The following is a 72,089-nucleotide window of genomic DNA, read 5'->3' as shown; positions in this document are numbered from 1 at the left end:
ATCTTGTCGTCCCGAAACAGACACGGTCGACTGTAGCACAAGCTGGCTGCAGGCATGCGTGCTAGAGCGTTTGTGCATGCATGGCTAGAGCCTAGCTACATGATGCATGTGAGTTCATTCATGCGTGCTCATGGCTTGGAGCTGGAGGTTCGTGTAGAGCAGCTATCACTTTAGGCATTCATTTCCTGTACATCGATCGAGCACGTGCGCCATTTCTTTTTGGCCCTCTACTTTGACGAAAACTGTATGCGCAGGGCTCAAGCCCCCTACTGGTTAGAAGGAGGAGAAAGAAGAAAAACTTCCTACACTTCGTCCTTGGGTCCGCCATTGTATGTGCAGCCGTGCACGCCGTATAGTTTACCGGGTTGTCGCGTTTGATCCATCGTAGTTTGGCTCGTTGAAAGTTCTGCCGTTTTAATGTGTCATACGTAGAACTTGGAGCACTTCGAAAATTCCTAGCTGAGCATATCTGCGTGTATCTGATCGAGCCATGCTTTGTCGCTTGTCAGCGTGTGGTGTATACGTGGTTTTGTTGCGATACACGTTCTGCTGTGGCCAACCCAGAAGCCGGAAGTGATTGCGGCGAGTATCTATCTATGACCGCGGCAACTTTTGTTTGTTTCAGCTTCCATGCGCCCAGCACATCCTGGGATGCATGGATGAGAGCGTCATATACAGGGTGTGCTTTGTTTGTTAATGAAGTTTGTTCATTGCTTCCTGCAGACTTGCAGTGCAGCAGCAGACGCAGAAGCGTCCAAGTGAACAATGGTAGGAGTAAATTATAATCATTCAATCTATCTACTTCCTCTAGACTTCTCATTTTTTTATTTTCATCGTCTTTGATGAACAAATTTAACTATTATTTTTATTAAAGTATTATTATAATATCAAATAAAAAATATAATATTATAAAAGTGTTTTTTTTAAATAAATCTACACCTATTTCCAAACTAAAAATTTTAGAAATTATTGACGATCAAAATTTTAAAAGTTTGACTAAATCTTAATCAAAATGACAAGTATTTATAACCATATAAAGTATTATATTAATAAAACAAAGTTAAAAGAAATCATCTCCTTCGTACAAATTTTGGATCGAGGTGGTTGCGCGAAGCAATTTTGGATCGAGGTGGAGGAGACTAAGGAGGGCAGCGGCTACGGGAGCAGCTTCTGGGGCTGGAACAATCCAAACAATGGAGGGTGGGGTTGACCGAAAAATACGGTTTACCATGTCCACATGTCCTTGCTGGTGCTCTACTAGACTAATATCGACCGATTTCATGGAGGCTCGCTGGAGGGCAGGTATCATGGACGAGACACAATAAGGAGGTTGGGAGAAAAGAATGCGCTAAGGAGTCATGGAGGAGACGCCAGGATTGAGCTCGAATCGATGTCCTCTCGCAGGGATCGAGCGAATCGCCGTTCGGATCGAGCGAATTGCTACTGGGATCGATCTCCTCGCCGCGAGCTCGACTGCACGGCGGATGGTTACGTACACGACTCGACAGCAACGGCAGCAGCGACGTCGTTGAATGCAGCGAGGTAGAGGCTGAGCAGCAAGAGGGAGAGCAGCGTGAAGAGTGTCGAGGCGCTATGCGGCTGCTTCATGGATGTGGTCATGTGGGCCACCGCGTGCGCAATCCCTCCGTGCAGGTAGAGCGAAAAATACTTCCCAGATAGACGGATTAGAGTAAGGCACAACTGCACAGCAGAACTACCGTTTTCTGGTCAAATGCATGGATTGATACTCCTAATTACTGCCACACTCAATCACTACTTTTGTCCATGCTCGCTGAGCCAGTTTGCATTGAGAAGGGCGGCCGAGGGAAGGAAAGGGGAAGAAGAAGACGGGGAGCAAGGTAGTCAATTGGATGCTGAGGCTGTCCATGTGATGTATTGTTTGTTTTTTTCTTGGATGTTGAGAGGGAAGCAGCGGCTACCTAGGGCAGTAAAAATCACGAAGCAGGGGTTACATATATCGCTATGGTTCAAGTAGACTCTGTAGATTATTCTAATCACGCAACTTGTTAGTAATTATTCAATATACTCAGTACTAATTATCATATGCTTTGATTAAAGGTGGTACCATATTTGGCAAGTCTAGCCGTACAATCTGGGCAGACTACCTTGCTTGTTGCGACGAGGTTAATCGAATCATGGCACGCTTGGCATTTATCACGACTCTACCCCTAGCAAAACACAAGGATCGCCGAATAAAATTACTGCAGGCCGCAGCTTCCGGAAGCTTCCAACTCCGGCGCGGCAGCGCCGTCACGACCGGGTGCGGGGCTCTCAGCACGCGTAGTACTCGACGAGCTCGTCGAGGGACTCCGGCTGCGGGTCGGCGTTCTCCAGCATCCAGAGCATGTGCTCGAAGAGGACGACCTCGCAGCCGACGGCGGTGCCGGCTCCGCCAGAGCGGTCGACGAGGGTCTGGAACAGCGGGTGGCCCACGAGCTCCTCGGCGATGAGGTACCGGCGCCGCGACTTGCCGACGTAGACTGGGTGCAGGCCCTTGGGCACCTCGTCCGCGCCGTGGAACGATGCCGCGCGCCCGTCGCCGGCGCGGTCGTCCTCCTCTCTGGGCGCCGGCGCTCGGGAGATGCGGCCGGACGAGTGCCACCTCCTGATCATGCACCGCAGCTTGCTCAGCCCGCCCTTCGCCATTGCCTCGCCTCGCCTGCTCCTCTTCCTCCGACGCTCGCAACACCACACGCGCAATTCAAGAGGTACTTAGAGAGAGAAAGCTAGAGTTTTTAGAGCTCGAGAGACAGAGCGAGAGGGAATTTGAGGAGGACGGTGGTGTTGATGATTTGGAAGACAGGGGAGGAAAACAAATTTTATAAGATTTTGTCTGAATAGAAGAAGGGGTCAGGTAGGGCTCGCATGTCGGCGGGAGGTAAAGCCCAGCCGCTTAACGGGCAAAAGGGCGGAGGCAACTGGCCGGGCCGTTTTGTCCGGAGCAGCTCTCGGCTGTACCGAGCGTGCCTTGCGGCTGTATGCACGTATGCGCCTTTCTCCTCCCCTGCTCGATCCGTCCGCCATCCGGCGGGCTTCGGGGAGCAGGAAGCGTAGGAATTTTTTTTTTATTCCTCATATCTAGGGGATAAGTTGTAAGTATCTGAACGAACGTCCGAACACAACGCACACTACATACACCAACACACCCTAAAGCGCACGCTAGAACTAGAACCTATACCAACACACATCTACTAGAGATTCACGAAGATTCTAACTCCGCTAGCGACAAGCGCGTCACCTCCTCTTATGATCCATAGACGCCTGAGGATACCTACAAATTTATTTTTAAAAATAAATTCTAGTAAGACACCCGAGTCTGATCCCAGGATCAACTCGGGCGGGGAGCGCTCCACCGGAGATCGCTACCACTGGGCTACGAGCCCGTTCTCGAAGCGTAGGAATTTGGTACAGATGCCTTGCTCTGCCGCGCAACCAGCCCTGTTCGCGACACAGGATTTTGGTTCAAAAATCCAGACGTGCAAAAATCTATGCTGTCATGAGCTGGACCACCCAGAACAATAAGTAGGAAAATGGAGCCAGTCAATGATTTCATTACATGGTAAAACTTACTATAATCTATTATATTATTATTTAAATGTTAAAAAAACTCACTATGTTCGCTCTGAAGTTACAAAATTATCACGTTCATTAGAAAAGAATCTAGACCACTTGTTGTTATAAACATCTAACTGTCTAGATTAAATTAAAGTGTTCATATCAAATATGATTAATAAAGCTCAATTTAAAAATAAAATAAAATAAAATATGTAATAATTAAAATTAAGGTTAAAATAGAAGAAAAAAAATCCATATCAATCTGTATAACCGTGGGGTTGGATACAGCTTGCAAGAGTGTCAAACTGTGTCCTTGATTGCGGTCCTGGCGCACGAGAAACTGTGTGCTTCGTATATGCCTTCGTACTGCGACGGCCTCCTCGGCCAGTGGCGTCCGCATGGACCTGCAGTCTGGAGGGAGAAAACACAACTGGAACTCGTGCAGTTCTGGTAACACGACCATTGTGACCGACTGGGCATGCAATGCATGCAGCTCCAGCTTGTGTGCAAGCTGTATCCAAAAGTAGCACTGGTACTATAAAACGCCAAAAAACGAATTCAGTTAGGCTGCCAAATGGAAGAGAAATTTTGGGCGCTGATGTTGGTTAATTCTCACCATGCATGTATCCTGGAATTATTTGGAAGATATCCAGGTCTCTATCACCTAATTTCTAGATTGGTATTGCGAAGACAAGCTTTTCCTGATGCAGCTAGTAAAGAGATTAAACTATGAACATCGTGGAATAATAGATATGCTAAGGCTTAGTTTGGTTGGACGTAAGAGTGCGAGCCTGCATGGGAGGTCTTATCTCTTTTGTATGGATGCCTGAATGGAACGAACTTGTCCAGAACCAAATTGTACTTCCAAGATCCTGAACCGGTATGTCAAAATCCGCTGTAAACAGTACTCGCTAGCTCAAAAAATACTAAAACTTCTATTGCTCCAAAATAGTGGTTTTCTATTGTTTCAAAAATTCTAGAATTTTTTAATGTATTTTATAATTCATGTGCAACCCGTTTTAATTAGATTCACACAAAAATCTTGTATAGAATTTAAACTAATTTTTTTTAATAAAAGTTACTTTTATAATTTTTAATAATTCTTAGGGCCTCAAATAAATTCTAAAAAATCTGAAAAAATTTACTAATATTCTTCCTATGTTATGAACTAATTTTTAAAATTATTTACAGCCTTAGATTATATGGTAAAAAATAAGTTACTAAAAGATCTGTACTAGAATACTCGCAACATTATAAGAAAAGGCTTGTAAGAAGTCCAACTACAAGAGCGGTTGAGATAAAGAGACTGATTAGACCAGCGATAGAAAATGTTGGGGGAGCTTTGATACCACATGCATGCAGCATGCGACACAACACCGTCCATCAGTCGAACTCCAGGCGCCAGTCTGTGATACAAAAACAGAAGTCTACATCATATCAAATAATCTAAACGTGATTTATGCATTGTTTACACCACCTCCAGTCATTATTTTCATCATGGTACTACTATAGTTGGTTGAGATAAAGAGACTGATTAGACCAGCGATAGAAAATGTTGGGGGAGCTTTGATACCACATGCATGCAGCATGCGACACAACACCGTCCATCAGTCGAACTCCGGGCGCCAGTCTGTGATACAAAAACAGAAGTCTACATCATATCAAATAATCTAAACGTGATTTATGCATTGTTTACACCACCTCCAGTCATTATTTTCATCATGGTACTACTATAGTAGCATGTACCGACCACACAAAAACAGAGCACCCAGCTATCCAGGTCTCCAAGAATTCGAAGATAATGCAAGAGAAATTCTATTCATTCCTGATTGATCGAAAAAAAAAAACAAATTAGATTACTGATTGTGACAGACATGTGCATGAGAGTTGGGCCTGTGTTGGTTGCATTGTGTGTTACATACGCCTCTTTGATCTGCCGGAGCTAGGGGATTTGATCCGGATGCGCTCTGCCTTGTACTGTAGTTAGTGTAGATCGGCGCGAGATGATAATCGGAATCGTTCCGAGGTATCTGCCCTTGTGGCAACGAGTGATCTTGGACGGCGGATTCTTTCTCATAACTTTGTACTATTATCTTTATTTAGATATTGCTAGTCAAGTAGCCTAATTCTCAAGAATTATCTAAACGGGAATGAATTTCATGCGGCAAACGTAAGTGGACTTCGTTATTCTGCAGGGAAGCAATTCACTCTACAAATAGTACCTTTTCCAGTAAAGTTCTTGCGAATTTTCAGCAATTCAATGTTGAAACAGTGACTGGATTCAGAAATAAGTAGTCAGGAACCTACAAAGTCACACTGTTCCAGACTTCATCCTGCACTGCATGCCGATGTATACACGTCTCACCGGAATTCTCTGTAGTGCTCTGATATCGCTACAGCCTTGAGCTGAAACAGCACTGTCCCTCTGAAATTAACAAGCATAAACAATGCAAGTCTGTCCAACGTCGTTAGTCAATCTACGTCCGGAATTGCACCAATTAAGGTGTTTAGATTGCGTATTGTTTGCACGTCGTCCAGCTCCTAATTGTTTTTAGATCTATAAAAAGCTCCTGGTTATTTTTTTGTCCTTTAATTGTACTACTGCCAAAAATATCGCATTTTGAACACAAATAAGTAGGTGTTAATCAATGGCGCTACGCTTTTGAATCCATCTGTCTTTGGGTCTGCATGGTAGTTGGCTCTCTAACCTCTAAAATTAAATTTAAATAAACTCCATGAACTCCAAAGTCCAAATAGATTTCATATTCTTTCCAAGGATCAGCAACAGCCCTTAATTTTCTGAACACAGAAGTGCGAGACACCGATACAAATTCAGAGGTCTGTCCCAAAAGCGCAAATAAAATAGAGCGACGCCACAGAGCACCCTACTCGAATGCACGCATCATCAGTCTACTTTAATGAACGCAACTACATGCTAATCATTTGATGTCTCCAAGATTGGCCATAGGAAGCAACAGAAGGGCACTGTTCTATTTGCCTTACTCTGTGGCCATACTTCCATTCTATCTCTTCATCTTCTCTCTGCCCAATGATTTGCAGAGTCATCCAACTGTGCTCTTTTATATTCTTCTTTCTCTAACCTCCAACCCAAATTTTATGCTAGATTAAGGTCCAGTACACAGTAATCTAAGATTAGAAGAGTGGTTAAAGATAACTTCGTCAAATGTAAAATATTCGATAATGTTTGTCAACTCCCATGAAAGACACGCATCAACGTTGCAATCATGGGAGGATCGGAGCACCAAACTGATGCCTCAACTACACCTCAATTCTTTGAACACACAATGATACCGTACTAAATAGAGCAAAAATTGCAGGAAATATTTCCGTCGTTTTAAATTTCAGTTTGAGCCCATCGGTGATTACAAAATTCCCCGGGCAGCGCGTTCTTGAGCAGCAGCAGGAATCGGCGACGAATCATGCTGCCAGACTACATGCTCCCATGTCGTGTTTCGTGTCCATGATTAGTCCATCGTTTTAAAAAGTTTGCATGGTAGTTGGTGGTAAAGATGATTAAATGAGTCGTATCTATTAGGTCGGTCTGAGGTATTATACTATAGGTACGATCCAGACACGGTACGGCCCGAGTCGAGACGGGTTGAGTCGGCACAGCACGAGACCACGAGCTGTGTCTGGGCTGAGCGTGCGGCACGGTGGGCCGGCACGGCACGGCTTGGCTGAGTCGAACCGGCACGGGCACGGCTCAGCCGATGCCGGTACGGGCACGACACGATCCGGCACGGCACGTATGAGCCCGACTATTTTCTATTTTTTATATTTTTTAATTTTATAGCCATTTTTATCTATTTTCTATATATTTTTTAATTTTGTAGTATTTTTTATTTTATCGGGCTGGTTGTGCGACGGGTCACCTGTGTGCCGTTGGGCCAACTGCCCACCATACCTGTCGTGCCCACCTGATCGGTCATGTTGTCGGGCCGTAATCGTGTCTGAACCGGCCTAGCACGGCACGGTGGCCGATAAGACGTGCTGTGGACAGAAAAGGAGGCATGTGGACCGGCACGGTACGATCAATTACAGTAATCAAACCGTTTAAGTCGTGTCATAACTGGGTTGTGCCGAGTCGGATCGTGCGATGCGGGCCGACGTATTTGGCCATCTCTGGTTGGCGGCTAATCACGGTTGTAGCGAAAGATACGAGCAACAGAGTACTGGAGGATGAGGAGAAGTCCCGGAATGGGTCCAAAGTGTTTAGCGAAACTCTGGCCTGACAGTAACGTGTCTTATTTTAATGACACGCACCTCCCAACGGGGTTCTGGTACGGCCACAAGTTATGCTACGCACATTTGACATTTTTGCAGTCACCTTTTACTTCTAAATAATGGTTTTTTAGATAGTGCTTTTTGCAGCCACCTTTTACTAGTCAGGTACTGCAATTGCGATGCTTAGCACCAGGGTCGTTCTTTTGTCAACTAAAGAAAATACTACCCTCTAAATTCCCTATCAAGCTTGATTTGCATTTTGGACCGCTGGCGAGTCGATTCTCCTGCACAGTCCACACGGAGGGGCTGCAGCCTGTAGGTCCGTCGCGCTGGGTTAGATTTGCCGTCCGAGACCGTGACACGAACTGCAGGAGCCTAGGCAAGCACAGGAGGTCAGACGCTAGCTCACAGGTTAGGATGAAAACACACAGGAGAAAATACACCTGATCATATTTATATCTCTCCTGATCATTTTTGTATTTTTGGGACTTACACCTGAACGGAATGAAAATAGAAAATTTAATTAAAAAACGGAGTCAAAAGCAGTATCTATTTTCCGGATCGTATTTTTAAAATCCCGGGAATTTTCCATAGGATTCCCGTTTTCATTTGAGCGCACATAGGGATGAAAACGGAACGGGAAAATCCCGTTCTGTCCTGGTGCCATGTCCCATTTTTTCCTGATATTTTCGTATTTTCGGATCTTATTCGGAAACGGGACGAAAACGGTATAGGTCTGGCGAAAACGATACCGAAAACGGTTTGAGCTATTTTCGTCCGTTTTGTTATTTTCCCGTTTTTATGCGGGATATTTCCGTTTTTCTTTCGCAGGATAAGGCCTGAATATATCAACCCTAGCCCACTAAAGCCCATGTGCCAACGGCCTGTTAGCTAGGAAGAAGCAAGGCAAGATATTCTTATTTACCTATTGTTTTATATAACCTTCTCTGTTTCACAGTATATGTCTGGTAACCTTTTGCTAACAGATCAATTAGGTGAAGTAACTAGGAAATGATTAATAATTGGGTTATGTTTACCCTTATTAATAGATACTTTAATGGTTAACCACTCATTCTCTCTCACACAGCCTTGGAAGCATGGCCGGTGGTTGGAAAAAATGCAATGGCTACACTTTATTTCGAAGTGGACTTGCATTGCAAAAGGATAATCCCCAAGAAAATGTACATGTACTAAAATAGATGGAGTGTTATCATCACATTGTTTTCTGACTTAAGGTCTTAAGGACTCAGCTATGTTGTTTAGATTCAGGCATTGCAAGCTGAAGCACACAGGCCTAACAATCCTCTTTTCTTTTATTAAGAGAAAAGGATATCTTATTCATTATGCTAATAGCATATCTGTGCCTACCTATATATGATCCCATTGGCAGAAACTCTTATGAATCCAGTGTGCTTACTGGCTTCTGCAAGACTGCAAACCTTGCTCTTTGCGTTGGTGGTGTTGATTTTTCTTTTTAATTAGTTCAGTTGAATTAATCTAAATATCAAGAGATGGATATGATGAATGATGCTGATGAGTGATGAGCTGTCGGCTACGTGGAAGAATATTTGTCTATGTGTTTTGCACTTTTGCTATCCTATATTCCTATTAGGCTATTATTGTGACTATGTTGTGTCGGTGTGTGAATTTATCTATTTGTGACTCATATGTTATTATGCGAACGAACACGGTTGAATGTGGTGTACTAGTGTGACAGTATTCAAACATCTAGTGTATGAAAATTGATCGGTTATGTCCGGTTTGAATTATCGGTTCCCGACCGATACCGACGTGTTTCCGTTCGGATTAATTCGTTTTCGATATCCCGACATTCCCGAGTTCGTACCCGTTTCTGACTTTCCCGTTTTCGATTCCGTTTTCGAGATAAAATGTGAAAATGAAAACAGTTAGAGGGTTTTCCCGACCGTTCCCGTCCGTTTTCAACCCTAAGCGCACAGGACACAGCCAAAGCGACAAAGCCATTGGCCTTCATGTCTCAAAGCCCGATCGGCCACCCGTGTCCTACGGTGAGATCGATCCACAGGTCAAGCTCAGATCACGAGTAGTCGTGTTCTGCCATAAAGCATGTTACCAGCTCACACTGGCAAAAGAGGCGAGGAGGAGATGAAGTTTAGCAATCTGAAGATGGAGGCAAGGCTGTGCATAGGAGGGAAGAGTCAAGGCACGAAAGGAAACCCAGTTTGAGACGGTCTGGCAAAACTAAGGGTGTGGCCCATGTAATAGGAAGCCCGTTACTTTTTCTTGTGTAAGAATTCCAATACATATAGTTGGAGGATATGATATGTAAGAATTGACGAGGAACAGAACTCTGAATTGAGTGGCGAATTCGAGCACAGCTCGTTGCCGTGTCTCTGGACTACCACTTCCTCTCTACCCTATCTCTTTCTATATGAGATTGTTTGTGTCAATTGGTAATCAGAGCCATTGATTCTGGCGCAACACCATGGTACCCGACTCCAACTCAGGATGAACAGCATGCAAAGCAAGTCGCGATGTTGAAGAATACCAACACCGGGATCGCATAGAACCAATAAGCCCTATCTAAAGTAAAGGAATTGGTAGAAGAATTGAAGATCACCAAAGGGTAGTTTGATAATGGAAGCCACAGGTGGAGATGCGCATGCTAGATCTGCAAGTTGGCATGGGCGATTTGCGTGCGCAGATAGAGCAACCCGTTGCCAAGACCGGATCATCCTTCAAGGCCATGGACGATGCTTCCACAGTGCTAAGATCGAGCATGGAGGCAAGGAATCAATCACAAGTGTCAGTAACCGCTCATCTGGTGACATCCTCATCCTGGGCGGTGCTGGGGCCTAATGGCCACCACTCTGCACAACTCTATAGGGGGTTTGGTATTGGAGTGGATCACACTCCGACACCGCCTCCGGTCACAGGTGTGTCTCATTCTACTGGTTATCCTCCTATGCATTTCAAATTACGTGATTCATCTATTCAAAGTTCTATGAGTCTTAGCCTGAGTCTGATAGCAGCTCTTCCACAACTTAATTTCCCTCAATTTGACAGTAGCAATCCTAAGATATGGATTAGACGATGTGAAATTTCTTTGAGTTGTATGAAATTCCACCACCAGTATGGGTCAAATTGTCTATAATGCACTTCATAGGCACGAGTGCCTTTTGGATTTAGTCCACAGAGTCTGGAGTTCATCAGTGGAATTGGTTAGAATTATGTGTGGCTTTGTGTCATAGATTTGAGAGGGATCAAGGGAATCGACTAAATAGGAAATTCTTCCATATCACTTAGACTAATATTGTAGTTTGTTACGTTGAGAAGTTTGATGAATTAGTGCATCAGATTTTAGCACATGACCTATCTATTAACAGGTCATTTCATTGATGGTTTAAGGGGAGATATTAAAGCTGTAGTGCTAGTTCATAGACATCTAAACCTCGATATTGCTAGTTCCTTCGCACTTTTGCAGGAAGAAGTGTTGCAAGAATCCCCCAGAAGAGAGAGTAAAAGACAAGAAGGAAATTCCTATGTAAGGATTGTCATGAGACCTCAAATGCATGTACCAAGCAATGACCAAAAGAGTTCCCCTCAGAACACATCCACTGAAGGAAAAAGGAATATAGCTAGCAACACATCTGATGAGAGGTTGTCTAATCTCAGAGCTTACAAGAGGACCAAGGGTCTATGCTTTAAGTGTGGAGAGAAGTGGGGATTAAACCATAAATATGCAACTACAGTATCTCAGTGGAGGAGCTTTGGTAACTCATACCTGAACAAACTGAAAATCAAGAGTCTGCGGCAAGAGGGATGGGGTTTGACTTTGAACAAGACCCTATGGCTATATCTTAGCAGGCAGTAAATTGTACTAAAGAGATCAGAACTGTGAGGATGCATGGGCGTCTACCTATTGGTGAAGTTATTGTAAGACCCCATTCTTGGGATCTTCTATGTCTTCTATATCAATCCCTGGATCAAATAGCTAATACACATAGTACAATAATTGTGACATCACAGTCATATATCGTATATAAAAGTATTAAGGTTACAGTAATATAAAATGTCTTAAACCATATAGTATATTACAAACCTAGCCAATAAGCTAACAAAAGCACAGTGGAACAACAACCCAAAGTCACATGCAACTAGGCTATGAACATGACCGCTAATCTACTCCTCATCCACGCCTTCGTCTCCTGTGAAGTTGGCATCCATCTCCCCATCCGAATGATAGCAAGAATAAGTACGGAAGATACTCAGCAAGTCATGTACTATTACAAGAGGGTTGATAGATACATAAAGGATGACTCAAGGATATTGTTTTATGGTTTAGTTTTAAGCGTAGAACAATTTTCATGCAGATATCCAGTTGTATTCTCTACTAATAACTTTTGAACAGTTTAAACAAGGTATATCTGAGGAGTTTTCAGTCCTAGAAGGGGCTACACCTCACTCTATAGTCTCTATCATTGTATCAAGTGTACCTCCAGTACCACAGCTCCTGACGGATCGAACCAGCAACCTCATCATACAAACATCTAGTTCACACACTCACTCATCAAAGATACACATGCCCTGAGTCTAACCAAGTGAGGTCATTGCTTTGCATGTCCTTGACCATAGACACGGCTATTCGAATAGATTTAGACGATGCACTATTGGGGGAACACCCCCGTCTGAAGATATTTAGATGACACACTGTAGTATTATTATAGCTATCATAGTGTCTCAGCCACCATGTGGTATGTAAAGGGTAAAATACTCAAAATACCCTTATATGCATATGATTATAACATAATATCTTAGGAGCAGACTGGTAATTTTCATCTCTCTATAAATAAGCCCTCAAAGGGTAGGAGAGGGGGACCCTAGTTGTTTTCCCCCATTACTAAATCTTCAACAGATACTCAGACGATGCTTCTCTCGGCTCTCTTCTTTTGGCTCATGAATTCATCTCCAAGCTTGAGCCTCCTCTTATGAGCGGGGCTCTCGCCGTATCTGTTCGGGGCACGTACTCGCGCGCCAACATACACTGTACCCAAACAATATGCTCAGCCTCCAATCGTTGCAAGTAGATGAGCGAATCATACCAAGATGCTTTAATCACCTTCCCTTGCTAGACTATACTACGAGATACCCCAAGTGCTCTAGGTCTACGTAAGGGATGACAGGGTACCACCGGGACCTTTGCAAAGTGTCTGGTTCCATGAACATCCTGCGAAACACCTAGCAAACAGCCTATACTAGAGAAGAATAAAATAATACCAAATAGAGTACCAAATAAGCCCTAATGGATATCACATTGTGATAGAAAGATAGATCTCAAATTTATATTAATTTAGGCAAAAGAATCGCCATAATCAAAGTTAGAACGAAGAAGTTAGGACTCTCGAAAGATTTAATCTAAAATTAAATAAAAAATACAAAAGTTACTATTCATAGATGGGCCCACATGTGCGTCCCACTTAACAGTAACTAGTGGGTCCCATCGTGTAGTGCCCTATGGGGCCCACTGCACAATGCTATGTGGGTCCCACTGGCCTGGGCTGGGATGGACTGGGCTTGGGCTCGGACTTTGGCTAGGCTTGCATAATGTCTGGACTTGGGTAGTGGTGGCCCATAGTGAAAGGGCCTCAGCCACCGGGCTGATGGGCTAAGCGAAGGAGGCCGACTCTAGAGGAGCATGGAATGTGGTTGCTAGGCTACGCAGGAAAGTCGACCTGCCAACAGCCAAGCCAGATGCTAACCTGGGCCATTGGGCCGTGCGATGTTGCCAGGCGCTAGTTTGGTATGCGCTAGAGGGGGGTAGCGGAGCCAAGAAGGAGATGCACCGGTGATGAGGATCCACGGCGGAGCTTCGCTGGAACGCCGAAGAGGGGAAGGACGGGCCTAAGCGTGACTACAGCTTGTCACTAGGGAACCCTATGGGATGGTGAACTCAGGTAGAGGGACCTCAACGCCGGTCGAGCATCAGAGCGAGCCCAAATTGTTGCTGGCAAAGCGACAGTGGTGTAAAAATCGGGCAGAGCCTCCCATGCGCTATGCATGTCCCACCTGCACAAGAAAAGGAGCCTAATGACCTAGGGATCCTCGGCATGAAGGCTGACTCACGTAGAGAGAGGATTGGGCGCCAGTGGTGGGCAGCTCACTGTCATGGTGGCCCTTAGCTCCAACTAAACAGGAGGCCACATGAAGGTAAAGCGGGTAGCATTGCGAAAGAAAACAAAGGGAGGGAATAGGCATTCGAAAGCTCACCAGTGCTTGGTTTGGAAGGGCAGGAGTTGATGGAAATGAGGTTCATGGTGGCAGTGCGATGACTTGGATCTGCAGCGCGTGCTCCACACAGCCATCAGGTGAGGAAGGGTGGCTCAAGACAACCTTCGGGCTCCTCGGGCGGTGCTCCTCCTCTCCTTGGCTGCTAGTAGTGGGGATCAACGACGGTGATGATGGATTTGGGCAGCGGTGGACTTGTGGGGATAAGCAAGGGGAAAAGGAGGGCTGGTTTACCCATCTTATAGCGAGCGAGAAAGAGAGGGGGTGATGAGATGGGCGGCTCGCCCTCTCAGTTAAACAACGCGGTGGTGGGATGACTCCCACCAAAAAAATGAGCGACGCGTGGTTGTAGCCGCCGACCATCTGCATGTGGTGGATGACAAAGTTGGGCTTGTTAAGGGCTGCCTCAGGTGGTGCGTGTGATAGAGGTGAGAGTGGGGGGGGGGAGAGAGAGAGAGAGAGAGAGAGAGAGAGAGAGCGAGCGAGAGAGAGAGAGAGAGAGAGAGAGAGAGAGAGAGCGAGCGAGAGAGAGAGAGAGAGAGAGAGAGAGAGAGAGAGAGAGAGAGAGAGATGAAAAGGCGAGTGAGGAAGTCACCCAAGCTTTGAATGCAGGGGAAGGTGGCGGCGACTTCCGGGCAATGCAGACGAGCTAGAGGTGGAGGAAGCATGTGGTCGACAGGGTTCGTGTGGCAGTGAGAGGAGAGCGGAGCAGTGGGGCTCGCTCACGTGCTTGGCTGGCACGCTAGCTGGGCCACGGGGGCGTGCATCGCGACCCAAGCACAGAGGGAGAGGTGTCGAGCTGGTTACTGGGCTAGCACAGGGAGGGGGAGGAGTTGGGTTGATGCGCTTGTGGGCTGGTGTAGAGAAAAGGGAGGAGCTGGGGCCAGGGGAGAAAAAGGAATGGGCCCAAAAAAGAAAAGAAAAGGAAAAGGTTTTAGGATTACATACAAATGGGAATGGATTTTAATTTGGTATTTAATTCAAATAAGAGTATTTGAATTAGGATTTAGACTTGAAACGTTGACTTTGGGAGAGGATTTTAATTCAAAAGATTTGAATTAATTTGGATTTCTGTTGAATTGAATCTAAAAGATATATTTGAATTCGAGAGACATTCAAATTAAAATCTCTACACAAAGAACCACAAAAAAATAATCCAAAATGCTATGATTAATTTTATTGTAGGGATTAATTTAGAAATTAATTTGATGCTCTTTGAAATAGTTAGCCAAAATAATATATTCGAATATACACATACATATATATATATATATTCAAATATATATTTCTTTGATTTTATATTGATTTAAATAATTAGAAAAAATTGAAACATGAGTGAAATTTGCTATAATTTAAATGCTAAAACTCGGGATGTTACAATTATTATGTTAATGGAGTCTGGGAATTCCCATTGTTTCATCAATGAACAAGTAGCAGCTTCTTTAACAGGGTGGACTGCAATTCAGAAACCTATGAGGGTGATAGTTGCCGATGGGGGCATCCTACTGTGTACTCACGAACTGTAGAACCAAACCTGTGGAATTCAAGGACAAACCTTCTGTAACAATTTTAAGATATTGCCTCTCAGTGGTTATGACATAATTTTAGGCATGGACTGGCTGAAGGAACATAGTCCTATGCAAATCCATTGGATGGAGAAGTGGATGGTGTTCCAGCACAAAAACAAAGAAATCAAGCTTCAAGGCATTCAGTCTCAAATTCAGCTGGGGGCACCTATCACTAAGAAAGGTATACAAAGGGCAGATAGCTTCATTCACATGTTGCAGCTCAAGGTAACAGAAGCTTCTCAGGATATTGCTGACTATGGGCCACCTAAAATTCAGGAATTAATTCAGAAGTATACTTAATTATTCTCAGACCCTAAGGGTCTTCCACCTCAGAGAGCTAAGGACCACACTATACCTTTATTGTCAGGTGCTCAGCCATTCACGATAAGGCCTTACAGGTGTAATCCTGCACTTGGAAGAACAAAGTCTCTCAGCACCCTGGCAGCACAAATCCCTGACCAAACTATTGGGGTTGCAATACAAAATAATGTATAAGAAGGGATCTGATAATCAAGTAACAGATGCTTTATCTTGAGTCTCTCATGCAAATCTGGTAGCAACAGCAGCAATTGCTCACCCATTTTGGTTAGAAGAGGTAGTATCTGGATACCAGCAAGATGAAGATGCCAAGAAACTATTGGCTGAACTTGCTATCAAGGGTGAAGTGGGACATTTTACTCTAAAGGATGGCCTAATCAGGTACAAAAATAGAATTTGGGTCTCTCCTAATGTAGCATACAAAATAAAATCCCATTAGCATTGCATACTAGTGCCATTGGGGGCCACTCTGGATTTGAAGTAACATATAGAAGAGTAAAGAATTTATTTGCATGGCCAAGAATGAAGCAATATGTTAAAGATTTTGTGGCTCACTGTGCTACCTGCCAGCAAGCCAAAACTGAAAGAGTGGCCTATCTAGGACTTCTGTCTCCAGTGCCGATTCCACAGGGTGCATGGCAAGTGATTACCATGGATTTTATTGAAGGCCTTCCAACATCTGCCAGGTTCAGCTGCATATTAGTAGTGGTGGACAAATTTTCTAGGTATTCTCATTTGATCCCTTTGGCACATCCATTTACTGCTTTCCAGGTTGTAGTAACTTTTATGAACAACATATTTAAATTGCATGGCCTGCCTAGACCAATAGTATCTGATAGGGACAAAGTATTCACAAGTTTAGTTTGGCAAGTGATATTCAAATTGGTTGGGACAGAATTAAGAATGAGCACCTCTTATCATCCACAAATAGATGGTTGGACTGAGAGAGTCAACCAATATTTGAGATGTTTTGTTCATGCTTGTCCAACTAAATGGTCAGCTGGCTACCTTTGGCTGAATTCTGGTATAACACCAGCTATCACTCCACATTGGGCAAAACACCTTTTGAGGTCCTCTATGGTTATGAGCCCAGACATATAGGCATAAATAGAGTGTAAGCTTGTCAAATTCCAGATCTTCTAGAGTGGTTGCAAGACAGAGAATTAATGACCAAACTGCTGCACCAACATTTGACTAGAGCTCAACAAAGAATGAAAATACAGGCTGGCAAGAAACGTACAGAACGTCAGTTTGAAGTGGGAGACTTTGTATTTGACACTTCAACCATATGTGCAATCTTCTATATGAAATAGAGCACATCACAAACTTTCCTTCATATACTTTGGTCCTTATGCCGCTCTACAAAGAATTGGCACGGTGGCCTACAAACTACAGCTACCTCAATCTTCTTCAGTCCATCCAGTGTTCCATGTGTCCCAGTTGAAGAAGGCCCTTCCACCCTCAGAGCAAGTAAGTTCAGAACTGCCTACATTTGCTTCTAACATGTAGGTGCCTCAGATCATCTTGGACAGACGTCTGCATCACCACCAGAATCGCACTGTTCCACAGGTGTTGATTCAATGGTCCAATTATCCATTGTCGTTGGCTATCTGGGAGGATGAAGAAGCTCTACGCCAACAGTTTCCAAGAGCACCGCTTGAGGACAAGCCACATTTCAAGGAGGGGGGGATGTTACCAGCTCACACAGGCAGAAGAGGTGAGGAGAAGATGAAGTTCAACGATCTGAAGATGGTGGCAAGGCTATGCACAGGAGGAAAGAGTCAAGGCGCCAAAGGAAACCCAGTGCAAGGGTGTTTGGGCCGGTCTGGCAAAACTAAGGGTGCGGCCCATGTAATAGGAAGCCCACTACTCTTTCTTTTGTAAGAATTCCGATGCATATAGTTGAGGGAAATAAGCTGTAGGAACTGATGTGGAACATAACTCTGAATTGAGTGACGAATTCAAGCACGGCTGGTTGCCGTGTCTCTGGACTATCTCTTCCTCTCTACCCTATCTCTTTCTCTGTGATATTGTTCGTATCAAAGCATTGATTGCATCATTGAAGGTGCGTATCCAGACCTGCATGATGGAGCACGGAAAGCAATGAGTGAGTGATTGACTTGCCAGATCGGTCTTCCATCTGTCACATCAAATGAGAGAGAGGCTAGGAAGCAAAGCGTATAGGCACGAACCTGAATGTGTATTTTTTATATTTTCTTTTGAGATAAGATTTTATATGATGGGGAGATATATTTGTATAGAGCAGGACCACGTGTTTTTGCTTGTATCTGTTTTTTTCTTCCATCATATTTGTATAGGTCATGGGTTCTTTTGGGATGGACTGGAACCAGAAGGGCTTCGTTCTGTGGGATTGGGAGAATCTGCCGCCTATAGGTACAAGTGCAAATGAGAACCCCCAAGATTTTGCCACGGGCTGAACCGAAGTTTGCATGTGTACTCCACATTTTAATCCATTTTCTAGGTATGCACACCACATGATATAAGTATGGTAAGTAATATGTACACTGAGAGCAACACATATATCAGAAGCACTTCGCTCTTCAGACTACTTTATAGACCGGTAGTTTTGTTGACCATATATGGTTTAACGGCCAGTATTCCTATTTTTAATTATGGTTCCTATATTTCTATTCAAATTCCTTCACTTTTGATTTCCGACATTCCTAAGTTCATACCCATTTTTAACGTCTACATATTGTCTATCCCGAATGTCAGGATGACCTCCACTTACACTGGAATGTCAGAATAACCTCCACTTACACTGGGATGTCAGGATGACCACCACTTACACTGGTATTAAATACCAGTTACTTCCTTACAAGCAGAGGACGGCTCGTGGCCCCTCTCTGGCTGATTTTCTTCCAAAGCTTGATGGCCCACTTCCCAGGCTTTCGAGAGCTTGCCCGGGTTCCGGAGGACTAGGGCTCCGGGAGGCTAGGGCTCTGGAGAGCTCCGGAGCCTGGAGACACAAGAGGCATTCGGGGACCTGAGATTCACAGGCATAGGCTGATGGGGCCAAGGGCGTCGGTGTCCTTAAAGACAACCTCCAATAATCCCTTGCGGCCAGTAACTTCCCCTATATTGAGATGCAGTGGCCAGAGTGTTCATTGTCTTCGGAAGCCGGTTTTCGTGGCTCATTTATATAATATTTTTTGGGCTAACAATTTTCCTTGTAATGTTATTATATTTTTTGGTAAAATTTCTTAGTAAGCTAAGGCTAATGGGGAGTTCCTAAAACATGCTCAACGATATTTTGTAGAATGCTTTATCTATTTTGATATTAGTATAATGTGCACCTTTGATAACAAATATGGTGTTTGTGCAAGAAAATATCTTCCACGAATAAGTGCGGCGAGAGCCTCCTCTAGAAAGGGGACTCAATCTTGGAGAGAAAGTGGAGAGGAAGGAATACTAATGTGTTTATCATCAAGAGATTCGTCCCTGGCTTGATAGCCATGGGTATGTATTTATAGTATCTTTCGTGGAGTAAGTATACAAATATGTCCTTACAGAGATAGCGATGCAAGTTACCTCTATGCTACAGGAACTTGGGGCTAGTCGAATTACGCAGCCTCAGTTCAGGCAAAATACATTTACCCCTAACTAGAAGATATTATCTACTATAGCAAATATAGTGGTGTAGGTGACCTAGATGATGCGATCCTCAGTCGGTCGTCAATTGCGTCACGGCGCCGCACTGTCCCAAATATCAGGATGACCTCCACTTGCAATGGGATGTCATGATGGCCTACACTTGCATCGGCATTAAATACCGGTCACTTCCTTGCATGCGGAGGACGACTCGTGGGCCCCCTCTGGCTGATTTTCCTCCAAGGCTTGATGGCCTACTCCCCTAGGCTTCGGAGAGCTTGACCAGGCTCCGGAGGACTGGGGCTCCAGGAGGCAGGGGATCTGAAGAGCTCCGGAGCCTAAAGACTCGAGAGACCTTCGGAGATCTGAGATTCACAGTCATAGGCTGACGGGGCTAAAGGCGTCAGGGATCCTTAAAGACGGCCCCCAACAATCCCTTCCGGAGACTAGTAACCTCTTCTATCTTGAGAGGCAATGGACGGAGGGGTTCATGGTCTTTGAAAGCCGGACCTCCGGCTGGGGATCCAGAGCCTAAGGGCTCTAGAGGAGCTCTTGATGGCGGCCATTTAGTAATGTCTGCAAGCTGAGGTATTTCCCCCAATAGTACCCCCTCATCTGCTGGCCTCGAGGTACGGAGGGACAAGCGGATGCAGAAGGAACTAGCTCGAGTCCAACATCATAGTCTGTATATCCTACTATAGCTTATCATTGTTGAGGAGCCTCTCTAAGGTGACCGTGAGCGACGATGGCGAAGCTTGATAGCAATAGTGTAATTTGGAGGAAATAGCGTGGTTAACAGGTACACTGAAGGTGGGAGTCCATAACCCCATTAGCGGTTTACCGTGACAAGGCCTGACGGAGTCAATGCGCTCTGGGACCTATGTGGAGTAAACCCTTCATCTCCCTTGATGATGAGTCCTTTGGCTGCTTGCACCGTCATGGTGGTGGTTGCGTGTGACAACGAGGTATTCTCCTCGTTTTTTGGATCAAGTAATGGATGACGTGCGGTAATGGCAGCATATTGGACGGGGTAATGCGCATGTTCATCTAGGGTCATGTGCCCACGACCCTCGCATGCACCGAAAGATGCCTGAGCCATAAATGTGACGAGACGTGCATGAAAAAAACTAGGGAGCTATTGCAAGACGTTGCCACATAGGCGCGGATCGACCTGAGCGTGGCCACGAGCCCCCTATGGGAGTAATTGGGAGTGCCATGAAACGACACTCGTGGCGACTCTATTTTCCTCCCCTGGTGTGTGCAAGCAATTGGCCCGGCTATAAAAACCGAGGGTTCACCTAGTTGATCCTTCACCATTGTGTAACAGAGCGCTTCTTTTTGGCTTGAGTATGGCATTCTCTTCCTCCTCATCATCAGATATTACAATGGTTTCGACTGGCTCGTCGCTTCCGATGCCAACGCCAGTTCCGCCTGCTGTGGTGCCTCTGGGGTTGAGCAGTCTCGCTGGCATGCTTGCAAGGTTGGAGTCAATACTTGCAAGGTTGGAGCCAGCGGTTGTTGTGCTTCCATCCTTGCAGAGGGAGCTGTCTCCCACTGCTTTGCCCTGATCTCTAGTCCGACCGGCTACTCCAGTCCAGATTATCGATATCTCTAATGATGAAGGGGAGGTCCACTAGAATCTCTGGGAGAAGGAGATCGACGAGGAGGAGAAAGCGAAAGCATTGAAGGAGGCATCTCAGGTGGGGAAGAAAAAGGCCAAGGAGGAGGGAAATAAAGCAGCAGAGGACCACTCTTCATCCTCGTCCTCTGACAGCTCGAGGTTCGACTACTACATTATCTTTCGCAGCGGTAGGCTGCAGATGAAGTGCATACACCGCTATATGCGTCTGTAGCGAAAATGGTACTATTAGGTCATGATTGTGATTTTGATGATTAATGACAACATAGTCGTTGGGACTAACATATTTATCAAGAAAATATGTTAGTAGGTCTCATTGATGTAATACATCAAGAAATCACCGCAGCCGGGACAAAGTTTGATTGAATTGAAGAAATCCCAGAAGAATTGATCTGACTGGATAGTCCGGTGCAGAAAAGTTTGCACTTACCGGAGCTTTGTGTTCAGAGACTGTTAGCCTCACCGTATAGTCTGGTGCTCTGTGTGTTGAACTCACCAGAGTATTTCTGACAAAGGGGAGAAGGCTGAGGACCTCACTGAATAGTACAGTGATCTGCACTAGATAGCACTGGAGCATTTCTTGCAGAGAAAAATACAAGTGCAAAAGACTGAAAATCAACCCACCGAAAGGTCCGGTGCTTGGTTTATGCTCACCTGATGGCCCGGTATGAATGGAATAAACATTGGATGAATGCACCAAAGTATTTTATACAGAGAGGCTACAAAGGCTAGGATGGCTCAAGATAACTCATCAGAAGGTCCGGTGATGGATTTGAAGGTACACCGGAGTGTTTGGTGTTCACAGAGGCTGTGAGTGGAGTTCCAACGGCTAGTTTCTGAGTTTGTACTCACCGGATGATCTGGTGTTAGTACTACTGTTCTCACCGGATCATCCGGTATTAACAGCTTTTCTGAGTCGTTAAAAAACCAACTAGTTGGTGGGTTTGAGGCTATAAATACCCCTTCACTCAGTCACTTAATTGTGTGATATACTGCTGGAGTCTAGAAGAAGCTCATACACATTTGAAAAGACATCCAAGACACAAAAGTGCTTAAAGTGATCATCCGAGGTGATTAAGCACAAGATTAGAGAAGTGTTTAGTGCTTATAGGCCTAGAGTGAGTTGTAGCTAGGTGTTGTAGCTTAAAAAAGGGATCAAGAATTGATCTTAGCTTGTACAGAGTGTTACGTCGACACCTTGGTATCTTGGTGACTCGCTGGCATCTTGGGCCTTTGTGGCTAAAGCTTATTGACCTTTTGACTTGGTGTGGAGCTGTGACAAGATACATGTACGGGGACGCGAAGACCCTTGCATTGGTGGCTCAAGCTTCGAAGTGATCACAGCGGCAAGTGACCAGAAGAGAGGGTAGTGGTGAGACATTGCCTTGGTAGCTTGGTGGCTCATCGTGTTTGAGACCTTGTCTTGCTAACTTGGTAGCTCAAGAGCCGGGACCGAAAGAGTCGTGCCGATCAGGAGCATATCCTTTGTGGAGCTCCAACGTGGATTAGGGGTGGCATTCATGCCATCGATATCACAGGATAAAAATCTCTTTTACCTAGTTTGTCTCTCTACCTTATTTACATTTCTGCATTTACATACTTTTAATTTACCTTGCTAGAGCAGGATGCAATCCTCTTAAGTGGTAGAGTAGACACACTAGATAAACCTAGAGCTCATTTAGATAGAAATTGAGATAGCTTTATCTTGTGAAGTTTTTGGAACCGATTTTAATTTAGGTTTCTAAGTGTCCTAATTCACCCCCCCCCCCTCTTAGGACGTCACCATTCTTTACAATGTTGCTGCTAGAGCTTGTGGTTTCCTTGATAATCACCTTGTATTATTTCTCCCTCTGTGTTGCACTCTCAAGGTTTGTTTTTTTGTTTGTCACCGGTTTGTTGGTGCTTTCTTTGTAAGCATCTTTTGGATTTACAAGTTATTAAGAAGATAACTAAATCCTTGGACATGCTCATTGTTTTTCCTTTGATCAAAGTGTATGGCAATCCTTCGGATGTGTAGCCTTTCGTGTTTTTGTGTGCACCTAAGCCTCCATGCCTCACCTTTCCTGACCCCCTGGAGGAAAAGCCGATGATTAAGGCCGAGGGAGGCAGTTTGCGACCTCTTCAGCCCTGTCTGCCACTAGGTTCCAGCATGATATGAACATTCTTCTGTCTGATGCCGGTACAAACTCCTTTCCAAATTTATTCTAGATTTCTGACTTAAAGCAATTCATTCGGGGATGGGCAGCAGTTGCAGCCCAAGGATGTAGTTTGTGACCCCTTAGCTGTGGTGAGGGAGACAGTCCACGACCCTCTCAACCCTTAACCATGGTGAGCCTCTGGAGGCAGGGTCATTCGGAGCATAGCGGCGGCTGCCGGAGGCAAGGCTGATGGCTAAGCAGAGGGAGGCAGTCTGTGACCCCCTCGATCTTTAACCGCGGCGAGGCTCCAGAGGCAGGGCCATCCGGAGCCCGGTGGTGGTTGTCAGAGGTGACACCGATGGCTAGGTCGAGAGAGGCACTCCGCGACCCCCTTGGCCTTTAACTGCAACAAGGCTCCGGAGCCAGGGCCATCTGGAGCCCGGCGGCGGCTGTTGGAGATGACCTCGATGGCTAGGCCGAGGGAGGCAGCCTGTGACCCCTTGAACTTTAACCATAGCGAGGCTCTGGAGGCAGGGCCATCCGGAGCCCGACGGCAACTACCGGTGGTGACGCCAATGGCTAGGTCGAGGGAGGCACTCTGCGACCACCTCAGCCCTTAACCACGGTGAGGCTCCGGATGGCCCGACGATAGCTATTAGAGGTGAGGCCGATAGCTAGGTCAAGGGAGGCACTTCACGACCCCCTCGGCCCTTAATCCAGCGAGACTCCGGAGGCAGGACCATCCAGAGTCTGGCGGCGGTTGAGGGAGGTGACGTCGATGGCTAGGCCGAGGGAGGCAGTCCGTGACCCCCTCGGCCCTTTTTGGCAGCTATCGAATGGAGGGCGTGTATCGCACCTTTTCATGCAATGTGCTTTGCATGGAACGTTATTCCCCCAACCCCCTTGCGCCTTATGGTCATGAGCGGGCAAAGGGTGCGTTCTATTAGTGCCATTGTCATGTATGCTATGAGTGTATACATGCGTGCATGTATTTTTGTGTGTATGAAATGAAGTAATTTTTGGGTTAATCAATAAGCTGATATGGACTTCGATGGTACTGAAGCTATGCCTGTTCCACTCCTCACCGGCATGTAGCAATGCCAAAGGGTATGGGACCTCGGCGGTACTGAGGTTATTCTTGTTTCATGCCTCTCTGGCATGTAGAAATGCCGGAGGGTTTGAGACCTTAACGGTACTGATGCTATGCCCGTTCCACGCCTCTCTGGCATGTAGCAATGCCAGAGGGTCTAGGACCTCAACTGTACTGAGGTTATGCACGTTCCATGTCTCTGTGGCATGTAGCAATGCCGGAGAGTCTCAAACCTCGACGGTACTGAGGCTATGCATATTCCACACTTCTCCAGCATATAGCAATATCGGAGGGTTCACACCTTGCCAGCACAGAGGCTATGCCTTCAAGATGCTGGCGGGGCCATACCTCTCCGGCATGTAGGCTAGGCCTTAAAACATGTCGGAGGGTTTCTTACCTCTCTGGCACGGAGGCTATCATCTTTAAGATGTCAGAGGGTTTTCTTAAGGCATCTTCATGTGGTGGAAGTTTTCAAGAAATTTCTGTTTTGCAGAGGTCTTCAAGACATCTCCGTTTTACGGAAGTTTTCAAGACATCTCCGTGTGGATGAAGTTTTCAAGTGTTGTGCGCCATTTGAGCAAAGGTGTGACTTAAGTTTTACTGTCTACTGTTTGAACAGAGATATAACTTAAGTTTTTTAGTCTACTATTGAATAGAGATATAGCTTAAGTTTTATTGTCTACTATTATTACCAAATAGTTATATGTTGTAGAGGCCCTCGACAGCTAGACTAACTACTTTTCAGAGTACGCTGCCCCTTCTGTCTTGAAAATTTAACCAGCTAGGCAAGCTATTGCTAGGTGGTCATGGGCGTACCTTTGCCAAAATAAGGCCTCAACAGCAAGGTCGGAGGTTCGAAAGTCCTCGTAACTCCTAGGCGGGGAAAGGGTTGGTGTGACTCAATCCTCATCGCTGGGGTATTGTACTGTCAGCGGGAGGAGGTAGAGCATGCCGAGAGGGCTCGGTAAGGTCCAAAGACCTACTCAGTGGCCCATTTCGGTTTTAGGACCCCTGGATCACCTACCGCTGGCTCTTTCCCCTACCAGGCGCCCTGTCTACCTCCCGAGGTACTCCATCCGAAAGGCTATAAGGCTTCAAAAATTCTTGGTATTATGGACATGCCTGGCTCCATGCAGGATGCACTAGTACACGGTCGGCATCGAAGGCGTTTGCAGGATCTGCACGTATCGGAGCATGTGGTCTCTCCAGAGCCCCCTTCCATTAAGGGGGCAGAGGAGGCTGCCCGGCAGCTAGATTCTCATAAGACGCTTGCTCGACAGAGGTGTCCTAGGCGTGTCACAAGAGACACCGTGAGGGTGAGCCCAGGCATGAGTGCCCCTAGCACCCAGAACCACTAAAGGGCATCCTGCACGGCCATGGCCTCGGTAGTAACCCCTTGGGGTGTTACGAGGTCCTCGTTACACCATTTTTGGAGGGCCTTCGCACCGACCGGGGCCTTAACACTAGCTCGGGCTAGGAGTGTTGTCGTTCCATCTAGTGGCAAAACTGGTGGGTGTACAAAGCTTGCATGGTTGAGGTGGTCTTGTGCACCCTTGCACAAGCGTGGTCGGGGAGTCAGCCGCCTGTGCTGCGGCCTTGGTGGCCTTCTTTTTGAGTGACATCCTAACTCTCTTTGTACTTCTATGTTCGAGTCCTCACGGACGGTGCGCTGTTGGTGCAAGAAAATATCTTCTATGAACAAGTGCGGTGAGAGCCTCCTATAGAGAGGGAACTCAAGCTTGGAGAGGAAGGAATATCAATGTGCTTATCAATAAGAGATTCATCCCTGGATTAATGGCCATGAACCTATATTTATAGTATTATTCGGGGTGTAAGTATACAAATATGTGCTTACAGAGATAGCGTTGCAAGTTACCGCCATGCTACATGGGACTTAGGGCTAGTCGTATTACGTAGGCTAGGTTCGAGCAGAATATGTTTACCCATAACTAGAAGATATTATCTACTATAGCAAATGCAGTGTTGTAGGTGATCCAGAGGGTGCAATACTCGATCGGTCGTCAATTGCGGCACAGCGCCACACTGTCTCGAATGTCAGGATGACCTCCACTTGCAATAGGATATTAGGATGGCTACCACTTAAACCGATATTAAATACCGGTCACTTCCTTAGAGGTGGAGGACGGCTCGTGGGCCCCCTTTTGCTGATTTTCCTCCAAGGCTTGATGGCCCCCTCCTCGGGCTTCGAAGAGCTTGCCCAAATTCCGAGGGGACTAAGGCTGCAAGAGGTTTGGGCTCCGAGAGACTGGGGCTTTGGAGAGCTCTGGAGCCTGGAGACCCGAAAGTCTTTCAAGGACTCGAGATTCACAGACATAGGTTGATGGGGCCAAGAGCATCAGGGTCCTTAAAGATGGTCCCCAATAATCTTTTCTGGAGACCAGCAACTTCTCCTGTTTTGAGAGGCAATGGCTGAAAGGGTTCACGGTCTTCGAAAGCCAGACCTCTGGCTAGGGATCAAGAGCCCAAGGGCTCCGAAAGAGCTCTTGATGACGACCCTTTAGTAATGTCTGCAGATTAGAGTATTTTACTCAATATATCGCCTTCTGAAAAAGATGTTGTAAAATATGTTAGTTTATAGAACTTTAATATGGTAACTTTTAGGTTGTAAAAGTTACGTATATTATTTTGTTTTCCAGGTGCTATTCTATCTACAGCTATAAAGGTGCCAGCGAGTGTTACCAATTTCTGGCATAAAAGGCGTTCCTAGAACCTTAGAGATGCCACAGCCAGGGGATACATAGCTTTTTCGAGAAAAAAACAACTCAATTTGGCAGGACACAATGGAATATGCTGCTTGGGCAACAAAAACAAGTGATTTGGGCATAAATCATCAGGCAGAAATGTATCGTCTACATGAATAATTCATTGTTTTGCACCAGTTGCTTCTTTCTGTTTAGCCTTTAACTTTGTATTTTGTGCTGTAAAAGGCACAAATTGCGTGCATGGTGATGGTGTTTGGAGGAATTGATTGCTTCCACGCTTCGCTTCTTTAGATCGGGCCATCTGTTCCTGCTTTGTTTCAGTTATTAGTTCGTCGCCTTCTGTATCTGTGCGTGACGAAGCAAGCCAATACGACGAAGTTGGTTATCCAGTGATGTGGCAATTTAGATTCTTAACATCTGAAAAGAAGTCGCGTGATTTCCGACAGGTTGAACACTGAAAGTGTGATACTTTACTTGTTGAAAGGTCCCAATGGACCAGTGCACGTCAAGTTCTACAAAGTACCGGACGTTAGTGTTGAAAGAAATGAGACGCACATGAGTGCTTGTTCCATTGGTTTGTATCGTACGGTTTTATTTCCAAGACTGACAACATTGGCTTAGCCCATATGAGCAAAAGCAATTAAGCATAGAGTCGAAGTGGGCTTATAATTCGTGGGTGTTGGGGCTTAAAAGGAAGCCGGTGCCTCGCGCTTCTCCGACGTCCTTCCGAGTCGCAGCGGACGACAGGACCCATGGCCTTTCTTCATATGGCTCAATCCCTTCCTATGCCTGGAACATATAGAATTTTTGCGTGGAACATTTTGTTTTCATGATTGGAACAATTGACTTGTGGGTTTTGGGGCTCACCGAAGGTGCTTACCGGAGTCGAGACGATGTTGGTGAGCAGCGCGAGGGAGGCAGCGGGGGCAACGGTGGTGGCGAGTGGCGATTAGGGACGATGGGTGCTGGGCAGCTACCCAGCCAACAGATAACTGGGCCGTCATTTAGTCCATTGGGCCGCGCTAATTGGCTTTTAATGGGCCGCACTGAGCCCGTTATGCGAAGTACAATGGGCCCTTAAAATTACTTGGGATCCATTGGCATTTGACCAAGCCTAGCTCCAGGCTCAAAACCCAACTGTGGGCTGGATGGAACATATATTGAGCCCAAGATGAACACATCTGAGCTTGCTCGAAGCTTACGTCCCCGTGTCTTTTTTTCTTTTCTTTCATAGGACATGGAAAATTTAGTCTGGTCCTTATTTTCCTAGGGGAAGAAAAAAAGATCAACGCCGGAAGCAAATCCACGAACCACAGCAATCCTAATTCCTAACCATCGATTTCACAGAAGAACATGGCGAATTCACAGATCCGGAATCTCCAAAATCGTCGAAACAAAACCACGCGACAGGCCCCTGAATTTTCAGGCCTTCCACCCCAGGTCGCGGCAAGAACGATCGAGCCAGCATACCCATCCGTACCTAGACTGCTGCACAATACACAAAGTACCATCCTGCACCGACAGCCGAATGAATCATCTCGCCTGCACGACGCGTCGGCGTAGGAGTCGACAACAGGGGCGGTAGCTAGTCCGGCTGCAGCAGCAGAGCGGCAGTCGCTTTATTAAAGGTGAGGCAGGCTCGCCTCGGAGTCGCCGTCGAGCGCTCCAGCCTCCAGGACGACAAGGAATCTCCGCTGCCCACCGCCGCGCTCGCGCGCACGGGAACCAAACCAACAGAAAATGAACCCACCACGCGGTGCCGCTCGTACCCGGCACGCACACCTGGCGCGGCAGGCAGGCAGGCAACGCCAAAAAGCGAGCGAGGTGGCCTCGGCGCCTCTGCGCCTAACCCCTCTTGATTTTTGCGTCATTAGATTACTCCAGCAAAAAGCTTTGTGCCGTGCATCGTTCATTCCGGCGTTCCCGGTACGTGTCCTCCTGGTGGAGGTCGAATCAGGTCTGCGAGTATCCTGGTAGTAAATGGAAGGTCAAATCAGGTCAGCGAGTACAGTACCTTTCACTAACAAATCGTACTGATTAACACAGTGCCGATGTTATTAGCAGCACATTCTGCATAATCAGAACCTCTGATATTCGTCGTCTGCACTCCGCACCATCTCACCCTTTTGCCGCCATTATTATGTCACGGTCATTGTGTGGCTAAGCCTTTTGACAAAGGGACGCTATGGCTATGCTATGCTATGCACACCAGCCATTTCCGTCACCTTCTTCCCTCCATCTCTATCGAAATTCAAAGCCGAATGATGTGAATTGAAAGCAGGATATCCTACTGCAAGTACGCACTGCCCCCACTTTACTCACTCACTCACACTCGAGCCGAGCCGAGCCGAGCGTCACACGTCCATGTGAGCTCAGGTGAGGACCATTGAACCACTAATGGTACAAGATCGTAGATGCACACGCATCATAAAACCGCTTGGAAAGCTCCGATATTACAACTGCAAAACCACATATTGGCATGCTTCAGAAAAGCAACAAAAAGACCAGGAGTGGAGTGGAGGAGGAAGCAAGGCTGCAAAGGAGAAGAAGGGCAAAGAAAAGAACCCTGAGCTTAATGCAAGGGTTCCAGACTTCCAGTATAGCTTACTTAGCTAATACAGCTCCTCCATAACGTATACTACAGCTAATAATAACCTTAATGCTATTACCTTAAGGTCCATGGAGCAATATCTTAGAAGAGCACTTCCACTGAGCTTGTGTTCACTTGATCACTTCATCAGCTCCGGCTTGGCTGTTGCTCACTGCAGTGGCGCCTGCACTGTCACGACGATCGAGCTCCTGACGGTGTGCCGCCCGTCGCTCCACGTCAGCGCCCCGCTCCTCACCTGCGAGCTACCGGGTTCCATCCTCTTGGCGGGCGCTACAGCGGCCTCCACCCGCACCGTGAAGCTCAGCTTCTGCCCGTCGCGCCGGAACGCCAGCTGCCTCGGCTTCACGGTCACGTTGCACCCCTCGGGGGCTCGGACCGCCGCGCGGTACACCGCCCGCCCGCCGCCGACGTTGGTCGCCGTCCGGATGAAGTGGGTCTTCATCGCCGCCCTCGCGCCGTCCTCCGCGACAAACGTGGCGGACAGGGACGGGTAGTTGAGGTTGCCCGCGTGCCCGGCCCGGCGCGCGCCACGGCAGTCAGCCTGGCGCCGCGTGATGGCGCGGATGTTCTGCTCGGTGTAGTTCATGTTGCAGAGGAAGTTCACGTAGTCCGCAGGGGTGATGTCGTAGACGAGGCCGGGGTCCATGGCGCGCATCGGGTCCACGTGCCCGGCGCCGAAGTCGAACACGTCAGCAACCGCGCCGGTGGACTCGTCGACCATGGTGCCGTTGCTGTTGTCCTCGATGTAGGCCGTGGTCATGAGCGCCGACTTGATCGCGGCGGGGCTCCAGGTAGGGTGCGCGGCCTTGAGCAACGCGGCGAGTCCAGAGACGTGCGGGCAGGCCATGGACGTGCCCGAGAGGATGTTGAACTCGGTGCGGCGGTTGTCCGAGGGGATGCCGGCCGGGCCGACGCCGCTGGGCCACGCCGCGAGTATGTTGAGGCCGGGGGCTATCAGATCCGGTTTCAGTATCTCCGGGGATTGGGGGTTCGGGCCACGCGCCGAGAATGCAGCTACCACCGGCGCCGGGTGCACGCCGAGGTGGGTGCCTTCGAACAGGATGGTGCCCGTGGCTGGCCTTTGTTTAGTGGATGAAGCAATGTACTTACGGAGCTTCTCGCCGGAGGCTGCGCCGACAGCGGTTGCCGGCAGGACGTGGCAGTCCGCAACGAGGCCCTCACCATCGAACACCCCGTTGGCAAGCACCATCCCGACGCCGCCCGCGCGGTGCACCACGTCACCCTTGGCGGCGCGCGAGTTCACGCCGCGGTCGCACACCAAGATCTTGCCGCGGACTGCGGCTGGGTCCAGCGAACCGTCGAGGCACATCGACGCCGAGTAGCCATCAGCCGCGGACGAGGCTGCGCTGCCGCCGATCGCTCCGGCGTACACTAGCTCGTACATCTTGCCGGACTCGAGCGCCGGACCCCCGTACACGCTCACGCCGTCGAGCACCTGCCCGTTGCCAAGCTGCACGTTGGCCGGGAAGGCGCGGTCCATGGACCCGGCCCCGACGGTGGCCATCCAAGGCGCCACATTGGTCACCGTGAGCCCGCCAGGCCCACCGTTGCCGGCCGAAGCCGACACGACGATCCCGGCCTCGGTCGCGCCGAACGCCCCAATGGCGATGGCATCGAGATAGTACGGAACGACCACACCGCCGACGCTGAGCGAAACCACATCAACACCATCAGCAACAGCCGCATCAAACGCAGCAAGAATGTCGGAGTCGAAGCAGCCGCCCACCCAGCACACCTTGTACGCCGCGAGGCGCGCCTTGGGAGCCATCCCCGCGGCCACGCCGCGCGCGTAGCCGAGAGTGGACGCCGGGAACACGTACCGCCCGGCGGCGATGGACGCGGTGTGAGTCCCGTGGCCGTCCGTGTCGAGCGCCGACCTGACCTCGGCGGTCTCGTTCATGCGGCCGGAGGTGGCCTCGTAGCCCTTGGAGAAGAACCGCGCGCCCACGAGCTTACGGTTGCAGGAGCTGGGCGGGAACCCGGGCCCCGACGCGCACACCCCGCGCCACTTGGTCGGCACGGGGCCGAGCCCCCGGTCGTGGAAGCTGCGGTGCGTCGGCGAGATGCCGGTGTCGACGATGGCTATCACCAGGTCAGCCCCGAAGTCCGAGTCCGCGAGCAGAGCTGACGGCGGGGAGGACAGCAGCCCGAGGAAGCGCGGCGAGCGCGTGGTGGCGAGGTGGCGCACGCGCTCCGGCACCACGGCCACCACCCCGGGGGCGGACGCCAGCGCGGCAGCGGCGGCCGGGGACATCCGCGCCGAGAACCCGTGGAAGGCGGATGAGTAGGTGTGGACCAGCGGGCCGCCCTCCGGCCACTCCCCCGCGCCACCGTCGCTGGAGGCCGCCGCCAGCACCACCGCCTCGTACCAGTGCGCGTGGGTCGGGTAGACCGACGGCTTCGCGTCGGCGTCTACCCGCACGATGTACGTCCGCTCCGCTCCCCCTCCCCTGCTGCCGACGCGCGCCGATACGCCCGCCACAGCGGCAAGAACCACCACTAGCAGCAGCAGCACAAGGTGGTACGGCCGCATCAGCACCATTGCGGATCGGGCGGGCGGTGGAGGGACTGGGTTAGGGGTAGCAGCCAAGGGGAAAACGGAAAGCGAGCGGGTCTCAATGCCTGCCTCGCTGCCTCCCTCCTCGGGTGAAGGAGACGGATGCTGGGGCCTGCTGGGGCCTGGGGGGAGGGAGATGGCCAGGCCAGATGCGGTGTTGCCGTGGTTGTGCACAGCACTGCACGGACGCGGTGCATGACGAGGGGTGGCTATGCGGCGTGGCCGTGGAGTCGTCAGTCGTGGCTGGACTGGACCGGACCGGGAGTTGTCGCGGCTTGTTTGTACGTGCGCCACTGTGCGTACGCTTGTGAGTTTGCCTGCGTAGTCACGGGTGGAATGGAAGGGTTGGAATCGCCAGAGGTAGATAGATTGGTGGTCTGTAAATTAAAATTCCGTGCAGCATTTACCGTTCAGCTGCTAACTGGTACCACGGAAACTGAAAGATACGGACAGATGATACAACCAGGTACTAGATGCGGTAGCAGATATAAACACTGTCGATACGAGGTAACGCTTAAAAATAGTGGATTGGAATTTAGTGGTCGCTATAGTATTTCTCGGACAGTTATAGCATTTGTAAGATTGTTTTAGTGGCCGCTATTTAAGTCATGCTAGCGGTTTATTCCTAGCGTATTGTTTTTTAAAAAAATAATTTTTGGTCTTATTACTTTGTTGTATAAAAAAAATTAGGTGTTTTTCAAATACCGCTATTAAAACTTAGCGCCCGCTATATTACTTGATATCTGCTATCCGATACCTTGATGCAAATTCGCTATGACCCTGTTATCCGCTATTTATTAACGCCTCTTAAAATTCAAATACCCGAAATTTAGGAGATATATCGAGGCGACAAAGAACAATGGCAGGGTTATGAGAGGCGTTTGATTTAGGGGCTCCTTCATCGTCGGGTTTAGAAGAGGTCTTGAGGAGGGAGGTTGGCCCGACGGATGAGGCGTACACAGAGAACGGGTGCCACGAGCCACAGGTGGCGGAGGATGACGAGTGGGCTATACCGGGGCAGGGGAGGCAATGATGCCGGGTATGATGGTGGACGGCGGGAGCGTCGCCTGAGATGGATGGAGGAGGGTGAGAGGCGGGGGAACGAGTTGCATGTCATGAAAAGGAAGCACAATGCGTGTTTGGAAGAAGATGCCCTGAGAAAGAAGAAATGAGTAAAGGCGTTGGATAAGATCATTGGTCTACTCAAGTCGCGTGAAAAGAACGATGTGGGAACGAGATTGACGACTAGATGGGGTGAATATGTGTCTCAACAAAATTTTTGCTAAATCGATGGTCTTCTCCTATTTGGATCACCCAATGCACCTTAAAACTCAAACGGAAGCAAAAATAGAGAGAAGTTTTAACAAAAGAAAATCGAGGCAACACGACTCTACGGATGTTTTATGAACGATAGGTTTCATTTAAGATCAATCCATGTGTCTTAGCAATCGAAAGATAACAACTTGTAAAGAAACAAGAAAAGATGAACACCGAGCAACGAAACTCTCCAAGTTGCTTGCCTAGAGGTAAAGGAATTCAAGATTCCATCAGATAAGAGTGTGTATGCGAATTTTATGCCTCTAGCAATAAGAAGAATGACCTCACAAGGTGCTAAAATTTTAGCAAAAAACCAAAATAAAAATCAAAACCAGAAACTGAAAAACTTGCAAACTTGCAAGGGAAAGAATAGAGAGAAACTAGAAGGAGGGGAATTCAAGCATATGCAAAAACATAAAATTCATTACTCAAAGAGGTCGCCCTATTTTATGCGGATTACAAAGATTTATCTCTTAAAACTCTCATCTATTATGTAGAATAAGCAATCATCCTTCTCTCCTCTAAAACCCTATCTCTAAACTCTCAAATGGGTACCACAAGGGGGCTCAAGTGGCTGGTCCAAACTCTCTCATAGCCCTACCCCTCTATTTATAGGTCTAGGAAACTTGACCTCTAAGTTTCCTAACTTTTTCCCAAAATGCATCTCTCTTGTAATATACTCCTACCTCAACCAATGACATTTTGATCCATTTTCTTCTCTATTTATCGAACGGCCGTGATGCCTTCATGACTTAGCTTCACCTCGACACAAGCTTCGTAATGGTGCCACATACTCCTCCAGCCCTCCCACGGTTTTGAGGCCAAACCGCGAAAACGTATGCACGCTTCTCAAAGTGTGACTCGCTGCCTTGCTTACACCTTAAGCAAGTACTTCGATGTTGACGCGTGTACTCCGTCATGCGATCCTGACCGCCGGCAAGTTTCTCCCGCTCTCGATCCCTTAGGCTGCCTTGTCACTTGCATCGGCATCCCCTTCGCTTGATTTTGTCAACACATTGTCTCCATCCCCCTTATATGCTTTGCTTGACCTCCACGTATTCAGCTAGAATCATCCTTGACTCCGCTCGGCCTATTTGATCATCCGGCACCAAGCACTCTGCTTGGCCCCGATCATCCTGCCGTCGACCGACAAGTTGCATCCATCACCTGCACACCATGAGACAAGCAAAACACATATCTCCAACTCCAATTCTAGTTAGTCCATAATCAATATTCTCAAATGAAATCTCAAATCAATTCAAATCATATCAAAGCTCATGCAAAACCGAAGATCATCAAGTCAAATAAATAACAACGCCAATCATTCATCACAAGTAAACCAACGCACATTTCAACTTGGTTTCTCAATCTCCCCTTTGATGAGTGCATTGACAACCCTCAAAACAGAAAGATTTTGGTTTGAAGAAATTAAGATAAGTTCATCCAAGTGAACAAAAACTCGACAAAAAGAAAAATATGTCATTTGGCATAAGAAATGTTGCAAAAGTCCTAAGAGAGGCAAATATGAGCCAAAAAACTCGGAGCAAGAAAAACTCAAAAACCCAATAACACATGCTCCTCCTTGATGATTACACATTGTCGATGAATCAGGAACCAGGGGTCCCCAAGTCCCGAGGCTAGATCAGCAACTTGCCACATGGCGCCCTCCCGCGGGGGCCATCTTCGCGAGGTACGAGAAGACTAAGTCCCGGGAGAGGGTGCTCGGGCCATGAACAGTGGTCTCCGAGTACCCGAGTCCCCTGATGATCCAAGAAGACCAAGTGCCGGGAAGAGAGTGCTCGGGGCTGTGAACAGTGGCCCCTGGGCACTCAAGTCCCCCGACGACCAGAAATGCCGAGTACCGGGAAGGGTGTGCTCGGGGCTGCAAACAGTGGCCCCCGAGCACAAGGAAGTTAGTTCCGGGAGAGAGCACTCGGGGCCGCGAGCCGCGGCCCCCGAGCACTCGGTTCCCTGAGGTCCCAAACAGTCAATTCCGGGAGAGAGCGCCCAGGGCCACGAGCAGTGGCCCCCGAGCACTCGGTTCCCCGAGGACCAAGAAAGAGCATATCCGGGAGAGAGTGCTCGGGGCTGTGAACAGTGGCCCCCGAGCACTTGGTTCCCTGACAGCCTCAGAAGTCCTTCATTAGTGGCCCTCACAGAGGTCCAGCAGTGAGGTGTCAACCAGTGAAAGGCCCGATGCCGCATTTAAGAGGGCGCGTGGCCTGTCGCTTCCAACTGCTCCTGCCACGCTCGGTGTCAGTCCCTGCCACGGCCTGACAAGGAAGCGTGGAGACATTTAATGCACGGGTCCCATCCCACGCCATCCGACGCGCCTCGGGATAGCATCGCGAAGCCCAAGGCGCCCCGCCTACCGCCCTGCTGTGTCAGGCGTACAAGACCGGGCGGGCACATTGGGCCGTTCGGAGATTGCCCGATGGCCCTCTCTGCGGCGCCCGTGCAGACGACATCATGACGACCGAGATCGAACGGGGGTGCGTTTTCAACCCCCCGTCACTTCGCGCAGCAGCCCATGATGGTTGCTTTCCATTTATGGCGCTTTGGAACTTGTGTCCTCCCTTTCGGGGCACGCTACCGACGCCGAGTATTTAAAAGGAGCCGGCGGACACGAGGAAGGGGGGATCCGACCGCCCAAGTCGACACATCCGATCCGAACGAAGACAGAAGAACTCCCCAGTACAAGCACAAAAGCTGAGACCACCGAAGAACAAGGAGTCCGAAGCTCTAGAATAGACAAACATTCTTGTAACCAGCAACATCCCTGAGAGACATTCTCAGTGCATTACATTCTCAGTGCATTTATAGCATCCACACAGGAGTAAGGTATTACGCTCAGTGCGGCCCGAACCTATCTAAAAATCCCTCCAAGTGCATTTACTGCATTATACATCAGATCATTCCACCTGCCATTGCATTTACATCCATTTATTTCTCCCGCAAGACAGATTCAGAATCATCCCCCCGGCCGAATCTCAAAGGGGGTCCCTCCGGATCCCTGCTTTAGGAGTTCACCCTCCGACACACATATTCCATTTTTTTTCCTTTCATTTCTAGATAAATGTAATTTTCTCTCCCTTTGTTGAATATTTGTGCATAATATCTTTGGGCATATTTTCTCCCTCTTTAGCAATGCAAACGTCAAGGATACAACACTATGCAAATGATGTGCAAATAAAATGCAAGCTTACAAAGCTTCACATATAGATCACAAAGCACTTTCAAGGAATAGAGATGTCAAAGCAGAGTAAACAATATAACTCAAAGACGCACAAAGTCTCAAAGTGAGTTCATATCATAAGCACCGTAAGTGAAGAAAGTTTTGATCATGTTGTTCAATTATCCAGAAGATGTCACCACAAAAGTATTCACAATTTCATGATCAATGCAAAGATTAGAGAAACTAGTGCTATGTCAAGTTCAAACTAGGCAACCAAGTTCAACCCGACAGGCTATACAAATACCCACATATCAATCCAAGCCTTAGTTTAACAACATGAAAAATAATATTTTTAGCATATTAAAAAACACAAGTTAACTTTATCATTTGATCATTTAACTATCCTCAAGTGAGTTTTAAGCAACCATGGATTCATTTCTTTGGCAAACCACATGAAGCCTTAAGCCACCGTATTGGATTCAATTTTACCTCAAAACTTGATCATTAATTTTATTAACTCAACATAGGATTCAAGATATGCAATTTTTTACAAAGCCAAAACAAATTGTGTCTTTGCGACATATAAGAGCACATGCTCTCCCAAGGGTTAATCATGGGCTAAGTATTTACATAGACAAAGGTCAAAGACCCAAAATTCGCTGAACTGAACAAAGCGGCCTAGCACAAGATTTTTACAAAACTAGCCCTAATTTAAGCACTGATCAAGTTAAATCAAACACTCCAGGTGACAAGAGATTATATTCGCATTTCAAGTTCATTCTTAAAAAAGACAAGTTTGCTCACAGATTTTATGCCATGTTTCAATAAAAGTCTAGGTTTGCACAAATTATTATATATCCACTACACTTAGCACAAATTCACAACTATTACAAGAAAGTGCAAAGAACATATAAGTGAAGCTTGCTAATATGATTATCTTAAAAAATACTATGCAATGCAAATACAACAAAAGTAAGATGGAGAATGTACAAAGATAACTCCCCCTCACACAATACCATAGGGATGACACACACCAAGCTCTCCCATCAGAAAGGTAAACTTTGTTGCATCTAGAGGCTTAGTAAAGATGTCAGTTAGCAGGTGTTATGTATCTATGTAGCTCAACCCAGTGTCTCCCTTCTCATTGTGGTCTCTCAGGAAGTGGAATCTCGCATCTATATTTTTGGTTCTGGAGTGTTGAATTGGGTTATTAGCTAAGCTTATGTCACTGGTGTTGTCATACAAAAGTGGCACACTCCTGAAATTTAACCCAAAATCCCTCAAGGTAGCAACCATCCATAAAATATGTGAACAACAATTAGCAACAGCTACATATTCAGCTTCAACGGTAGACTGCGCAACGCTAGACTGCTTACAAGAAGACCAGCACACAAGAGAAGTACACAAGAAAAGACAAGTACTAGAGGTGCTCTTCCTATCAATTCTACAACCAGCAAAATCCGCATCCGAGAAGCCAAGAAGAGAAAGCGAAGAGGATGCAGAAAACCAAATACCATACTCGAGAGTGTGCTTAAGATACCTCAGAATGCGTTTCACCGCTTGGCGATGAGATGTCCTTGGTGAAGCCTGGAAACGAGCACACAAGTAGACGACGAAGTGGATGTCGGGTCTTGTCGCCGTCAGGTACAAGAGGGAGCCGATCGTGCTCATGTACTTTCGCTGGTCCACCTCCTCGCCATCTTCATCCGGATCAAGCACGGTCGAGATAGTCATCGGTGTTGCCAATGGCTTTGCATCGCTCATGTCGAACTTCTTCAGCAAATCCTTGGTGTACTTCGTTTGGTGGACGAATGTACCTTGCTTGCATTGCTTGATTTGTAGCCCAAGGAAGAAGTTGAGCTCACACATCATCGACATCTCGAACTTTCTACTCATAGTTTCTGTAAACTTGGCCATAAGTGCATGAGAAGAGCCACTAAAAATGATATCATCAACGTAAATCTGAACAAATAAAAAATCATTACCATGCTTGAGAGTGAACAAAGTTTTATCAGCTGACCCTATCACATACCCATGCTCTAGCAAGAAAAACCTAAGCCTATCATACCAAGCCCTAGATGTCTGCTTAAGCTCATACAAACCTTTCTAAAGCTTGTATACTCTATGAGGGTATTTAGGATGCTCAAAGCCTAAGGGTTACTTAACATAGACATCTTGCTCTATAAAACCGTTTAGGAAAGCACTCTTGATATCCATTTGATACAACTTGAAACATCGGGATGCCGCAAATGCAAAGAGGATCCTGATAGCTTCTAGCCTAGCTACTTGTGCAAAGGTCTCTCCAAAGTCTATCCCCTCTACCTGAGTGAAACCCTGAGCTACTAGTCTAGCCTTGTTTCTTACTACAGACCCATCCTCCCCATGTTTATTTTTAAAACCCATTTGGTGCCTATGGTGTGAATATTTCGGGTGGCTCTACTAGGACCCAAACTTGATTTCTCTTAAAGTTTTCAAGCTCTTCATGCATGTCATTGACCCAACTCGAATCAGATAAAGCATGTTCAACATTATAGGGCTCAAAAGAGCAACAAATGCAGAATCAGTGAAATGAGCATGAGAAACAGATTTGGATCTCGTTACCCTCTCACCAAGGTCGTCGATCATCAGCTGTGGGGGATGTCGTCGCTGAATGTGTTAAGGGGCTTCGCGCTGCGAGATGACCTTCCCCTCAAACACTGCTGGTGCAGGCTCGAAAGCAGCTGAAGTGGAAGTAGAGACTGTAGGATCCTCTGTCGGTGTCGAGGAGACAGGAACCAGCTCGGGAACGAGTGTAGTAGTAGGAAGTAGCGAATCATCCTCGTCACCCCCAAAAGCTGGAAGGTCGCTGTCTACAAAAATGTTTTTTGCTCATCTCTTGATCACCTGCACACTCAAAGACAGGGCTAGTACAAGGGGTTGATTCATCAAAGGTCACGTCACAGGACTCCATGTTGGTGTTAGTGTCAAGATTAAAGACCCTGTAAAAATAACTATGAAGATAATACCCTAAGAAAATGCAATCGGAAGAACGCGACTCGAACTTGTCAAGATTGCAACGCTTTAGGATGAAGCACCAACATCCAAAATCTCTCAAATGCGAAGCCTTCGACTTCCTCCCAAAACGTAACTCATAAGAAGTCAAATTCAAGATCAAGTGCAAGAAAATTCAATTGGAGATGTCGCACGCCATGCTAATGGCCTCAGACTAAAATTTCATAGGAGTCCTATGCTCATCGAGCATCGTCCTAGCCATCTCCTTCAAAGTGCGATTTTTCCTCTCAACTACGTCATTCTGCTAAGGAACACGTGGGCAGAAAATTGATGCTCAAGACAGAAAGCATCAAAGAGATAGTTCTTGAACTCGGTGCATTATCACAATGAATTGCTTTCAATGCAATAGAGAGTTCTTTGAACAATCTCAAAGCCAAGCTAAAAAATGTGAAAACACTTCATCCTTGCTCATAAGAAAGAAAACCCAAGAGTAGCGAGAGAAATCATTAACAATGACAAGTACATACCACTTCCCACCCGTCGAACAAACCCGAGAAGGACCAACAGTTTTCATATGGAGAAGTTCTTCCGATCATTCAGTCATCAGTAGATTGATTGGTGGGTGAGAGGCGGCAACCATCTTGCCATACCGATAGGGAGCACAAATAAGGTTCTTCTCAAACTTGAGCTTGGGCAATCCTCAGATAATGTCTAGAGCACTCAAACGAGTAAGCAAATCAAAGCTCATATGCCCTAGTCCCCTATGCCATATCCAAAGTTCAGAAGAAGGTTGAGCAATCAAACAACGAGAAGAACCAAGTGACTCAAAAAAATTAGCTCCAAAAACTCTCCTAACTCTGGAAATTCGGAATATCAAAGCATCTGAAGAATCAAGAACTCGAGAAGTATCGTGTTTGAAACGTATTTCCAAGTCCTTATCCAGCAACTGAGAAACAGAAAGCAAATTGTATCCCAGATGTTCCACCAAAGCCACATCCTTGAGACTAAAACTCCCATTCACTTTTACTATACCTTTAGCTTTCACCCTTTCTTTCCGATTATCCCCGAAAGTGATGTACTTGTGCCGCTTCGTCGGGGTGAGGCTAGAGAACCATGATGTATCTCCGGTCATATTGCGCGAATAACTAGAGTCAATGAGTCACTTATTCTCTAGGCTTTCGTCTGATACCTACATGCAGGAAGAGTAGTAGGTAGATGGCTCAGTACTAGGATTAGTCATAAACTTCTTGGGAATCCAGTACTGGGTCATCCGCCCTGAAGCAGTAAAAGTAGGTGCATGCAAATCAACACTAGTACGATGGGGGCGAGAACCACAAAGAGAAAAATGTGGTGCGCCAAAGCGCTGGAACTCAAAGCCTCTTACACGTGGATCAAAATCATATGAGTCATAGTAAAATCCACGCCGAGCACCACCTCTAGGAAGAAACTGAAAAGCGCTAAAGACTCGTGGGTAGGAGCGAGGAGAAGGCTCATGTACACCAATAGAGCAGCGGTACATATCCTGGGTACTCCACTCCCACTCACGCCGCTCATCCATCCTATGGCAAAAGCAATACCAACCAAGTGACCCTCTCTCTAGCAGTAGGTGCAGTGGTAGCGTCTCTCGAGAACTCGACTGCTAGTCACTCTAGGCTCTCTTATAGGGGCTCTTATCTGAAAACTTAAACGGAAGCAAAAATAGAGAGAAGTTTTAACAAGAGAAAATCGAGATAACACGACTTCACGGATGGTATATGAACCATATATTTTATTTAAGATCAATCCATGTGTCTTAGCACTCAAAAGATCACAACTTGCAAAGAAACAAGAAAAGATAAACACTAAGCAACAAAACTCTTCAAGTTGATTATCTAGATGCAAGTGAATTCAAGACCCCATCACATAAGCGTGTGTATACGAATTTTATGCCTCTAGCAACAAGAAGAATAACCTTACAAGGTGCTGAAATTTCAGCCAAAAAAATCAAAACCAGAAACCGGAAAACTTGCAAACTTGCAAGGGAACAAATAGAGAAAACTAGAAAGATGAGAGTTCAAGCATATGCAAAAATATAAACTTCATTACTCAAAGAAGTAAACTCTATTTTATGCGGATTACAAAGATTTATCTATCAAAATTCTCACATATTACATAGACTAAGCATTCATCATTCTCTACTCTAAAATTCTAGCTCTAAGCTCTCAAATGGGTGACATAAGGGGGCTCAAGTGGCTGATTTAAACTCTCTCATAGCCCTACCCCTCTATTTATAGACTAAAAAATCTGACCCCTAAGTTTCCTAGTTTTTTTCCAAAATAGCCATCTTTTGTAGTACACTCATACCTACCACCCGAAACATTTTAGTCAATTTTCTTCTCCATTCATCAGTTGGCCATGACGCCTTCACGACTTAGCTTCGTCTCGATGCAAGCTTCACGATGGTACCATGTGCTCCTCCAGCCCTCCCACAGGCCAAACCATGAAACCGCCTGCACACTTCTCAAAGTGTAGCTCGCTGCCTTGCTTACACCTTAAGCAAGCGCTTCGATGTTGACGTGTGTACTCCATCATGCAATCCTGACTACCGGTAAGTCTCTCCTGCTCCCGATCCCTTATGTTGTCTTGTTATTTGCACCAGCACCCCCTTCGCTTGACTTTATCAACACGTCGTCTCCACCCCCCTTACATGTTTTACTTACCTCCACATGTTCAGCTAGAATCATCCTTGACTCCGCTCGACCTCCTTGATCATCCGCATCAAGCACTCTGCTTAGCCCCAATCATCCCGTCATCGACTGTCAAATTACATTCATCATCTACACACCATGAGACAAGCAAAACATATATCTCCAACTCTAATTTCAGTTAGCCCATAATCAATATGCTCGAATGAAATCTCAAATCAATTCAAATCATATTAAAGCTTACGCAAAACCGAAGATTATCAAGTCAAATAAATACCAATATTAATCACTCATCATAAGTAAATTAAGATATATTTTAATTTGATTTTTCAAACGATGTTATTTTTGGCGCTCATAAATAGAATCGCTCCTATTTATTACCTTGGATACAACAGCCTAATGTACAAGTTGACTCTAGCAATACTTCTAGCTGATGAACTACGAATAGTAACATCTCCATACTGTACTCTCGGAAACTGTGCAAATTTACTAGAAAACGTACGTAATCTGTTCTAAAAAAATTCCAAACCTTGACGCATGTTGCATTCTTTGATGCGAGATTGGCTTGAAAAGGTGGAGCGTAGATGCGAGCGAGGATACTGACAAGGAGCCAGCAGCAGCATCTCTTGACGATGCATTGGCTGAGATAAACCACGGTCGAAACTGAAGGTAGTAAGTCTTGCATTGGCTGCGAGAGGTAACTTTTGCTGCATCTCTTGATGAGCCAGAGTTTGGCCGAGATGAACCAGAAGCACATAAAATGTCTGCGCCCTTGCCTTCCATCAGACAAGACGTGGTCCCGGTTGTCTTCACAGTCTTTGCCGCAATTGAATCGCTAAAGCTGTGTAGTGATTAGCGAATTCGATGAAACTGAATTGCCTGCTCGTCATAACGAGCAACGGTGACTGTAATCGGTTCCAGCGTCTTCCCTTGGTCCGTGTCCGAAGGGTGCCAAAAGCGAGAGCTGCCTGACGACTCGCAAATGCCATGGCCTGAATGTTGCACTTTGTACGAGCTTATGGCGACGGTGTTCAGAACGGAGAAGATCTGGACCAACCGGGAGGAGAGGAGCACCTGACGAGCTGCGTTGTCATGGCCCTCAAGCATACGAGGACGGGTGCCAAGTGAGGCGAGATCAAACGCAGCAGAGGGTGCACGCCCGCTACGTCGTGTCATGGTGTATCTATCATCATCATGCCCGGGCACTCTATGCTCTCGTCGGAACACAATCATAAACCTTCCATGCCTTATTCTAGCCCAAAACTGTGAATGCACAAGGGAATTTTAGCAGCTGCGTCGTCGTCATCTTGGAACCAAAATGTGGAGACTAGCTACAGGGGGTCATGACCAGATCATCTGGGACAGGGAAAATATGTAGTGGAAACCAACAACTAGGTGGAAACATGAAAGCCACTCCATTTCATGAAACTTAACTTACTTGGTAACATTGCTCATGCTGCTCTGACCATGAGACTGGCCAACTACAAAAGAACACACCTGATCTGAAATTCTGAATGTTCTCATGCAACTACAAAAATAAATAAAATAATGTGGCCATCTCAAGTCAGGATAATTGTTAATTGCTATCTGCCTAGGAAACATGATTTATGGAATGTATGGTGCTGAAGATGATCAGCAAGCAACTTTTCCATGATCCATGGCTCAAGCCATGGCTGGTAATGTTATCTCCAGAGTTTCCCTATATATTACTGAATCTGTCTATAGTACCAACCAATTGACCTTTCTATTTCGTTTTTCTCTACAGATATGAACTCTTGCCAGTTGTCGCTGTGAACTGGAGGCGCCGTCTCTGCGGCCCCTGAGCGTATCTATGTTAGTCTATTTTAGTTGTTCAGTTTAATATATTCTATATGGTTTGGATGACGGCTTCCAGACAAAGGAGAGAGAGAGCGTGAGGGAAAACTTCATATTTACACACAACAGCTGAGAACCACATCCCTTCTTTTTTCAATATCTATGACCCATGAGCTAGATGACAAGGACGATGTGACTTAACACAATAAATCTGACAGCCTGCAACTTTCTATGAGCTATAGCTGTCAAACTGTAAAGTCAATAGCCTCCGACCGTATCCACGTTAATCTATTTTAGTTGCTCCGTTTGATATATTTTGTATGATTTGGATGACGGCTTCCAGAGAAATGAGAGAGAGAGCGTGAGGCAGGACTTCATATTTACACACAACAGCTGAGAACCATGTCCCTTCTTTTCTCAATATCTCCTAGTACTTTCTTATTGCATTCTGCAGCTTTAGTTCTGAAGATGCTATAGATTTACATAAATGCTCATCTGTACAATTTATAAGCTACGTGAAACATCACATCCCACATTCAATTTACACGTCACATATTTTGGATGTAAATTGAATGTGCGTCCCATCAATTTACAAGCTGCGTAAGATGCATCCAGACAGTAAATTGAGTCGTTCATCAATTTACTACGTGAAATACGTCCAGACAATTTACATTGGATGCACCTCATCTCTCCCAAAAGACGCCATATTTTTTTCTTTCTCCCAACTCACCAAAGCTATAGCTGGCAGCTATTTTTTTTTATGTCAAACGCTATGTCATCATCGACTATAATGTTTGACAACTATAGCTCATATAAAGTTTGACAGCTATAGCTCATAGAAAGTTGCAGGCTGCCAAATTTATTGTGTTAAGTCACATTGTCCAATAAAAAAATGACTACCAGCTATAGCTTTGACGAGTTGGGAGGTAGTAAAAAAAATGGCATCTTTTGGGAGAGATAGGTTGCATCCAGTGTAAATTGTTTGGACGCAACATGATGCTTCTCTTGGCTATATAAGTATGATGCCACCTTCATTTCATCGTACATTTCATCCAGTGCTTGCTTTATATGCTTGATATAGTGCATACGTAAGGTGCCAGAGTTACCTAGTAACCTATAAAAGTTGGAGAGCGTGCACATAAAACAACAAAGGAAATGACGGCAGGGGCAAATGATGATGGAAGGTGGGGGTTAAAGGATCAAGCCAATCAACCAACAATTGAAGAGCCAAAAAATAACTATTTCCATGGAGAATGTCATAGATCTATCTTGATGGATCAGTTTCCCTGTAGAAATTGTGAACTCATCTTTATAATTACTTATATACAAATAAACAATACGGTAGGCTTGCTTATCTGTGATAAATGGGTCGCTACAATACTTGGAATAATTTTAAAGCATTTCAACCAAAATTTTCAGTCCCACGGCGCATTGGTATTTGAGTTGAAATTAATTTATAAAATGGTGTCTCTTCCACGATAAAACTATTTTCTCACGGCTCAATTGGTTCTAAGTTTTTTTAGATCAGTTAAGTTTCTGAAAATCTCTTTAGACAGCATAATAGTTCAGGATTGCATCAATTGCCTCAATTGTAGTAGTAGACATACCAAAATTTGTCTCCTTACTAGCACTTCTATGTTCCTACGTAAACTGAATTACACACTATCTGTGGTCAGTTACAACTTACAAATTAAATCAGGCCTGTCAAATTGATTTGCAATGCTTTCCGTATTTTCTGACCGTACTAAAGCAGTTCCTGTTCTGTTTAGCTGAAATGGTTGAGAAAACTAAAAATAACACAAACCTTCATTTCAGTATCAAACAAGACAATTAAGCTTCCATACAGTAGTTTTACCAAAACAATTCACCATATATGCTATTTCATCACAAAATTAGAAGCACAGTCAAGCTTAGCATAAATTAAAGCAAGGCACAAATTATATGTTTCGCACGTTACTGGCTAATAAAGGCTGGGCCATCCCCATATAGAGAACCTTGAGACATTCCCTAAAGATCGGCAGATTGGCTAGATCGTGATCAGAAAAGAGATTAAAAAACATTATTCATGGTTCACAAGAGAGAACCATACTAAGAGCATTGATACCTACTTCATGCCCCAGAACAGCCATCATGTATCAGCTCCCATTACATACCGCATCAATAGCAGAACTCAAAGCCAAACCTGCAATTGATGAAAAGAGGATTTAATTGACAAGAAAAGTATGTGGCGGAACTACTGAACAACGAACCTTTATTATTCTTCAACAGTTCTACACAAAATTGGATAGCTTATATTGTACACCCATTGACTGAGCTCAAGGCTATGCACCAAGTTATTCGTCAACTACAGAAGTCTGAACATTTTCCCTACCAAGGGAAAGCTCAAAGGAATCCACTGAACTAATTGAAAGCTAATGCAACAGTCCCGTATAAAACTAAATGCCAAAAAAGGCCTACACCAACAAAGCAACAACTAGTGATATCCAACAGTATAGCACTGTAATATAAGAGCAATGCATTTCCTAAAAAACAGATAAGAGGTATGCAGCAGTGACAGAGCACTGTGAAGCCACATCACTAGTTCTGTGATTCCATTTCTAAAATTTAAGAAACAAACAAATAAATGATCTCTAAATTTACGCCTTGCACAGCACAAGCACAGGTCTCACCAAAACATACATTTCGATGTCCGTTGTAGCATGTTTAGCTAATAATATCTCATTTCAGTATCCGACAAGGTACTAGGTACAGCAAGTTAAAATTGCACACAATAGTTGCGTCGAGGCAATTTGACCAAACAAGTAACAAAATTTTAAGGGCACCATACTTAGCTTAAATCAAGGAACGGCATAGATTATACAATCACCGGACATTACTTGTTAATTAAGACCAAGCCAGAAGAACCTCGCAACAATCAGAGAGCAGACAAAAAAGATACAATTGACGGTTCACATGATAATCCAGAGAAAGTATACTGATTAGCGTCATCCGTGCCTGTTTCATGCCCCTGGACACCCGTCATGTATCAGCTCCCATCGCTTGCCGCATCCATAGCAGAACTCCAATCCACACCTGCGATGGAATCGACCGACGGAAATGTACTAAATGTACTACGAAATGCCATCGTTAATCTAATTTACGACGGCAACAATTGATTTTGGCTAAATTTCTGCATTCTAAACTTAAAGGCTTACAGAGCACAAGCACAAATCTCCCCGAAAAGAAGCATTTTTACCTGCAGGTAATGTGCAGGCAACCACCGGACAACTCGATGTAAAACCTGCAGCGCGGGCAGCGCTTCCACTTGCCCTCCCGGGCGGCCTCCAGCAGCAGCAGGTCCTCCCGGCCGCGCTCCACCTCGCCGAGCCGCTCGAACTCGGCGCAGGTCACGCCGGCGTGCCACGGCACGCCGCACCGCGCGTAGAACAGCCGGCGGCACCCCTGGCACTAGGACTGGGTCACGCATCCCTCGGCCTCACCTTCGTCGTCCGCCACCATCATCTCGGAGCAGTCCGGGAACGGGCAGTAGGTGCGCCGCGCGCCGAGGAACCGGGACTCGCAGAGCGCGGCGCACCGCTCGAACACGTTGGATGGGAGCGCCCCGCGGCAGAGCTTCGGGTCGAGCGCGGCCGCGCAGGACGCTTCGGGGCATCGCACCACGCCGCCGCCGCCGCCGCCGGACTCGACCTTGGCACGGACGTGGCCCGCTAGTCACCCGCGGCAGAATGCGTGAGCGCAGGAGCGGGCGCCGCCACGGTGGGCCGTTGCGGGCGCCATGGGCTCCATGCAGATGACGCAGGGGTGGTGGTGCTGCGCCCCCTCGGCTCCCGCCATGGCGGCGGTGGGCTCCCTCCCAAAGCGAGGGCGGGGCAGGGAGGTGACAAGTGTCGCGAGCTGGTGCGTTGAACAGTTAGGAGGAGGTGTTAATGACCAAATTTGATATACAGATACGTCAAATATGTAGTCAAATTCAAGAAGATCGAGCTATAATAAAAAATATTTAGGTAGATATATGAAAGTTTATGTTGTCGATTAAGAAATGTATGTTAGTTATAAAAAATTTAGAGATCAAAAGACATAGTCAAATCATATTTGTAAGTCTTGTTTAGTTTGAATTATGAGTTCTGATCTCTTAGGCTAAGACCTACCGCCCTTTAAATATGACAGGGTTATAGCTAATTAAAAAAATCAACCAATCAATAAAAACATAATCTATATTTCGTTTTTATCTATTTTACTTAGCTTTTGTAGTCACGTTCTCTTTTCTAATCTATATTGCTATCTATTCTTGATCTCGACGACCAAAGACAAGCTGTCGTTCATTCACATTACGATGGGGTCTCTTCCGAGCATGAGTGACAACGAAGGTTCGACAACGCAGCTCCACGACCAATGTATCCTGGGTATGCTCGCTGAATTATGCACACAAGATACTTAGTGTTTAACGTGGCATCTTTTTAGCTCAACAGGAGATGACAAGTCTTCTTTCGCAAGGAAAAAGACGAGTGGAGAAAGAATATGTGTGACTTCTTTTGCAGGATCAGATGCCGCTTAATCAGTTGGTTTCTTTGGAATCAGTTAGGATTTGAATGGCCATCTTTTTTTCCCGCAATTCCTAATTATCATGGGTATGAAAAGTGTCTCAAGCGACAAGAACAGAGTATGAAAAAGAAAATATCCATGTTACAAGTGGGGTCATACTTTATACTAAGAGAGACTTGATTAATAGTCAGTATCTTACATAATGTTGCCACGATTCAGTTCCTTGTGGGTACCTCCAACTTACCAATCTTGCTGCAATCATTGCTTGGCCATTTGATAAATTTTTGTCGTCCATCATGATTTCCGTAAGTTCTTAATGTGGTTTCTTTTACTTTTCAACTCCTTCCTTTCTGACTCCACTACAATGTTAGCTTATTATTTGATGTATATGTCATGATATTAGATGTATTTTGCTATATCGGTGTTTTAGATGTTACCATTACTTTCTAGTGAGTAACTAGTTTGGTACTTCCTTGTTCTGCAATTGATGACTTGACACAATTGCGAGATTATCCACATGTGACGATTGATATGGTATTGGCGTTTTTTTTCTCTGGACATATAGACGTACATATGACTTGTCATAGGTACATTTGTATACTCAGAGATGAAAATCTCTTTGTTATAAATGATAAGAATGTCAGTTAATATTGTAATTTGCAGTTTACAAATTCAGGAACTAACATGTCGATTGATGTAGATGCTTCCTCATCTACAATGGCTACATGACATTATTGCGGATCTTGGTGGCACACCACCTGTGGTGATGACCACATCAGATGATAACAATAAAATAAATATCACCATCTCTTTTAGCATTGCTTTTCCTAAAGAATGATATATCACTTTAACAGCATCAAGCTCCGAAACATACCAAAGACTTATAGCTAAAAGATTTGTTGTTCATGCGTTTCTACAATCGGTTAACCTGCAACTTGAATATATGTTTCCGGACTGTAACTATTTCAAATTGAAAGTGCTAGAATAGAATGAAGATGTGCTTGCAATGACTCCTAGGCTCTCGCGGTTACATGTAGCTGAAACGGTTAGTGATATGAACCTGTAATTTGTAGCTAGGATTATTTTAATAATATTAAAATTTTCCTCTATATTATTGTTCTTTGTCTGTAGGATTTTTACTGAAACACTCGGATATGGATAGATCATAGCTTGACTTCAATCTTACGTCTTCTTGCTCAGCAGTGAGAGTACACATTACTTGATCCTCAATGCAGGAAGATCCAGGAAGAAAGTAACAGTCACACCTTAAGTTCAGTGTGATAGTAACAGGAAGTCTAATAGAACTTCCGTTTGAAGCAACAGCTATTGCGCTCATTTATGCACAGAATCATTTTGATGTAATATTTGGAGTTGAAATTTTATATATCAACTATATATGTAATGGTATTTGATGTAATTTTAGAAATGACTGTAGTTTGAATTAATGTATTAAGTGTTTATCGTGACTTAAACATTAGAAGAATGGATGCATGTGCATATGATGCATTTTGGATTATGCAATTTTTTTAGCTGTCGAATATCTATCAGTGTCAGTTCTATTTTAGAATCAACACTGATAATCAATACCAGTGTTGGCTCCTAACAAGGTTTAGGGTTCCTAACAGGGAACCAGCACGGATAACAAGGTTTAGGGTTCCTAACAGGGAACCGGCACGGATAGTGATTTTCAGTGCGGCGGTATTGATAGTCACTGACTATTAGTGTCGAGTAATCAGTGTCGGTTCAAAACCCTTTACTGATAGCGATTTTGAATCGACACTGATGAGGTATTCTGCAGTAGTGATTTGACATATTAGATATAACATGATCTTCGATGCGTAACTTTAATCACTATTTCAACTAGAATATATTTAAATAATATAATAAGTTTATTATATTATGAAAGTATTTTTTAAGACAAACCCACATATATAATTTTCATATTTTAAAGCTAAATATTTTAAAAATTATTGATGATTAAAATTTTAAAGGTTGATCGCATCATATATAAAATGTCATGTATTTATGACCGGAGTACCTTAACTCTCTCCTTTCCGACGGTGGACTTTAGACAATTATACTCATCCTAAGTTTGACTATTGTAATCGTATTTGTTTTAGAAGCTTCTTTTTACAAACACGGTTTAGTAGAATGCGATGGTAAAACTTAGAATATGAGAGTGAAAACCTCAAATACATGAATACATGCGGAATGCATTTCACCTCCACTTTGGAACGAGGATCTCAAATCACAAGTGAAAGGTCATGTCTTGTTAAGTGTGAGCCTGGGAGGTGCTCTTGTACAAAGAGAGTGAATGAGGGATCATGTGATACAAGCATGCATCACCCTTCATTTCTAACCTTTTTTTAACAATGCCTTCATCCCTAACTGAAGAGATGATGTTCACCTATCTGTTGGCATGAGATGGTGTTTGTTGGCAAAAAAGAAGAAGCCGTTCTTCCTTTGAGAAATTATCAAATTCTTTGTGCACACTGCAATTGCGCATTCAGCAGAAAGGTCCCGTAGTTTTCGTCCTACCATTTCAACGACAACGGAAAAACAACAACAAACAATGGAGTCGCGTAGAAATTAAACATGTCCACCCTCATAGTGAACTAAATTAGACATCAAGCAGATATTCTAAAGCATTAGCCGGAACATGGCAACCAGGCAATGTATGACGTCTGAGATAAGATATAATCAGTCTGATACAAACCAGATGATTGCTAGTTCTCTACTGCAATAGCATTTCTCGCCTTGGGTTGTCCAAGAGATAGCTTCGGTAACATCTCACGCTCCGCAACCAGAATGAGTCATCCCCAGCCAATTCGTGCCACACACATAGCAAAACTCGAAGCCACACCTGCAGAATTTCATAACCATCGAATTTGAATGAACAAAACGCAAATTGCAAATTTGACATCAGTTTTGTAGGATTTCACATAAAAAGAATCGAATTACCTAGGATTAAAAAAAATCTCTTGTTCCGATACTAGGAGGTACCTGCATGTAATGTGCAGACAGCCATCAACTTTCTCCACGAAGAACTGACACCTGGGGCACCGCTTCCACTTCCTCCCATTGGCCATCTCGAGCAGCAGCATGTCCTCCCGGCCCCTGTCTCCCTCCCTGAGCTTGCCGTACTCGTCGCAGGTCACGCCGGCGTGCCACGGCGCCACGCCGCACCGCGCGCAGAACAGCCGCCTGCAGACCTGGCACTCCGACTGCGTCACGCGCCCCTCGTCCTCGCCCTCGTCCGCCACCATCATCTCGGAGCAGTCCGGGAACGGGCAGTAGGTGCGCCGCGCGCCGAGGAACAGGGACTCGCAGAGCGCGGCGCACCACCGCTCGAACACGTCGGAGGGGAGCGCCCCGCGGCAGAGCTCCGGGTCGAGCGCGGCCGCGCAGGACGCGTCGGGGCACCGCACGACGGCGGCGGCGGCGCCGCCGGACTCGACCTTGGCGCGGACGTGGCCCGCCAGGCACGCGCGGCAGAATGCGTGCGCGCAGGCGGCGCCGCCGCGGTGGGCCTCGGAGGGCGCCATGGGCTCCATGCAGATGCCGCAGAGGTGGTGGTGCTGCGTCCCCTCGGCTCCCGCCATGGCGGTGGTGAGCTCTATCCCAAAGCGAGGGCAGGGCGGGGCAGGGGAGGTGACGAGTGTCGCGAGCTGGTGCGTCGAACAGTCGGCAGGGGAGGGCAGGGGACGAGTCATCTTTGGCAGAGAAAAAGTCGAAAGGAGAAAGAATCTCTGCGACTTGCCCTTCTTTTGCAGTATCAGATGCGGGTCTATCAGTTGGGATTTGAAAGGGCAGCCCTTTTTCTACCAAAGCGTGAAGCTCGTTGGGAAGGAGCGAGAAATACGGAAGGCTCTGCTTGCTGGGTCCCGGAGTCTCTGTTTTATTTTTTCCTTTCTGAAAGTTGAATGAAGGGAGCAAATATTATAGTCTTTTTGACACGCAGAGCAAATATTATAATATAGTATTTGAAGTTTATAGACAAAAATTTCAAATTAGACAATATATGTGATCGTATTTGCCGAAATAGATAATATATCAACGTATTTATAATTTTAGCATCCGTATTCGACACACAGTGTGCCGAATATGGCACTATAGCCCATATTCGGCATACGGTGTGCCGAATATCAACCGTATTCGGCACACGGTGTACTGAATATGGGCTGTAGCGTTGTGGGTCCGCGCCAACGACGATGGCGCGGAAGTTGGATGTGTCCGCGCCATCATGACTGGCGCGGACACGACCTTCTTCTGAGCCGGTTGTCATTTCATTTAATTACCAACTTTCATCAAAATTTAAAATTATTTGCTAATTTAATTGTTATTTGATGCCGACGTATTTTCATTTCATGTAATTACCAACTTTCAACAAAATTTAAAATTATTTGCTAATTTAACTGTAATTTGATACCGGCGTGTTGTCATTTCATGTAATTGCCAACTTCGAACAAAATTTGAAATTATTTGCTAATTTAACTGTCATTTGATACCGGCGTGTTGTCATTTCATGTAATTGCCAACTTTGAACAAAATTTGAAATTATTTACTAATTTAAATGTACATTTCAAAATTCATAATTCACCATGCATGTAGTCTCTAAGGCGGTGGCCAACCTTAACACTTAGGTATGTTTGAACATACATAATTTAAAATATAGTAGTGGCAATATTCTCCCTTAGTAATTAAATGAAATGACAACACGGCATCAAACGACATAACTGATCTCGCGCTGTTGCTCCTCCTCGCCTCGCGCTTTGCTCCTTACCTTGAGCTCTGCTGCTCGCTCCTCATTTTATAGCAGGCGGCAGGCGACGCGCTGAAAGCATCGTAACAATAGCTCGGACGTAGACCGTGTCCGCGCCAATCATGATGGCGCGGACACGTTCAACGTCCGCGCCATCGTCCCTTACGTGGACCCACATACAACGCTACAGCCCATTTTCGGCACACCGTGTGCCGAATACGGTTGATATTCGGCACATGCTACAGTGCCATATTCGGCACACGGTGTGCCAAATACGGATGCTAAAATTGTAAATACGCTGACATGTTGTCTATTTCGGCAAATACGGTCGCGTATGTTGTCTAATTTTGGATTTTTGCCGAAGTTTATAAGATAAAATAAAATAATTTAAATATTTATTTTTAGTATAATATAAAAACAAGATATCTAAAATAAAGATGCTCCATTTACTCACACCTCTTATCCGAATTTTTTTCAAAGCTAGAGATAATCAACTCTAAATTTTTTTAATCTGCAGCTCTGCAAACATGCCCTTAGAATACTCCAAAATTTAGCATGAATTTTACACTAATTTACAGTAATTTCGCATGAAACAGTTGGGAATATGAAAACTTTACCGTGTTACCAGAAGGGTCATACTTTATACTAACAGAACTTGATTAATAGCAAGTATCTTACATAATGTTGCAACGATTTAGTACAATATGAGTAGGACTAGATGAAAAGCTCGAACCTCGTGACCTAGGTTAGCTTGTATCGGCTCGGCTTAGCTCATTCCAAAATTTAATGAGCCGAGTTAGAGTTTACCTGATATAAAACAAGATATTAAAAAAGATCCTCCAAAAATATATAGAGTTTTAGCTCATTTAGATAACGAGTCAGCTCATGAGCCAAATGAGTCAGGACCATCCTCTGTATCATATTACTCCTTTTTATTATGATTATCAGTTTGTTCATCGGTCATCTTCATATTCGATGGAGAGGCTCCTTGTCAGACTACTTGACTTTCTATTGGTCAGCTCCTCGTTACGATGCATATATTTTTTCTTCTCCTATCGATCATTTCTTTAGGCTTTACATATGTACATGAATATGTGGGAAACGTTGTTTCATATATATTTTTAGAGGAATATTTTATTCCAGTAGCAGAACATATATATGTGGATCTATTTATTGTTGTACTACATGTGAGTTTAAACATTTAGAAGAGTTTCAGCTTATACCAATTATGCCTTCGATTAAACCATGCAAAGAAATACTATACTTGTAGATATTATTGTTATTATTGTATGATTTTATCGATGTATTTATTTAGTGGATATTTATATTCTTTTTATCCTAGTAACAAGCTACTCTCTTAAAAAAAATAACAAGCTGCTCGCGAGCTAAACAAGTTGGCTCACAAGCCAAATGAGTCAAATCAAACTGACTTTTCTGCTCGTTATATTAAACAAGCCAAACAAATTGAACCCAAACAAGCCGAGCTGCCTGTTATCTAACCCTACATATGGGTATCTCCAACTTATCTTGCTGCAAGCATTGCTCGGCCATTTGATCAATTTTTGTCGTCGATCATGATTTCCATAAGTTTTTAATGTGTTCTCCTTTACTTTTCAATTCCTTCCTTTCTCACTCCCCTTCCTCGTATACTTCACCCACCCCTTCTTGGCAAAAAAAAAAATGCAAAAATAGATAACATTCGTCGGCATATTTATCAAAATAGATAACAGATCGGTGTATTTGTAAATCTAGCACCTGTATTTGATACCTCAAAATTCGAAAACCTAAATTTGATACCTCAAACACCGAAAAAAAGGTCGGCCCACTATTTTCGGCACCTAAAGTGCCAAAAACTCCCTGTATTAGACACATGGGATACCGAAAATGATGAACAATACCGTATTCAGCACCTAATACCGGCTTTGTCGTGGGTTGGGCTCACGAGAAGCTAGGAAGCTAGAAGTAAAAAAAGTGCAAATTTTTATTTAACTCATGATTTTTTTAGTAAAAAAATAGTCTAAAAATTCTAAACGTTTTTATGAGCAAACTAGAGATCACTAGCAACCCATTTAATTAGTTTGATCCAAAAGCCTGAGCCAATATTTAATTAAATTATCCAAATAAGTTATCTTTTATAAATTCTAGCAATATTTAATTCCTCAAATAAATTCTCAAAAATCTATAAAAAATTCACTAATATTCTTATCATGTGGTGTACTAATTTATAAAAATGTTTCCAACCCTATGTTAATTGGTGAAAAAGTGAGTTTCTTTGTAATGCTCCATTTATATGCATTTTTATCATTTTATGTGATATTCTCTTTTTAATTCAATTTGAATAAAAATAATTCAACATGAAATGATAAAAAATGCTTTGTCTTCACATGTTTGTTTTTTTGGCACAAGTCTATCATTTGAGAGGCAAAGATGGAAAAATAGACAATATACGTCAGCGTATTTGCCAAAATAGGCAACATACCGGTGTATTTATAAATTTAACACTCGTATTCTTACCTCAAAACATTACTCTATTTTACTTCATACCTACTTTTTTATTTAACTAAGGTTAGGAGTTCATGTGTTCATCACTATTTTAATGGATTGCATTAAAAAACTAATTAAACCGACGCACTCCACTATTAATTAAAAAAATCAATTTAAAAATTTATCGATGCATTGTGATTTGAATCGAATCTTTCTGTCTAACTCAATTTTTTTTTGACTAATCAAATTCGTACTAATTATTATTATACAAATTCACGCTAATTATTATTACACTAACTAAGCAGATAATCATATTCATATAATCAAACTAAGAAAATAATTGAACAAATGTAATTAAATAGATTAAACACTCTACTTACTCTAATTACTATTATTGTTGCAAGTACTAATTAAAAATATAATTTACGTACTTATTGTATATCGCGTTGTTGCTTCTCCTCTCCTCGGGCTGATTCTCCTCTCCTCGCGCTGCTGCTACTCCTCACCTCATGCTGCTTCTCCTCTCCTCTCGACGCGCTGCACTGCTACTTCTCATCTCCTCTCCTCCTTTACTCACGCTTCTGCTCTCCTCTTGCGCTGCGGCTCGTGCATGTGCTGATGCTACTCCTCACAAGCGCGCTCTCATTTTATAGCGAAAAAGGGCAGCGCGAGGATCACTAATTACCGGGGACAGCAGAGACATGAAGTGACGGCGAGACGACTCGACGTGACTGTGCGCCAAAAGCAGAGACACGATGTGACCGCACAGCAAGTCAGGCCGTATTCGACACCTGAGGTGTCGAATATGACACTGTTTCCCATATTCCGCATCTCAGGTGCCGAATATGGCTCAGGCTCACCTTTTCAAGGTATTTTCAGAATTTGAAGTACCGAATACGAGTGCTAGATTTGTAAATACACCGATATATTATCTTTTTTTACAAATACAACGGCATATGTTGCCTATTTTTCCATTTTTGCCATCCCTTCTTTCCCATCCTCACGCCAACTCTGTTCTCGGGAAATGGAAAGGAGAGGTAAGCAAATGAGAGCGGTCAGGGCACTTATAGTGTTGTGTCCTCCTAAGCATATCCACCCCACTCTCTAACCTATATTTTAGCAAAAACACCTTAAAACCTCCTCCAACCCATTCTCTACCAGACTCACTATTTTTGGTGGCTCACTATTCCTTCTTCCTTGCTCGCTACATGCAGCGAGCCGATCCAGCTTGCTATCGAGCAAGTGCCGGCCACGGGAAGCTCCTTCCCGCCGATCCCCGTAGGTAGCGCGCTGCCCTTTGCTCCTCGCTCCATTGCTCCCTAGATCTACCGAGAAGGAACCACTAGGAGCTCTTCTGCTCGCCTAAGAGGCTCCTAGTTCTCTACCTCGCCATGGAGCTCACGTGCGCCGTCTTCTTCCTCAAGTCCAGCAGCCGCACCAAGCTTGACTTCTCCGTGAAATATGTCCGCTCCGCTGAGCTCCTACTCAATTCCCTTCGTGTATATCTTCCTCACTCCTTGACCCCCTCTCATCGTGGATCCATAACCACCCGCACCGAAATCGAAGATTTCCTCATCGTCAAGCTCCGCCTCTGCTGCAGGAGGGCCTCACCGCTGCTAGCCCGGATCAGAGCCACTGTAGCCCAATCAAGCCTAGGGTGAGCTCCTTCGTGGGCATCTCCACCATCGATGCTGTCCTGAGCCGACGTGAGGGAACGAGGAGCTGGAGATCACCGTGCTGCTCCGCTCGATGGGTAGGGCCCTGCGGTTGGGGACGAGATCCACACCCTCATCACCGCCACAGACACCAATGCCCTGATGTTCCTCCCTGGCTCCATTGTTCCTGGGGCCTACCGTCCTGACGTCGCTATCGAGCATGATGGGTGGTGGGGGAGGAGGGGCGGGTGAGTGCGGTTGAGGAGGCGGCTCGGGGACATGCAGTGGAGCGTGGGCTGCAGGAGAGGGAGCTTGAGTTGAGGGAGAAAGAGAAAATGAGATGAGAGAGGAATTAATAAAATAGTACTAATAGGTGGGACCCACTGTTTAGGGAGCCAGTTGGAACATGCTGAGCAACAGAGAGTGAAATCTGAATAGGGAGTTCTGTATTTGGGGGAATAGGGAACCAGAAATAGAAATAGATAGTGGTTGAAGATGCTCTTATTACCCTAAGTTAGGGCACATTTAGAGTGTCTAACTTAGTACTTCCTTTAGCCCGAAATATGTGTTGTTTGAGTATAGACATAGTTTTTAAAATATAACTTTGATTACTACATTTAGTTGTAATATATTGATAAATATAGTAATAGTATATTATTAAAAAAGTATTTTTTAAGATAAATCTATTCGTGTCATTTTTAAGTATCCAAATTTAATACATAAAAAGTAATTTATAGTCAAAGTTTCAAACAGTCTACTACACGCAACCCAAAATGACACTTATTTTAGACTTATAAGTACAAAGTAGTTCAATGCTTAACATCGTCGTAGGTCCCATGTTAAAAAGAAAAAAGAAATATTCTCTTCAAGAAGAAATACTTGGCGTTATAGCGCGATCTTTGATGCGTACATTTGACCATTATTTCAACTAGAATATAATTATACAATCTAAAAGTTATGACATTATGAAATTATTTTTGAAGACAAACCCACACATAATTTTCATGTTTAAAATTAAATATTTTAAAAGTTATTGATGGTGAATGTTTTAAAAGGTTGACCAGATATTATTTAAAACATCATGTATTTATGATCGAATGGAGTACCATAGGTCTCTCCTTTCCGACGGTGGACTTCACTCATCCTAAGTTTGACTATCGTAGCCGTGTTACTTTTAGGAGCTTCTTTTTACAAACACGGTTTAGTAGAATGCAGTGGTAAAACTAACTTAGAATATGAGTGTAAAACCTCAAATACACGTGGAATGTATTTCACCTCCACTTCGGTCATGCGGATCTCAAATCACAAGTGAAAGGTCATTTCTTGTTAAGTGTGAGCCTGGGCGGTGCTCTTGTACAAAGAAAGGGAATGAGGGATCATGTGATACAAGCATGCATCACCCTTCATTCCATCACCCTTCATTCCTAACTTTTTTGGAGCAATGCCTTCATCCCTAACCAAAGAGATGTTCACATATCTGTTGCTATGAGATGGTGCATGTTGGTAAAAAACAAATAGAACTAGTACTTGGGCCGTGCCAGGCTAGCCTGGCTCGGTCCTTTCGGGCTTCGGGCCATGCTAAGATGGCATGAGAAGCAGTTCAGGTCAAAGCACGACTAGTCGCATCGTGTCTGGCTGACACGGGCCCCATACCGTTCTTAGCTGAGCGTCGTTGTTGATGAAGAACACAGGAGAAGTGGAGCACGTCGAGGCCACAGCAGAGAACATGGTCGTTGGTGACGAAGGACACGGGGTTCCGGCAAGGTATAGGTTGGCAGGTATCACCGGTCGAAGAGTTGCATGAGCATCGGCACGCGCTGGATGGCGAAGAGCACGAGCCGCCGCGCACGGTCCGGGTCCACAGGCCTCGGCCCCAGCAATGTGGCCACAACGCGCCCTCGTGATCTGCAGCGACACCACGGCGACTGGAAGGTCGAACGCGGCTAGCAGCCTCACGCGTCCGCGCCAGTCCGGGCTTTGCATGCATTGGGACTTTAGGAGACAACCAAATGTGGACGCACATCTAGCTACGACTACAAGCATGCCTATTGTCCACAATCCACTCTAGCTCGAGCCTTACCGTGTGTTTGGTTCACGATATAGGATGGATGGGATCGCTTCGTCCACGTTTTTTTCCCCGCGGGGTGTTTGGTTAGTGGATCAGTGGAAAGAGTCACCGAATATTTTTTTAGATCCTGAGCTGATTCGGAAAAAAGACCCAGACTGTCCGGTTCCACTGCTGGCTAGCAACAAGGTTGTTGTGTGTACGTGTGATCTGAGAGTATTAAGAGTGGTTTAAAATTTTTAAACATTTTTATGAGTAAATTAAAGATCACTAACAATACATTTTAATTGGTTTGATCACAAAAGCATGAGTCAATATTTAATTAAATTTCTCTAGATAAACATACTTTTATAAATTCTAGTAATTTTTAATGCCTCAAATAAATTCTCAAAGATCTAAAAAAATCACTAGTATTCCTCTCATGTGATGTACTAATTTATAAAAATATTTTCAATAATAAGTTATTTAGTGAAAAAATAAGTTCCTTTATAATACTCTATTTATATACATGAATATCATTTCACGTGATATTTTCTTTTTAATTCAATTTGAATTAAACAAATTTAAACATGCAAAATTCATCCATAGGCTTATGAAATGCATATAAATATGATTGGATCATCCTATCCATTCTAATTACACAAATTAAACAGAAAACTAGCTCATCTTATCCACTATAATCCTACCAACCAAACAGAAAACTGTCTCATCTCATCCATCCAATCAAACATAAAATTAGATCATCCCATTTGAAAAATAGAAATGACTCTGTCCTATCCAATTTTATCCTTCAATCAAACACACCCTTATAATTTATAGAGGTCGACACATGCTAGTTTTACACGCCACTGGCCACGGTGCTTGTGCTCTCCCATGAAGGCTACACAAGGTGGCTTGAGGGCACCTCCAATAGTTGCTGACAGTGCTAGCTCTTAGATAAAAGAGTACACTTTTCAAATTTTATTTAGGTTTCATCGTTTATAATTCCTCATACTTCGTATAAGAGAAATATGCTAAGGTGAGGGGCAAAAGCTAGTACTTGTAGTACGGGCGTCTCACCTTACAACTTCTCTTCTCTTATAAAAAATTACAAACAACGGAACTCACATAAAATTTAAAATATATATTCTTTCATCTAAAAATTAACATTACCTCTAGCCCCACGACTGCTGCTGGCTGATTCCCAGTCAAAAGTCAAAATCTACAAAAGTTTAGGTTCTCAGTGGTCAGTAGGCTATTAATAGCACCAGGCAGCTATTAATGAACAATGCCAAATAGTGTTCCGCGACATGTATATCACTATAGGCATCATGCACATTGAGATCCGAAGGGTTGGTCTCTCCGGGCCACATATCATCTATGAGTTATCATTTCTCGTACCGATTTTAGATATGGTTCATTTTTTTTCTAAATCAGAGTCGTTTATCATACTTTATATTAAATCCTAGCATATCCATAAATCATATTAGGCTGATCTGATCTGTTTGTGTTCGTGGTGTGCCATGTTTAGGCTAGAATGTACCATGCCGTGCTTGAGCCGGCCCAAAGTCCTAGTTCTAGCAATAGCCTATTCAGCAAAAAAAAAAAAAAAAAACCCATAGTTATCGTCCTACCATTTAAACCACAACGGCAAAAACCTACAAACGATGGAGTTGTGTAGAAATTACACATCTAACATTAGATATAATCAGTCTGATACAAATCAGATGATTGCTAATGTGTACTGCAATAACATTTCTCGCCTTGGGCTGCCCTAGAGACAGCTTCGGTAACATCTAGGGCTGGATAAACGTTTGGGCTCGGCTCCATTTTTGAAGCAACTCGTTACTAAGATAAAAAGAATATAAATATTTATTAAAAAATATGTCGATAAAAACGTATAATGATAATAATAATATCTATAAGTATAGTACTTTTTTACATGGTTTAATCAGAGATATAATTGTTATAAGCTGAATCTCTTCTAAATGTTTTTCAAATCCACATACAGCACAGCAACAAACAGATCCACCTATATATGTTCTGCTACTAGAACACAATATTTCTTTAAAAAATAAAATAACGTTCCCCACAAATCTGTCTATATATGCAAAACCTGAATAAATGATCGATAGGAGGAAAAAAAGATAAGAGTTCTATCGTAATGAGGAGGTGATCAATAGAAAGTCAAGTAAGCTGATGAAGAGCCTCTTCATCAAAGATGAAGATGACTAGTGAGCAAACTGATGAGCACAATAAAAGGGAGTTATATGATGCAGATGATGATCCTGGCTCGTTTGCCTCGCGATCTGCTCGTGAGCTGGCTCGTTATCTAAATGGGCTAAAACTCTGACTTGACTCGTTAGATTTTAAAACGAGTCGAATCGAGTCAGACACGAGCTAAGCTAGCTCGCGAGCTTCAAACTTTTCATCTAGCCCTAGTAACATCTCATGTTTTGCAGCCAAAATAAGTCATCCCTAGCCGGTTCGCGCCACATCCATATCAAAACTCGAAGCCACACCTGTAGAATTTCATAAACCATCGAATTTGAATGAAAAAAGCCAGATTCATATTTGACATCACTTTTGTAGGATTTCACATAAGAATAATCGAATTATCTAGGATTAAAAAAATCCCTTGTTCCGATATTAGGACTAGGCAGTGTTACTTAGACATGGGCTCGGGTATCAAAATCCTACTCAAATTCGGTTGTCCAATTCAGTAAAAAAAAATTAGACATACGAAATACAATTCAAAATTTAATAAAGGTGTTAAAATTTAACTTAGATTTATAAGATCTCGTATTCAATAAAAAAATTAGACATAGGTATTCCGATAATACTAACTAGTAGGTCTGCATGCAATGTGCAGACAATCATCAACTTTCTCCACGAAGAATTGGCACCTGGGGCACCGCTTCCACTTCGTTACACTGGCCATCTCGAGCACCAGCATGTCCTCCCCGGCCCTTCTCCCCCTTCCCGAGCTTGCCGTACTCGTCGCAGGTCACACCGGCATGCCACGGCGCCACGCCGCACCGCGCGCAGAACAACCGCCTGCAGACCTGGCACTCCGACTGCGTCACGTGCACCTCGGCCTCGCCTTCGTCGTCCGCCATCATCATCTCGGAGCAGTCCGGGAACGGGTATAGGTGCGCCGCGCGCCGAGGAACAGGGAGCACCGCGTAGCAGAGCTCTGGGTCGAGCGCCCCGGCGCAAGCCGCGTCGGGGCACCGCACAACGACATCGCCGTCGCCGCCAGGCTTGACCTTAGCGCGGACGTAGCCCGCTAGGCACATGCGGCAGAAGGCATGTGCGCAGGCGGCGGCGCCGCGGTGGGCCTCGGAGGGCGCCATAGGCTCCATGTAGATGCTGTAGGGGTGGTGCGGTGCCCCCTTCTCGGCTTCCGCCATTGGCGCGGGCTCGTGTCTCGCGAGTTGGGCAGACGGGAGCCTCTCTCGCTCTGGCAGTTTCACGCTCCGTCTTCTTTTACCGGGAAAAGCCGAAATCTCTCTACTTAAATTTCAGTCAATTATATTTTATTAATATTCTATAAATAAAAATATTTTAAATAGACTATATTTTTAACGAATATATTTTTAACAAGATAAAAATAATAGTCCACATAATAGTTGCTACAATAAATTATTGTGCAATCACTATTTGACTACAATAGGGAAAGACATGCAGTAGGTAAGTTAGACCTATAGGATAGCTAATCTGACCATTAAGCTAGGCAGACTTGTCCAAACTCCATAGATGCATACATTGCTGACAGATGATAAAACAATACATAAGAGAAAAATTATACTATTGAAAATGAAGCATACACATACACTGATGATAGGATACAACAAATGAAGAAACACCGTACTACTGAAAAAAGATCTAACAGGAGAGACGAGTAAGAAATAACCTGATAGCAGAGAAGATTAAGATACCATATTGTCAATTTCAGGAAACCGTTTCAAATCGATGTGCCTGAACATTCTTTTGGTTTTGATAGCATTCAACTTTTGACCAAGCGAGAATTGAACCACAAGCATTCTTTTTGCTACAAAGATTTCAAGCGATTAACAATTGACATCATTGGGGGCATGCCTTAAGATTGATAGGTGCTTGTCTTTCTTCAACTTTTTTTTTTTTATCATTTGTACAATTAACAATGCACTTGACATCCAGCAGAGTGCAACCATCAAGACAATCAAAAGAGGATGGTCACAAACCTGTAAGTTCCAACAATCTGATACGGAGTATATACCAGCATAATATCATTTGAAACAAAACTAATAAATGTGAACTTGCTTGTCTTTCTTCAAATTCTCTGTAGAAGGCTCTTCTAGTTTGTGTGCAGAGTGCAGATTAAAATCTGGAAATCAAATGTGATGGTTTGTTTATAATTTAAATGGCAATGGTTACCACATGCTAGCAATACTTTCGTTCATCTCAATCCAGGCCAGCTGCTCCCACACCCTCGTTCTCATGCAACTGCTAGTCTGCCACATGTGTTCAACTAGAAAAATTTAGAAATCAAAGTCAAAGATGTGTTGGTTGTTAAATGAAAAGGAAAGGCATTTTAGGTAGATCATGAGAAATAAGTGCTCACTGTAATAGCATCAAGGAAAAAAAAACATGGGAAATATGCGCTCTATGTAATATCACACCCGGTTTTATAAAGGGACAAAACCAGATGTAAACTACATGTATGCTAGGATCAAATTTAATACATGCAGCGACTTCATCAATGTATCACATACAGTGCTATTATTACAATATTTAGCTTAAACAAGATATAAAGACCTCAAAGTCTTTAACAAAAGTACACTAGTAAAATACAGTGAAGCTACCATCTTCCACAGGTAATTGACCGGAGGTGCACCAGCCTAGCTGTCTTCATCTTCGTTCGTGAAGTAGTCTGATTCTCTTTCATTGTCTGAGCATCTTTCATTGTCTGAGCAGCATTTGATGTACATTTGAATGAAAAGAGCAAGTGTGAGCACATGTCGTACTCTGCAAGTGTGAAAAATAAATGACATGCAAGTTTAAATAAAGGAACATGCTATAACAGGTTAAATTTACATAAATACCAATTGTACTAACGTAGAGTTATAAAAATATCATATTTAACTATGTGATTCATCACTAGACTTTCATCTCCTGAAAACATTTTCATATATTTCCTAACTACTTGAAAACCACATCAGGTTCCCAAGCCAACCAACTTGATACCTATCACATGTAAACATCCTACCAACGAACCAAACCATCCATCTAATCATGTGAGGATTCAAGTCTCTCATGACCGTGAACACGACTGATATATCAGATTTTACACTTTACAGAGGTTGTCCAGCTTTCCTCACAAGTCGTGATTTCAATTTTGTCATGTTTGCAAAACACATAACATACGCCTATACTGTATCGTTCGGAAAATCACTACAAGGCCGTTACAAAGCATCCTCTCAACAAGAATAAGCCCACTAAAGTTTCACCGCCGTTAAAGTAGCGTCACACCACCCAGAAGCCCCCTCTTGCACCTTATAGCTCCAGAAAGTTCCATTCTTCCTTTCCACTACACCACCAGTGGCTCATTCTATGCTGAGGTTCCACTAATTAATAGGCCAGACATGTCTCGTACCAGACCTCATGGTTGATACGTTACTTCTTGGGTTGTCGCTCCATGAACAGGTCCTTAGATCACCTGAGCAAATATCAAACCAACAACATAACTATAACCACCATCATCTACACCTCTTTGCTCAAGACCTAAGATTCCATGTTGCTATACCATTACCAGAATTTTTCAACTCATTGTTTCATAATTCACTAGTCATGTTTAACCAACAACACATCCATACCCTTGTGCAAAGCTAAGCATAAGTTACCCATCATAACTACTACTAACAACTAGGTGATAAGGACTACATGGAACAGGGTGCTATAAGTAAATGAGATTCAAAATTAACAGCATGCATGTTTGAATTAAAGAACAAATTAAAAAAACTGGGATCAGAATATTCAAGGACACTTGTCTCTTCCAACTTGTTGCTCATACTCTTCAAATACTTGGTCCTGGAGATTCTCGAACTGCTCCTCGTCTGCTCTCGAAACACATCAAAAAACACATAACAAAACTAACTAAAAAATAGTATACCAAACAATACCTAACATCTATGAAAAAGGAACTTAAATAGAGTACACGCTACTACGAACACGTGAGCATGAAAATCATCTAAATCGGAGCTAGAATGAGAAAGTTACGCTAAAAACAAGTTTAGGGTTAAATATAAAAAAGAAAATGACATATTTTTAATAAAATATAAAGGGTAGGGGCCTTTTGTTAAAATAGAGGAACCTTTTTGTAATTATGGAAAAGTTTAAGGACTAAATTGTAAAAATAGGAGCTTTAAGGTAAATACAGAAAAGCTTAGGGGCTAAAGTGCAAAATTGCCACTTTCCCATATTAAAATAAATAGAAATTGACTAGGTAAAAGGGCTTGCTAACGTGGTGAGACACGTTGTCACTTCGATTGAGGTGGCGGCTGACGGATTATGCAGCCACATGGCGCTTTGTGGTTGGATGGAGAAGGGGTAACTTTAGATATAATCTCACCCTTTGATTTTAGATCGGATGACCGTGGGCAACTGAGGGTGGTTAGCCAGCCGGTGGTAGAGACCGAGACAATAGGGGAGCTTGGGTACAGCGGTGCTCGGCCGGAATTGAGCTTCGGCTCGTCGACGATGACGACAAGCGGCGGAGGAGCAACATGAGGCAATGACGAATTCACCTAGGGCATCGGCTGGCTCCGGGAGGCGGTGAATTGCGCTGGCGGTGAGAAGGGCGGAGGAAGTCCTCATATCCTCGTCGGCGATAGCATTTCGGTGGCAGAGAGTCGACAGGAGGTGGCGGGATCGACTCCCCATGAGCACACGGTGCCAGAGCTGCACTCAGATGCGGCAGGGAGGAGGCGAGAGCGGTGAGCTCAGGCGCAGCGGCAACAATGACGGGTGACGACGGATCGGCTTTGCGAAGGAGGAGCACTAGGGCTTGAAGCTCCTGGGTTTTGGGGCGGGGAAAATAAGGGCACGGTTGGTCACTATATATAGGCGGGGCAAGGTGTGGGCCCAGCAAGGGAGGCAGCCAAACTTGAGTCCAAACCGGACTTGGCGGTGTGGCACGACGTGCTTGGGTCGAAGACGAAGGAAGGGGATGGCGGCTCAGGGGCACCAAGCAGTGGGGAAGGCAGTCTTCAGCTAGGGCGCCAATCGAGGGGGGAGGGGGCGGAGTGGCAGGCTCGGCCGAGGTGTGGTCCAGGAGGGAGATGGGGTATGGTGAGAGGGTGGGTCGGCGGGGCTGGCAGCTCGGGCTTTAGCCCATGCTGGAGAGAAAACGAGGAGGGAAAAGAAGAAGGGGCTCGGCCCGAGAAAGAAAAGGAACGGGCTGTAAAGAAAAGGAGAGAAAAAAAGGGAAACGGGAAGGGGATTCGACCTGGGGAGGAAAAATGGATTCTCTTTTATGGAAATATTTTCAACCTTTTTCGAAAATTCGAACGGCGCGCTTCGATGATTTCAAAATTCATTTTTCGCCCAATTAAACCCTAATGCCTATTTTTAGCATGAATGTAACACAAGATATAACCTATGGCCAAATTAAATTTACTTTAGAAAATATGTTTTAACCTATTCTATTTATTAAACCCTATTTAATTCTAGAAAAAATTTAGGAAATTATAAAAACTAGGGTGTTAGCAACCTACCCCCTTAGAATGAATCAATCCCTCAAGATTCGGAATGATCAGAAAAGAGGTGCGGATACTCGACTTTTAGATCTGATTCTCTTTCCCATATTGATTCTTCTTCGGAATGGTGTCTCCACTGCACCTTGCACATACAAATCTTTCAATTTCTGGTGATTCGCTTTGACGTCTCTAGAATCTTGATAGGATACTCCATGTAGGTGAGATCCTCTCCAACTTCTATTTCCTCTAGGGGCATCTGCTTCTCAGGAACTCGTAGATATTTCTTCAATTGTGATACATGGAAAACATCATGAACATCTTGCTAACTGAGGTGGTAGCTCCAATTGATACGCTATTTCTTCACGTTTTCCCAACACCTTGAAAGGGTCTATAAACCTAGGTGCAAGTTTTCGTTTGACTTTAAATCTACGAAAACCTCTGATCGGTGAAACTCGTAGATATACAAAGTCACCTACTTCAAAATTCAACTCATGATGTCAATGATCAGCATAACTCTTCCATTGTGATTGAGTTGTTCTCAAGTTTTCCCTAATCTATTGTACTTGCCTTTCTGCCTCTCAGAATTTTTAGGCCAAACACTTGACTTTCGCTAGTCTCATTCCAGTACAATGGTGTTCTTCATTTCCTTCCATACAAAGCTTCAAACAACGACATCTTCAAACTAGCCTGATAGCTATTGTTGTAGGAGAACTTTGCATAGGGAAGATTTTTATCCCAATTAGTCTCATTTTTCAAGGCACAAGCTCTCAACATATCTTCCAGAATCTGATTTATCCTCTTGGTCTGATCATTGGTCTGTGAATGATAGGTTGAACTAAAGTTTAACCGTGTATCCAATGACTCATGTAGCTTTTGCCAAAAACTTGGAGGTGAACTGGCTTCCTCTATCAGACACTATCCTCTTGGTTACTCCATGCAAACATACAATTCTGGCGATATACAACTTAACAAGTTTAGGTCCTGTGTGTGTGGTCTTGATGGGAATGAAATGAGCAACTTTCATCAATCGATCCATACAACCCAAATAGAATCATATCAAGATTGAGTTCAGGGCAATCCAACGATAAAATCCATACTGATTTCCTCCCATTTCTAATCTGGTATCTTCAAAGGTTGAAGCAGTCCAACGGGCCTATGATGTTCAACTTTGAATCTCTGACATATATCATATATTGCTACATAATCTACAATCTCTCTCTACATACCGTTTCACCAATATCAATCCTTAAGATTTTGGTACATCTTGGTGCTTCCGGGATGAATAGAGTATGCTGACTCATGCGTTTCTCGAAGTATAGTTTCCTTGATAGATTTGATATCTGGGACGTAGATACGCTTCTCAAACTATATCGTTCCATTCTCATCCTCGATAAAACCTGGGGTTTTACTCTCCTTAATACTCTGTTTGATTTCCAAAATCTTCTCATCCTCGAGTTGTCCTTTGCAAATTTCTTGCTCCAAAGTTGAATCGACTTCCATTACCACGGCTTCTGGCGTTGTTTACTAATCCGAGATTAAGTCTTTCAAACTCTTTGTATAACTCGGGTCGTCTATCTTGCATGGTCATTATTCTGAGATAAGTCTTTCTACTCAAAGCATCGACAACTACATTCACCTTCCCGGGATGATAATTAATTCTCAAATCATAATCCTTGAGAAGCTCTAACCATCTTCGCTGCTTGAGGTTAAGATCTGGATGAGTAAAGATATACTTCAAACTCTTATGATCTGAGTATATCTCACACCTTTTCCCAATCTAGTAGTGTCTCCACATCTTGAGTGCATATACCACGACAGCTAACTCTAAATCATATGTAGGGTAGTGTTCCTCATGCTTCATCAATTGTTTTGATGCATAGGCTACAACATGACCTTCTTGCATAATAACACATCCTAATCCTTGATGAGAGGCGTCACAATAGATGGAGAACAGCTTTTGTGTATCTGGCATGACTAATACTGGCACATATGTTAATCTTTTCTTCAACTCTTTAAAACTTGCCTCACAAGCAGTGGTCCATTTAACGTTTCCCTCCTAAAGTAACTCTGTGATAGGCTTTGTGATCTTAGAGAAACCTTCTATGAACCGACAGTAGTAACCTGCTAATCCAAGGAAAATACAGATCAAACATCTTCCACATTTCTTTGATCAACTGTTATTCCTTCGACGGAGATGATATGACCGAGGAAAGAAACTTGATCTAGCTAAAGCTCACATTTGCTCAACTTAGCATACATATGATTATCCCTAAGCTTCTGTAGAACCAATCTAAGATGTTCTGTATGTTGCTCCCCATTCTTGGAGCAAACTAGGATGTCGTCGATAAAGATTACTACAAACTTATCCAGGTACTCCATGAATACCTTGTTTATTTAATATATAAAGTAGGTAGGGGCGTTGGTCAATCCGAAAGACATGACCGTATACTCATATAGTCCATAACATGTGATGAAAGTGGTTTTAGGGATGTTTGATGCTCGAATCTTCAACTGATAATATCCCGAGTGAAGATCGATCTTGGAGAACACACATGCACCTTTAATCTGATCAAACAAGTGATCGATCCTGGGAAGAGGGTATTTGTTCTTTGTTTGATGCTCGAATCTTCAACTGATAATATCCTGAGTGAAGATCGATCTTGGAGAACACACATGCACCTTTAATCTGATCAAACAAGTGATCGATCCTGGGAAGAGGGTATGTTCTTGATGGTTACCTCATTCAAGGCTCGATAATCTATACACATCCTTTGGGTACCATCCTTCTTGGGTACGGAAATTACTAGTGCACCCCATGATGGCGAACTAGGTCGGATATAACCTTTGTCTAACAACTCTTGCAATTGTTCCTTAAGTTCCACTAACTGATTAGCAGCCTTTCTATATGTCCTTTTAGAAATAGGAGTCGTACCAGGTACTGGTTCTATAACAAACTTGATGCCACGGTCAGGTGACATACCTGGTCTAGGAATATATCTGGATATTTGCATACAACTTGAATGCTCTTGATTGGATTTCTATAAGCTTCATTGACTGTCCCTCTGGCCATTGGCGGTACTTTTGCAACGTATTCCACTTCATTTGTTTATTTAGAAATCAGTCAAATGGCTCTTCTTGCACAATTGATAATTCCATTGAATTTGGTTAACCAATCAATTTCTAGTACGATATATATCCCTTTGGATTCCAAAACAATAAGGTTTATAGGAAATTCTACCCTACTTATTTTAATACTAAGGTTAGAGCATACATGCCTTGTTTTCATTTCTCTACCTAGGGAGCTAACAATCATTCTATGCTTCATAAGAGATATATGTAAATTGTATCTTGCTACATACTTGGTCGATACAAAAGAATACAATGTTCCAGAATCAAATAACACTGTAGCAGGGTTAGAGTTGATAGGAAACATACCGATCACAACATCTGATGCATCTTGAGCTTCATCAATTGCCACATGGTTCACACGACCTCTAGCAACATTCTGCTTTGCTTGATTCTAAGGCTGATTCTCATTGCGGTTTTGCAGGTTTGCCCTTGGGCGGGTGGCTAACTTTGACGTCTCAGAGGACATTGGTAGGAAAAGTGTCCCTATGCTCAACACTGGAGACACGTTTTTGCCTTGGTGGAGGCTTGAGTGTTGATGCCAGTGTTATTGTTCCTTTGAGGGGTTTGACTTGAAGTGTGGGGTGCTTGAAAGTTGGAGCGCTGGTACTGTCCTGCATTCCTGGAGGATCTTTGATTTATAGACTAGGTCCTGGGTTGACAATATTGCTGGCCAGAATGATTCATAGATCTAGACTGAGAAGAGTCATAACGGGGCCTGGTGTTGCTGCCTGACTGACCTAGGCGATCCATTTTGCGCTTGCGCTCAATCTTGTTTCTCTTGTGCTCCAAGATAAGAGCACGATCTACAAGGGCCTGGAAGTTCTTGAAGTCACGAGAAGCCAGAAAATACTATTGTCCACCATTCAGTCCTTTCAAGAAATAGTCTTGCTTCTTTTCATAAGTACCCCCATTTTCTAGTGCATATCGGGACAACTGAGTGAATATAGTTACATACTCACTCATAGTCATTTCTCCTTGCTTGAGTGCTAGGAAGTCCTTTCTCTTGATCTTGATAGCTCATTTGGGTACATGATGAGCACGAAAGGCATTCTTAAACTTTTGCCAGTTAATGCTATCAGGTTCTTCAAGAGCATCGACATAGGCATCCCACCAGTCTATGGTAGGTCCCGTTAGTTGGTGTGAAGCGAACAAAACTTTCTCCTTGATGTTGCACTGAGCAACTGAAAGCTTCTTCTCGATGACCTTGAGCCAGTCAAAGACGTCGAAGGTAGGTGGCTTAGTCTTTTAGAATTCTCCGAGCTTGTCATGGGTCACTGTGGCGATGCAGGGATGGTGGCGAGGGGATTTTGCTGCATATGGGCCATTAACTAGGCTACTCCTTGTAGAATATGTGTTTGCACTGCTAGAAACTGCTCAAGGGAAAGCTGTG

At 44.6% G+C, this 72,089-nt stretch overlaps 3 protein-coding genes and 2 pseudogenes across 4 annotated transcripts; all 5 read right to left on the bottom strand.

Annotated features, from left to right (window-relative positions):
- Positions 1-2,228: 2,228 nt before the first annotated feature.
- On the bottom strand, positions 2,229-2,700 carry LOC133899665 (auxin-responsive protein SAUR76-like). Its single transcript, XM_062340693.1, has one exon. The coding sequence runs from the start codon at positions 2,665-2,667 to the stop codon at positions 2,293-2,295; it is 375 nt and encodes a 124-aa protein (XP_062196677.1). The 5' UTR covers positions 2,668-2,700; the 3' UTR covers positions 2,229-2,292.
- A 26,871-nt stretch (positions 2,701-29,571) lies between these two features.
- Positions 29,572-32,567, bottom strand: LOC133898240 (subtilisin-like protease SBT1.5). The gene is made up of 2 exons (XM_062338850.1): positions 29,843-32,567; positions 29,572-29,632 (listed from the first exon to the last, which is right to left on the bottom strand). The coding sequence occupies exon 1, from the start codon at positions 32,345-32,347 to the stop codon at positions 29,933-29,935; it is 2,415 nt and encodes an 804-aa protein (XP_062194834.1). The 5' UTR covers positions 32,348-32,567; the 3' UTR covers positions 29,572-29,632; positions 29,843-29,932.
- A 14,599-nt stretch (positions 32,568-47,166) lies between these two features.
- Positions 47,167-48,178, bottom strand: LOC133899521 (E3 ubiquitin-protein ligase RSL1-like; annotated as a pseudogene).
- Positions 48,179-51,469: 3,291 nt separating this feature from the next.
- On the bottom strand, positions 51,470-52,617 carry LOC133899292 (E3 ubiquitin-protein ligase RSL1-like). Of its 2 annotated transcripts, none has more exons than XM_062340269.1 (2): positions 51,848-52,617; positions 51,470-51,749 (listed from the first exon to the last, which is right to left on the bottom strand). In XM_062340269.1, the coding sequence occupies exons 1-2, from the start codon at positions 52,597-52,599 to the stop codon at positions 51,677-51,679; spliced, it is 825 nt and encodes a 274-aa protein (XP_062196253.1). In that variant the 5' UTR covers positions 52,600-52,617; the 3' UTR covers positions 51,470-51,676. The 2 variants fall into 2 exon arrangements, with proteins under 2 accessions (XP_062196253.1, XP_062196254.1); XM_062340270.1 differs by having other exon boundaries at positions 51,890-52,617.
- Positions 52,618-62,280: 9,663 nt separating this feature from the next.
- Positions 62,281-63,244, bottom strand: LOC133898610 (uncharacterized; annotated as a pseudogene).
- Positions 63,245-72,089: the final 8,845 nt, after the last annotated feature.

The sequence above is a fragment of the Phragmites australis genome, chromosome 18 (genome assembly GCF_958298935.1).
Source record: "Phragmites australis chromosome 18, lpPhrAust1.1, whole genome shotgun sequence".
In the NCBI taxonomy this organism is placed as follows: Eukaryota; Viridiplantae; Streptophyta; class Magnoliopsida; order Poales; family Poaceae; genus Phragmites; species Phragmites australis.
The sequence above is the reverse complement of the archived record's forward strand: the minus strand, read 5'-3'. Positions and strand labels throughout refer to the sequence as shown.

What these genes read in the sequence shown, in the direction of transcription:
- LOC133899665 (XM_062340693.1), bottom strand. Translation starts at nt 2,667, where the DNA reads ATGGCGAAGGGCGGGCTGAGCAAGCTGCGGTGCATGATCAGGAGGTGG.
- LOC133898240 (XM_062338850.1), bottom strand. Translation starts at nt 32,347, where the DNA reads ATGGTGCTGATGCGGCCGTACCACCTTGTGCTGCTGCTGCTAGTGGTG.
- LOC133899292 (XM_062340269.1), bottom strand. Translation starts at nt 52,599, where the DNA reads ATGACTCGTCCCCTGCCCTCCCCTGCCGACTGTTCGACGCACCAGCTC. An exon ending in GAGATTTTTTTTAATCCTAG is followed by an intron (nt 51,750 to 51,847) that starts GTAATTCGATTC and finishes GAAATTCTGCAG; the next exon opens with GTGTGGCTTCGAGTTTTGCT.